Source organism: Magnolia sinica, chromosome 19, assembly GCF_029962835.1.
Source record: "Magnolia sinica isolate HGM2019 chromosome 19, MsV1, whole genome shotgun sequence".
Taxonomy (NCBI): Eukaryota; Viridiplantae; Streptophyta; class Magnoliopsida; order Magnoliales; family Magnoliaceae; genus Magnolia; species Magnolia sinica.
In genome coordinates, this window is record NC_080591.1 from 14708477 (window position 1) to 14780565 (window position 72089).

Here is a 72089-nt window from a genome sequence, read left to right on the forward strand (position 1 = left end):
CACTTGCTCTAAAAGCTCGAACTGTTAGAGTATGACGAATTAATCCCTTTATCTCATAGCTCAGGCCCCACATCTCATGGGTCAGGACCTCGGCCGAACCCCCCTCGTGGGCCTTAAATCACATGGGCCACCCACCCCGAGTGTGTCCCCGCATCCTATGGGCTACCCCACTTGAGCCTGGTGTGAAATGCATATTAATCACTCCTGGTAAGGAATCTTGAACACGAGACCTCCCCCATGGGCCCCAAATCGCATGGGTCACCCACCCTAAGTGTGCCCCTGCATCCAACAGGCGACCCCACTCGAGCCCAATATGAAAATGCTCCTGCATTAATCACCCCCAGTGAGGAGTCTCAAACATGAGACCTCCCGCTCTGATACCAATTTGATGCAGGACAATTAACCACTTGCTCTAAAAGCTCGAATTGTTAGAGTATGTCGAATTAATTCCTTTATCTCATAGCCCAGGCCCCACATCTCATGGGTTAGGACCTCAGCCGAACCCCCCTCGTGGGCCCTAAATCACATGCGCCACCCACCCCGAGTGTGTCCCCGCATTTCACGGGCTATCCCACTTGAGCCCGGTGTGAAATGAGCTTTAATCACCCCAGGTAAGGAGTCTCGAACACGAGACCTCCCCCGTGGGCCCCAAATCGCATGGGTCACCCACCCCGAGTGTGTCCCCGCATCCCACGGGCTACCCCACTTAAGCTCGGTGTGAAATGCGCATTAATCACCCCTGGTAAGGAGTCTCGAACACGAGACCTCCCCCGTGGGCCCCAAATCGCATGGGTCACCCACTCCAAGTGTGCCCGTACATCCAACAGGCGACCCCACTCGAGCCCAGTATGAAAATGCCCCTGCATTAACAACCTAGATTAAAGTATAAACCATTATGGCGTGAAAATGGCAACTCGAGCAACCAGAGTGCGATGAAAAGAGCTACATGGAAAAGAGGCCAAGAGTGAGTGCTACCACTAAGTGGGCCATGGTGGATGTTGGTTGCAGAGCATGGTAGATGTTGGTTGTGGAGCTTGGTGGAATCTTGCTATTCCAATGGTGGGCCACGATGGATGTCAGTTGCAGAGCGTGGTGGATATTGGTTGCTGAGCATGATGGAATTTTGCTATCCCAATGGTTTAAAGAGCGTAGCTTGACACATTCAATCAATCCCATGCGTATTAGCTAACGTTTTTTTTTTTATGTTGGTTGCGGAGCTTGATGAAATCTTGCTATCCCAATTGTTCAAAGAGACTAGCTTGACAAATTTCATCCGTTGTGGGCGTATTGATTGACTTTATAATTGCTTGTTTGTTCTTGAGCTAGCCAAGGGTGTTTTAGTTATTTCTAAAATATCACTTAATCTAATTGTTATTAGAGAAATCTAATAAAAGGTAAATGAATGATAGTTATCTAAGCTAGTAAGGTAGTTTATTGAAAAGCTTTTTAAAAGGGTATTAAAATGTAAATTCTATAACAATGAAATACAAAATTAATAAAATCCCTTTTCCTAATTATGCCTAGCCCAAGCTTGAGAAAGTTCATTCAATGCTCCAAGAACACTGTATGTAAGCTATGGTGCTCTAACTTGAGAAGGCTTGGAAGGTTCCAAGAGGCATGGAAATGCACTCTCTTAAGAAAGGCTTTTACCTCTTCAAATGAAAGTTAGGATATCTTAGAAAAAAGGGCCTTGGTTTGTAAGTGGGCACCCACTTGTATTTAAGGCGTTAGCTGACACTTTCAGTGCAAAAACAAGAGATCGATTATGTTTTTTCTTGGACGAAGTTCCAAATCTTTTCAACTTTAGTTCAAAGACGGGGCTTAATAAGATAGCAAGCTTAATTGCAAAAACCTTGATCATGGGCAAACGTACTTGTAATTTCGAGCCTACAAAAAACCTGAATCAACCTTACGTATTAGAGATTCGGATCTAATACAACTATTAATCTTGTGCTTTGCCTAAGCATGTTCAATAAAGATAGAACAATTTAAACTAAAAACAACTAACCGAAGCAAACACAAAACATATGATTTTATGTGGTAAATCTTTGTAGGAGAAAATCACGCCACAAAGTAATATAGATTTTCACTATAATCAAAACCTTAGAGTTACTCCACTCACCTTCTCCGATTACAGAAGCAACTCGATCTCTCATTGTAACGCACGCTATAGGAAAAACCTTAGGAGGCGTTTGGCACATGGTATAGATGGGATTAGGTGGGATGGAATTGCATTTGGTCCCGTGCCAATTCCCCTCAATGTTTGGGAATAATGGAAAAGCTTGGAATTAGATTAGATGGAATCGCATTGGGTCCCGTGCCAATTCCACTCAATGTTAGCAAGTCGTGTAGGTCCTACCATGATGTATGGGCTATATCCACTCCGTGCACCCATTTTTCGAGATTATTTTAGAGCATGGGCCAAGAAATCAGGCAGATCTAAAGCTCAAGTGGACCCCACCATAGAAAGCAGCAGGGATTGAATACCTACCGTTGAAAACTTCTTTGGGGCCACAAAAATTTTGGATCTGCCTCATTTTTAGGCCAATGCCATAAAATGAGGTTACAAAACAGAAGAACAATTTGGATATAACACGTGTTATTCTCAATAGTTTCAAAAGGTGGTGGGTATATCCATTCACTGTACCACCGTATTACAAACATATCATGAAATTAAGCTTATCCCATGCTAACAGCGACAATCACTGCCATATGTAATAATTATGTTTTTTTTAATCCCATCCCACCTAATCCTTCCCAATACCATGCGCCAAACACCCCTTAGCCTCTTGAGAAAATCCATTCTTAAGCCTTTACAAGTGTTGAAAACCTTCTCAACCTGCAACACCCTTAGCCTATGAGAGAAAACACTCATCTATATTAAGCCCTAATTGAAATAGGACTTAAATACCCAAACTTATGAAAAACCATGCAACAAAGTCCGTGTCCGTCGGTCGGACCAACATCACCCTCGGTCGAACTAACAGAGTCCTACTCTGCTTATGAGAAAACCTTTACTCTTAGGTCGGATCGATAGCTAGTTCGGTCCTGACCAACAAAGCCTTGTTTCAACTCCTAGATTGAGCAGAATCCAACGCATCCGTAAAACACTACTACAAATGACACATATTCGGTACACATTTGCAAGAGTTTGCGTTGAAGTTGAAGCAGGCAAGAGCTTCGTTGTGAGACTATTAGGATTTGTGGAGCTTCATTATCAGCAATAGACTGTTCATCCAGTCAATACTTTTGTAATTTCACATGGAGTTTTATATAAACTCCAATTCATTTAAGGTAATATATATTCTGTTGCGAGAGAGGAGAAGTGAGTCATCATTGTATTGAGAGTTGCTTCTTTATTTTTTTTGTCTCTAAGCATAGTGGATTAGCGTGAATCCATGAACATACTGAAATGGAACCACATAAATCTCTGTTGTGGTTTGCATCCTCTCTCTCTCTCTCTCTTTCCAATATTGCTGTGTGTGTGTCAAATTTTCTATTATCGTATTTCTTTCATACTTTCTTTACAGAGATATTGTACAAATATATAGGGAGATTAGCAACCTTATTCTTGGCTATACATAGATTTGTATAATCAATCAATAAGTTGTACAATCATGAATATAATTTTTTTGATTTTCTCTTAATTGACAACTCATTGATTGATTTGACGACAACTCATTGATTGATTTGACAACTCACGCCAACACTCCCCCTTAAGTGAAAGCATCCAAATCTTCAATGCGCAACTTGTTTAGTGAGTTGTAGAAATCCTTGCTTAATACGGCCTTTGTAAGAATATCCGCCAGTTGGTCTTCGAACTTTACGAATGGAAACCGAATTATTTTAGCTTCGAGATTCTCTTTGATAAAGTGTCTGTTAACCTCCACGTGTTTGGTACGATCATGCTGAATCAGATTGTGAGTAATGATGATAGCTGCCTTGTTATCACAAAAGAGGTCCATCTCGGATATAAGAGCAAACCCAATTTCAGTTAGAAGTCTTTTGAACCACAGAAGTTCACAAAGTCCTTTAGCCATTCTACGGAACTCTGCTTCATCACTTGATAATGTCACCACTTTTTGCTTCTTACTTATCCATGTAACAAGATTTCCTCAAACAAACATGAAGTATCCTGAGATGGATCTTCTGTCTGTGGTATTCCCCGCCCAATTTGCGTTTGTATAACCATTAACTCTGATATGGTTATTTTTCAAAAACATAAACCCTTTTCCCGAAGAGGATTTTAAGTATCGTAAAATCCGGATCACCGCCTCCATATGATCCTTACTAGGTCGATGCATGAATTGACTTACTACACTCATTGCGTGGGCAATATCTGGACGAGTATGAGAGATGTAAATAAGTTTACCAACTAATCTCTGGTATCTTCCTTTGTCCGTTGGTATTTGGTTTGGATATTCTCCGAGCTTGTGGTTCTAAATGATTGGAGTGTCTGCTGGCTTACAATCCAACATTCCAACATCACATAGTAAGTTTAATATATATTTTTGCCGAGAAAGAAATATATCTCGCCTTGATCTAGCAACTTCTATTCCCAGGAAATATTTGAGTCCTCCTAGATTTTTCATCTCGAACTCGGCCGCCAATTGTTTCTGAAGCTTCGTGATTTCCTCTTTATCATCCCCTGTGATGATCATATCATCGACATATACAATTAAAGTTGTTACCTTGCCCCGTTGGTGCTTCAGAAATAATGTATGATCTGAATTATTTTAGTGGAAGCCATATTTCTTCATTGCCAGACTGAACCTCCCAAATCATGCTCGAGGATATTGTTTTAATCCATACAGTGCTGCAATTTGCACACAACTTCAGCTTTTGAAGATACTGTGTAGCCTGGAGGAGTATCCATGTAGACTTCCTCTTCAAGATCACCATGGAGAAATACGTTCTTTACATCAAACTGGTGTAATGGCCAGTCCAAGTTGGCTGCGAGAGATAACAGGACCCTGACTGTATTTAACTTGGCTACCGGCGAAAAGGTTTCTTGATAATGTACGTCATATGTCTGAGTGTATTCCTTTGTGACTAGCCTTGCCTTGTATCGTTCTATAGATCCATCTACCTTGTGTTTAACAGAGAAGACTCATTTACACCCGGCTGTTTTTTTTCCTTTGGGCAATGGAACCAAGGTCTATGTTTGATTATTTAATAGTGCTCCCATTTCTTCATTTATTGCCTGTGTCCACTTGGGATCAGCTAAAGCTTCCTGAACTGTAGTGAAAATATGACATGCGGACAACTCGTGTGAGAATGTCTTGAAAGGTTCAGGTAACTTTTTGGTGGAAATATAATTGGCAATTGAATACCTCGACTTTCTTTCTTCAATGTCTGGAGAGTATCTGTTTGGTGGCTTGCCACAGTTATGCCTGAAAGGTAAGGTATACCCAGCAGACGTATCTATGTTATTCATAAATGATGGTGTACTGAAATTGCTTACCTCAGGAATATTCTCAGGAGATGGGTCTGCAGGCACTGAGAGATGGGGGGGATTCAGGTTCTTCTCCTGATGATGTGAGTTCAGTTGCTGAAGGCCCTCTAGATTTAGAGGACATGTCAGGCCCTGAAGATGTATTTGTCGATTCTTCGTCAATCAATGATGTGTCATTCCGATCTTCAAGCCAGTCAAAACTCAGCCAATTCAACTCTTCATCTAGTGTTTTCCCCTAAAGAGAAGAAGTGGATGTTGAAGAAGGATAGAACGGTTCGAATTCCAGAAAGGTGACATCCATAGTTACATAGGTACGCTTGGTAGAAGGATCATAGCAGCAGTAGCCTTTTTGATGCGTTGCATAGCCTAAGAAGAGGCACCGAAGGGCACATGGGTCAAGTTTGGTGCGCTGGTTCTTAGGGAGGTGCAAATATGCTGCATACCCAAATATGCGAAGAGGGAGCATTAGGGCCGTAGGTAGAGAGACCAAGGATGACAGAGACTGTAATAGGATCTTAAAATTTAATATTTTGGAAGAAAAAAGATTGATTAAATGTACGGCAGTGGTAATAGCATCGGACCAATGTCATGTGGGAACATGAGCGCCTAGAAAGAGTGCCTGGGCAGTCTCAAGAATATGCTGATTCTTCCGTTCAGCGACTCCATTTTGTTGAGGAGTCTGAGGACATGAGGTCTCGTGAATAAGACCATGTTGTTGAAAATAGGAATGAAAGTGGTGATTAACATATTCACCACCATTGTCAGAGCGGAGAATCCGAATATAAGCAGAAAACTGGGTCTAAACCATAACACGAAATGACTGAAAGATACGAAACACTTCATCCTTATGTTTCATCAAATATAGTCATGTCATCCGGGTGCAATCATCAACAAATATCATAAACCATCTTACACCAAATATAATAGATAAAGGAGAAGGTCCCCATACATCAGAATGAATTAAAGCAAAAGGTGTGTCACTTTTTTTCATACTTAATGGATAAATAACACGATGACTTTTGACTAAAATACAAATATCACAGTGAAATTCAGAAGTCTCTGCATTAGAGAATAAATAAAAAAATAAATGCCATAAATATCCAAATGACGGATGTCCCAAACGACGATGCCACAGCCAAATCTGTTGAGCCTTAGAACCAAGTTTAGAAGACATGTAATGCACACGACCCAAATTGAAATCTTCCATGTAGTATAATCCTTCCCTCTTAGTACCACGCCCAATTATCTCCTTGATGAGAATATCCTGAATAAGACAAAAATCGAAAAACATTGGCACTACACAATTTAGATCTATACTAACTTGGATAATAGATAATAGTTTGTGAGATAAAGAGAGAACAAGGAGAGTGTTGGGTAAATGAAGAGAGGGTGATAGAGTTATAGATCCGGCTCCTGGGAAAGGTGAGGTTACTCCATTAGCATTTGCAATGCTGGTGCGCCTTAGAAGTGAGTGATGGGAGAAATCTGTGGGATCAAACGTCATATGATCCGTGGCCCCAGAGTCGAGGAGCCAATCACTACTGTCCACATCATGACAATGACTAAGCAAGGCATGACAGATGTTACCTAGATCCGTAGGAGAGAAGTCCGATTTAGGTGAGGCAGTGGGCGGGATGAGAGAGAGATAAAGTTCAGCTGCTGCCACGGTAGCCTTTCTCGCACCTTCAGCTGTACCGTCTCGTTTTTTTTTTTTGGCTTGAAGCTCATGCCACCAATCAGGGTACCCATGCAACTGGAAGCAGTTTTCACGTGTATACTTTGTATTGCCACAATGAGAGCATTTGAGACCATCAGATGAGGTACGAGCTTTAGAGGAAGATTTCCCAGTATGCTGAGAAGTCGATCCAGACAGTCCAAGCTTTAGGCCTTTCAAAGCAAGCACCGCCCCTGGAGGTGGTTCGTGGTCACCAGCGTTCATCACCACTTGGCGAAGAGCCTCCATGTGGACATGAGCATATACCTGCTCCACGGTGGGAAACGGGTGCATTTGCAACACGTCGCTGCAAATATTGTCCAACCTATCATCAAGACCATCCAAGAATACATAAACCCAATCTTCTTGGAGAAGATTATTATAATGTTCAATATCGGCAGGGCACTCCATCGAATTCGGACGTCGAAAATCAATCTCACGCCAGAGGCCTTGTAAATCGGTGTAGTATTTTTCCAAGGAGCCACCCGCTTGGTGGAGACGTGAGACGCGCCGCCGGAGATCATATACTTGAGAGGTATCGCCACCATCAAAATAGATGGTAGCAACTGAATCCCAAACCATTTTGGCCGTGGAAAATCGAATGAAATTGCCAATTAACACCGGATCCATGGAGTTAATCAGCCATTATTTGACAATGGCGTTGTCCGTACGCCATTTGTGAAAGGATAGATCGGTCGGAGATGGCGGAGGTAACTCGCCATTGGTGTAGCACAACATGTCTTCGCCGGAGATGTACATCTCGACAACTTGGGACCATAAAGCATAATTGAAACTATCCAACTTGATGCCGATCGGGACAACCGCAAGTTCAGAAAGCACGGTCGGGGCCTGAGCTTTGGACAAGCTTCGGCCATTTTTGTGGTGAATATTTCAGAGAGGAGGGTATTATGGTCGATAGAGGAGTCACCAGACTTTGTCGGGGTTTCGGTGTCTCCCATATGTGAAGGTGGAGGTGGAAGAAGGCTATGAACAAGGGTTAGACGTAAACCAAGAGCCAGAAATCGACTGGCTTTGATACCATGTCAAATTTTCTATTATCATATTTCTTTCATACTTTCTTTACAGAGATATTGTACAAATATATAGGGAGATTAGCAACCCTATTCTTGGCTATACATAGATATTGTACAATCAATCAATGAGTTGTACAATCATGAATATAATCTTTCTAATTTTCTCTTAATTGACAACTCATTGATTGATTTGACGACAACTCATTGATTGATTTGACAACTCATGCCAACATATGTGGTGGTCCGGAAGGATCCTTCTTCCAATAGAGACTAGCATATCATACGAGGAAGTGGAATTTAAGCAAAAGGTCGAGCTAAAAGGTGGAATTTTAACCCACCCCATAACAGACCCCATCAAGCCATCCAAAACCACCTCCTGCCATCAAACCCAATAACAATGAGCCGGTCGCACCAGCCTAAGGAATTCATATCAAACCCAAATCCAGGACGCCGCCCTACAACTAGCTTCTTGCATATGAATTTGATGAAGATTACAACAACCGTTCAAGGCCTGTCATAAGTTTCAATAACAAAGCAAAGCTATTATATACAAAGGAATTATAAAATGGATGGACCCCATCTCATCACAATATACACTGTTTCCATTTCCAACAAGTGGGCCCATGTTTCAGTAATCCAGACCATAGAGCAATTGTGTGCCACTGCTGCCGATGGTCACCCAGATCTGAAGATCCTGGTGACCAATATCAGGACCTTTTTCAATTGAAAGTGGAGCTTTTTTTCTGTTTCTCTTCTTAACCATTGATCTGTGGGCCACAAATTGAAAGGTTTATACTGTCCCAGGGAGAAGATTTTTGATGAAAGATCCGCCCACAGCGGGCCACACTATCAGAACATTGACCCCATTTATCAGAATTGAAAACCTGTATACACTGCAAAAAGATTCGGGCCATTCATCATATAACCCCTACTTGTACAAAACTAGTACTGGGAAAGACCCAAAAAACCAATCTTCACAATCTATTCCAGTGCTTGAAATAATTCCTGGATGATCATACAAGGACAGCTACTCTCTTATGAGGGAAGGGCAAAAAAAATCGGACCAAAAAGGGAGAAAAAAATCAGATCAGCACTGTACACAAAAACTAGCAAGATATACAAGCCATTGCATGCATGCATGCCTTGGTATTTGACTAGTGTACAGCTTATTTTACAAGGACATAGAGACCATCTTTTTCCCCGCTTCTGATCCACGGCTCACAGTTGCCGGATTTTTTTTTGTAGGGCCTGATTGAATAGGTCTCAAGGGATGTCTGCACTGATATCCAGTTGGCTCGCAACAAAGATGTTGAAGTGTTGAAGGAATTGTGGATAAAATGCCTACTTGGATTTGTTGAAAGGTATTTGCTTTACACCTTGCTCAACTGCGTCTCTCCATAATCTATACCTTACACCCAGCTTATCATATGAAACGGGCCAGTTCCAAACATTAGCCCCATTGATCATCCGTTCCTGTTGGCCGACCACCAAACGTAGATCCTCATTTAGGACCTGCATTTTAATGTGAAGTGAGTGAGAAAAGGTAGAAGAACTGAGACATCTTTCAGTTTCAATATATCGGGATTGGATCATGTATGGTCCATGTCAAAAATTAGTATGAACCGTTGCATTTGATGAGTACAACATGTGGTATTGGGCAAGACAATGCAAATCCTTTTTTGGAAACAAGGTAAAAAGGATTTTATTTATTTATTTTAAAAAGCCTATAATATGGGGTGTACATAAGAGGTTTTCTAGACCCATATCTGACTCTCCACATGCATCGCTACATGCAGGGGTGTGTGCCAAGCTACATGTGTAGATCATCAGAACCATTATTCATGTAGGTTCCACCATCACCATGTTGATGATCTTACCAAAAATCAAATTGGTACAATTTGGTATGCCACACATCTACAAAAAATATTGAAAAGGGTAAAGAAACTTGCACCGTCCATTAGTTTTTGGCCGGATCATCTACACGGGGTTCCCACTCAATACATGTGTGGTTATAACACTCACTGACTCAACCCAAAATATGGCCAAGTCAACTCAACTTGGTGAGGTTTTGGGCCGAGTCACTGAGAAACTCACATTGGAGGAGTCGTCAAGCTGACTTGTGGACTTGCTCGACTCACAAAGCCTCAAGTCAAGTCAAAGTTTGACTTGTGTAAAAAAACAACCACCACTAACAAAATCAGTGCCTTTAACCAATGCAGCACTAAAACTATAGTTGCATTCTCTTGCTATTTTGTTTTATTTAACTTCAAAATATAGTTTATAACTACCACTAACATCTTAATTTAACTCTTTAAATATCGAGTCGAGTCATGTAAAGACTTGATCGAGTCTTTGAATCAACCTGGCTCACTGGACTTCGAGTTGAGTCAAGTCACTTTAAATATCAAGTCAAGTCATGTAAAGACTCGACCGAGTCTTTGAGCCAACCTGGCTCACTGGACTTTGAGTTGAGTCAAGTCGAGTTGAGTCAAGCCGTGTTTCTGGGTTTATGAACTAGGCGTACATGGCCTGGAAGTCCTATATGCGTCAACTTCGCAGGAGTTGTAGAGGTGCATGTGGGACTGGAAAAATCCATATGAATCTCTATGAATGTGTGCTTTTTCATACTAATTTGGTCATATATTTACATGTTAGCATACATCTGGTTCTAAAATTGACTGGGTAGGGATGTAAACCTTCTCGACATCCTGAGAACTGTCTGAAACCTCATCTGTGGGTCTTGCCATGGATCAACCATGGTCGAAAGATGTTAATGATAAGATTTAAGTGACAGACAAAAGGAAAGATCATAGGCAATGGGGAGATCAAGTAGGGAAATATCTACCAACCAGAATGGTTGGGCGTCCCGCTACATGATGGAGCTGCAACTTAGATTAACCCGACCCGAGTTTGTGTTGGGCCGGGCTGTCAAGGTCCTTGGGTTGGGTTCGGGTTTGTAAAATCCAACCAGGAAATCTGGTTGGTTCAGGTTGAGCAAATATGGGTTGGATTGGGAATAATCACAAGTATTTGGGTTGGGTTGGGTCAAGTATAGAGGAATTCCAGTTAGGTTTGAGTTGGAACTTGGGTCAGGTCTGTTTGAGAATTGGGTCCTCTCAAGGTCGGGTTGGGCTTGGGTTGACCCTAGACCTGATCCAACCTGCCCGAGTTGCATCCCTACAAGATTGTCTACATTGCTATGGTGGGGCCACCAGATGAATGGTCCAGGTCACCATCCTGTGAAGCGCACATAAATCGGTGCATGGACTATCTACTGAGAGTCAGTTAGGAAGCGAGATTCTCACCTTCTCTGCAAAGTACCTCCAGAGGATGTGCATGAACGGGATATGCTTCAACAAGGGAGCGAAATCCAGAGACATTCTGTACAGTAACCTTGTCTTGTTTCTAGATGAAGGGAGGCAAACATGGAGTTGGTGCAGATGTGTTGAACATTGCCTGGTGGTTTGCCCCTCCAATTTTCCAGGCTTTGAGATGCCGATTGTTGAAAGCACAATACAAGGTGGACGGAACTCCATGTCTATCGGGTAAGGGTCCCAATATCCTTCAAGGCCGGATGTGGGCGTCAGGAATTTCACCAAGCTGAAAATTCAGGTGCACCATTACAATCATGAAAAACAAAAGTGTTAAGGATCTTTGAAAGGTTGGCCATTTTTGGGCTACGGATGTTTTTGGAAGGAGAAATCAATTCTAAGTGAGTTGCAGCAATTTCATTATTTGGGTGGCTGAACTCAAATTGGATGTATGTGACACAAAGTCCATGATAGAGAGCATTCATCATGTGGGTCCCACAGAAGATCGACTGGGGTAAAAAATCTCGTTGATCAGTCTTAATCATCAAATGGGTGACCTACAAATGAATGGTAGGAAAGAATATTTCCGACTCTCAGAATCAAACAGGAAAAGGCCCACCCAAAATAGAGATCTTTTGATTATCTTTCATACGTTCAAGGTAAGTGGACTTACTTCGGTACACTCCATCCCTTTGCGAAGGTAGAGGTGTGAGTGAAAGGGGCATGGGCGAGATCAAGAAGGTTATCGAGAAGAAGCCCGTGCTCCACAGGCAGTTCCATCACAATCTACCATTCAAATGAACACAATAGAGTGAGAAGTTTTGTGAAATGTATCATTACTACAAGCTTTATATAATAAGAGTTTTCAAGCGATGCAGTAGTAAGATTTTATCTATGTTTACGTTACACATGCACATGAATAGCTTACTACATGCATATACATACACACACATTGAAGACACCTACAAGAGTGCATTCTTGCGCATCTACATGTAGATGCATGGATATATTATCATATGCAGTACTTTAATGAATAAATGCCTTGATGTGACCACATTCACCGCTGTAGATGCAAAGCTAAGGTCCAACCAAGCACATGTGCCAATGTCATGTGTGTACAACAACAAAGCCTGCATAAGGTGGGCTTTACCATGAAGATCTCATGGCACAAAACTCCAGCTGCTTCACCAGCGGGCCACATGTGCATGCTGAATCAGAATGTCAGCAGGTCTGATTTAAACCATACATTGTTTTCATTGGAATGGTCTGCCTGATGAGTGGACCGTCCTGATTTTGCACAACGCAATCTTCATGGTGGGGCCCACTTTATGGGCTCGCATCAACCACATATGTGACACATTGGAAGGTGTACTGGGGATGGACACTAACTCAGTGTCTGCAGATTCGTATGTGATCATTTCGCATGTACATGAGAAAATGCATGCATGGATGGATTTCCGGTACATCCACCGGCACATATTGATGTGGGTGCCTAGATAAGCAGATATGGATACAGTACACTAGTTTAGCAGACGGAAAGTTGCCGATAGTATCATGGTTACCTCTGCATGGATTTTGAACCCCGAAGGAGGTTGCAAAGAAGGGAGGGTGGCCATGGGAGGTGCATCCCCGGGCCAGATCCAGATCATTCCTTCTTGCTCGAAGCACGGCAATGACCTTATTCTCACGTTGAGCAATCGAGTTGATGGCATCTTCTCACATTTTCCGTCGGTTGAGTATTCCCAACCTGAAATTATTCCAATCCTGAAAATCAATCGGAAGAAAACCATCTCCGACAGACCTATACTAAACAGTCCTATCCTGCATAACCAGCAAACTTCATTTCCAAGTTGTGTAACAGTGTACGCTCAAGAGCACAACGGTCCATGATTGGATTCTGTTCATAGATGGGTCCCTCCATGGGTTGGCAGCCCACAGATAATCACACAGATTCCATCAGATTGGTGGACCTTTCCTGTTCAATGCTAATCATTGTTGATATTCACATGCACTGTCTATTTGTTGGTCACCAAATCAGATGTTTAATATTGTCCGATCAGTTACATTACTCCACTGTTGCCAATCCATGGTGGGACCCACACAACGACCAGTATGCTCTGCCCTAGTATTTTGGGAAACGATAATAAGAGGCAATGCAAGGTGTAGAGAGCAGATAGCCTCTAACACAATACCTAACTGAATTATATTCCTTTCTGTTACTAACCATGGTAGGGGCATTGTATTCGACCCTCATTTACTGAACCAAGGTCAAGAGGGCACGCTCGATGAGCACAAGTATTCTGTACACATCCCGGTCTTCCATCTTTCCCACGAAATACAACCCACGACTCCTCGAAGCAATCTATAGGAATCTGAAAATGAAAAGAGAAATTGCATTGTCAATTTCCAAAAGGTTTAGGGATTAAGTATATGTGGAGTAGCTTTTATTATATCGGACCTAAAATCCCTTGACTAGTGCACTTCAGGTGATGAATCTGGACCATCTGATCAGTGGACCACCTCTCGGATGAGCCATAACCCAACATTTGCACTCATTGGAAAGTTTATAATCATCTCACCCATCGCTCAATTTTTGGGTGATCACGAAAAACATAGAGGTGCTAGTGAGCCTAAAAAGGTCCACAGATCTAATGTTGAGAAACGGCCAATTGCCGCCTATCAATGAGGCGGCCTTCAAGTTGGTTGGTGCAGATCAAACCATAGGATCGATATATTTACGTACAATGCACACTGAATCCATTATATTCCTAAAATCTGTCTCTTCTGAGAGCAGAATAGCTTACCATAGTGTCATCCTTCAGGTCATTAGAGAATGCAACTGGGTACCAGAAATTCTTCAAATTGGGATGGTATGGCTGGACAGGACCGGACACATTTAGGCTTTTTCGTGCCGGCTTGGTTTTTACGTTATCTGTAGATGATAAGGATGTGCTTGGAGAAAGTAACGTCTGGTCAGATTCAGTTGTGTTTGGATCCTGTAATAGTCTGTCATTCACCAACGCTTCCATGTACGCTAGTTTGTCCAATGCCGTAGAAACCCTTGCTTCAGATATGTGCACCTGTTTGGCAGTGAACAAAAATGTTACATCGCCATCAATAGAAATTTTTTTTTCAAATCAATCAAAAGAAGGTATGTTAACAGGACATCCTCTTTGTCTAAGCCTTACCAGTCATGGATTCAAAAAAGTTAAAAAGAAAATAGGAAAAAAGGAAGAAGAAGAAGAAAAAAAGAGAGATACCTGTCTGTGAGCTCGTTCTAGTTCTTCTTGCAACTCTGCAAGCTCTTTCTTCATGGTGCCAATCGACTTGTATTCGCGTGCTAATGGATTGAGGACCTCGACCACCTAAGATGCATTAATAGTAAGCAGGTTGTTTGTAATATTTAAAAAACCAAGTTGGCATTTCGGCCGCTTCCCTATGGAATCCTGGTAGTTGTGACTACATGGCCAAATGCCTCACAAATACAGTAGATTGGAAGAGTTCGATGTGAAACATTGTGTGATTGGTGTTTAGCATGTTTGATGTAGTCAGTGCACTCAAATTATCTCAGGGACAAACACCCAACTCAGTATATGAACAAGGAGTTCAAAGCAATCAGCAAAAATGCTGATTGGTCTGCTTCTACTGGTCAGTCCAATGATGGTCTTCTGGGCCATCACCAACATTCTTGCAGACTTTTCCCTATAATGTCCGAAAGCAAGATATTGCATGGACAGAAAGGAAGACTGTGTCAGTGCGATTTTTAGTATATGACCCATTCGGGAGGTACCCGACCAATCAAATGGTGCTAGTCTGAGTCAATCGACATGAGTACCAACTCCGCAGTTCGAATGATTTATACAATCATTCCCAACAAACACTTCAAATCAATAGCTAGAATAGAATCATTCCTCATAAATATCCCTGATCATTAATTAGATAACAGAAGTAATACATTTATTAATAAACCACTGAATAGAATTGATTTCTGATGAGGAATTATAGTCTTGAAGCATTAGAATACGAAGTGCCCTGATGCACCAGTTCGTACAAATAAACCTTATTGTTTGACGGCTGTTGATCTATGGGCCTTACGGTTAATGGGGGATTGTCAAAAATACCTCAACAGTACAATGTTTGTAACCCTTAAATTCGTGGCATATAATCAATGGTTGAGAGAAAAATACAGGAGGATTTAGAAAGAAGACTAGAGATTGGATGTCTAGCATTTTATGCGCAAGAAGAATTCTGGGTCATCTTCCATCTTTGGTGGGTACCATAGATCAACAATCTTGACCACTGAGCCATGGGGCCTACTTGTAAGGGATGGATGCATTAAGACCATACTTATGCACTGATACATCTGGACTATAATTCCTCACATGAGATTATGGTTGTAGAAACATAAGATCTAGTTTCTTATGTCAAGCATTTTCATAATCACACACCGAAATCTTCAACTTAAATAAATCAATTTGAGAGGAATCTGAATAATCATATACAAGAGCATTCCAAGTAGAATAATGTGATAGTCTTTGAGAGTGTGGAGGATCAGACTCACAAATATCTACCATAAAAATGGCATATAAAAATATCAAGAAAGCAGGTCCCAATCATAGGCTCAATTCTAGATGGATCATAGCCAAAATCCACACTGACTAGATGATCCAAAGTTCTCAATCATCCAATTTTTCCAATTAAATTTCAACAATTGATAGTTTTTCTTTGTACTCCTCCATTTGATGCCAATGGTTAGAAACATCCGACCAATATATTGTTTTTAGCCAAGCTACATCCACATTGATGAAGAAAAAAAAAAACCTATGGCTTGGATCGACATGCGAGTATGGCCCATGAACAATCAATGTGCCAAGAAGTATTACCTACCAAGCTATGAAAGATTACAAGATAATTCAATCATCAAATTCACAATAAAATAGAAAATGTGCCCATCTTGATCAACCAAACAAAACCATTAAAGGAAAAAACCACCAAATTTCTGAAGGGGATATAATGCATGAACATACAAGCATACAAATACATATGTATGGGTACGCATGCATGTACAAAAGGGACGTACCTTATCATGTAGAAGCATAATCGTTAGTAGATCCTGCCGAGCCCTCCAATCAAGATACTGAATATCAAATCTAGCAACCTCGAGAGCTTGATTCACATCCAAGAACTTGCCCTTTGACTGTGGCACTCTAGGCCTAGGATCCTCCACATCAAACAGAGGACCCCAAGTGCTTGTGCTCTTCTTCTCTAATCCTCCTTCCTCGCCGAATATTGCAAACACTCTTAATCGTCCTCTAACACCCTACAATCACATACCCATTTTATTTTCCAAAAGTAACTATTTTCTGATAAATTTAGAGATACCAATGCCACCTTCAACATCTTTAAACATCCGATTAAAAAAAATAATAAAAATCTATCTTTTCTCCAAAATTTAGAGATACCCATATGTTATTGAACTTTTTTTTTTTTTTTGGTTCATCAAAAATAATTTTTAAAAAAAGGTAATTTCCATTGATCATATCTGTCGCAGACCCAGCCATACATGTTTGAACTTTGAACATAATTTTTCAGACACCCAAAATAAAAAAATAAAAAGCGTCCACGGATTTTATTTTATTTTTTAACAAAAACTAGTTCAAAGAAGAATTATAAAAATAAAATAAAATCTATCCTTTCACAAAAATTTAGAGATGCCCTTATGTCATTGAACATTTTTTTGGTACACAAATTTTTTTTTTTTTTTAAAGCTAATTACTTTTCTCCTCAACCATGTGCTACTGATCATATCTGTCACACATCCAACTTATAAAGAGCTGACTAACCAAGTTGAATTTAGAGATACCCATATGTGTTTGAACTTTGAACATCATTTTTCACACACCCAATTTAGAAAGGAAAAAAAAAAACCGTCCATGAACATTTTTTTGACGCACCCAATTCAAAAAACAAAACAAAAAAATGTCCATGAACATTTTTTTGACACACATAAAAATAAAATAAATAAATAAACAAGCATCCATGATCTCTCTCTCTCTCTCTCTCTCTCTCTCTCTCTCTTAAAAAAGGCCAAGTTCTCCATATGAATTCAGATACACCCATATGTCTTTGAACATCTATTTCAATTGAAAAGCATACCTTTCTGGGATTGCAAGTGAATTTGGAAGGCTTGCAAAGAGAGATGGGAAGAGAGAGAGCAGTAACAGTTGTCATGGCTGTTTCAGCAAGGGAGAGGAGAGAGAAAATTCGTTTTATTATGGTGGTGGAGCTTTATTTGGAGGGGTTGATGATAAGAGGTTGGTATTGCACGCGATCTCGGATGGCCTCCCACTAGCAGACACGTGGAGGGCGTGGAAGTCTGTTGTGTACACGTGGAGAGCTATAGCTCCACACGCTCGTTGTTCGTCTTGAAGTCTCTTGCCACGTAAAGATCCAATATCTGGCCAGCTCGGACTGCGCTGATATCTCTCTTATCTATCTGTTCGTTTTTATAAAGGAAAATTACAATAAAACCATGTAATCTGAGTTATGGTTTATACGGACATAGCACCTGGGATTCAACGGTTCTGAGGCAACCGTTACGTTACGGACTTATATCGGTCGTGGGTCGAGTAGTGACTGGGCCAAGTCATCGAGCCGTCTATTTTTACTTCTGACTCACCGCCAGGGGAGTGGATTTGGGGTTAACCGGGTAACACATTAGTGGGTGTTACCCTTACCGTGGGGCCCACCTTGATGATGTAATGTATATCCACGCGGTCCATCTGTTTCTCCAGCCCATTTTAATACGGGTCCCAATCAATTATGCAGATCCAAATCTCAGGTGGACCACACCACAAGAACCAGTGGTGAATGAGTGCTTCACCATCAAGAATTTCAAAGGACCCATAGTAAGTAAATCCAACCTATTGGTAATGTAAGAATTTCCAGATGAAGATGAAGGGAAAATACTGGGATATTGATCCAAAATTTTTGAAGCCTAAGGAAATTTTTTTAATGGTTATTCATCACCATTTCTAATGGTATGATGGATGGAAGATTACGATCTTCTTAATGTTTGGGTTGGTGTCCTAAAATGAGATGGAAAAACATATGGACATTGTGAGTATTCAAGGTGGCCCGACATCCGTTACGGTGACACCAGCTAGGTGATACCTAGGTAATACCTAATCTGCTTCCCACGGTCAGGGCGGAGCTGAACTTGGGAGTGGATTGAGTCCAAACCCTGGTAGGACAATAAGCCATATGACCAGAGCTCTTGTCCGGCCGGCCCACTGTGATGTATCTATTTATCCGCGTCATTCATCCATTTTCTCAAAGTATTTTAAGGTATGAGGTAAAATAATGAAGTAAATCTAACGTTTGAGTGGACCACACCAAATAGTGAGCTTGGTTACATTAAATACACGAAGCATTAAATGTAAGTCTTCTCTGGTTTAGTTCACTTGAGCGCTAGATCTACTTATAGCAGAGGGGGGGGGGTGTCGATCACTGTCTTCCTCAAGGAATAACTACTCTTAGTCTAAAAAGTTCTTTAGACTCCTCAAAAAGTTTTCTCGAATTTACGGAGGATAAAAGTAAGAATAGTTCTTAATAAATTCAGAATAATTTAATTGATACTAAAAAAAAAGATGAAATTAAAACCCTTTAAATAATAAGCTCAAACCTAGGATGAAGTTTTAGACCTAGACTCCAACTCAAACACTTGCTATAAATAGTAAACTTACCATTCATAGACGTCCTATATTCCTACTAGATTTCATGGTTTTCGGCCAATAGTAGTAAGCGTCCAATTTTACCCAATCATGTTGTTATCCTAATTTTTCTAAGCTCTTTTCATGTTAGACATGACTCCTACAACTCGAAGATCAAAAGTTATACTTGAATTAAAACTTACTATTTATAATAAAAACAAAATTAAATAAGACTTTTGACTGCGAACTAAAACTTACTACTCATAATAAAAATGAAATTAAATGGAACTTTTGTCGATCTAATGGAATCTTGCTTCCCTCGCCCCGGTCCAAGTTAAGGATGGATTGTACAATACTTGTATTGGGCTAACTGTGTCATGGATTCTAGGTAAAAGTCTTAGTTATGAAAAAAGAAGAGGTTAAGCACATTTTTATTGCTAGTGTGAAACACACTCTACTACTTACCAGGTTGTACGCTTTCAAAGGGGATTCAAAAAACTTCTAGCAAAATATTAAAATGTCTAAACTACAAAAGATAACTTGAAAATAAAATGAGAATAATAGAACAAAAGGTTTTCAGATAGAAGTACGAAAAAGAAAAAGAAGACAATTTTTTGTTACTCATTTAAGTCACATATTCTAATACAGAAGATCCTTAAGAGATGCAATTATAGACCATACTTTACTTGATGTTATACCAGAGCTTACTACCTCATGTGCTCAAATTAGTTGTGTTGGAATATACAGACTGAAAAGAATAGATCAAGAATACAACGTTGGCTTTGAAGGTGAAATAGAATAGAAGAGATCGAAATGCTAGAAGTGATTTTTTTTTTGTTAGCTTATTAGTACACCCCACTGTCAGTTCATACTTCACTGTTAGCCACCCCCACTAGGGATCGATGCTAAGACCTCAGTATTGAAACAAGGTATCTTTCACTCAATCTACCACTTGAGCTATGGATTAGGGTGTAAATGCTAGAAGTGATTGAGAGAACATGGAGTCAGAGTTTCTATTTATCTCGGAATCGTAGATAGACAACCCGTCTCTCCTCCTTGCTCTTTGTTCCTTAGTTGTGAAGGCAAAACCTTTTTTTATAGTGTAATGTCTCGGAAAAATCTGTACAAAAGCCCGAGTACCACCTCAGACAAAAATCACACAGGACCAAATCATTTAGAAATTAGGCGGAAATTAACTAGTGCTAAACTAGCTTATCTGTGAAATTAGCACTAATCACTTTAAATATAATCTGCAAGACCCAAACCATGCGGAATCATTACTGCTACATTACCTTAAGACTTAGGATCAATCTCAAGTCTCAGTTGCTCTCAGGAGCACATTGAAACTCCGTATCGGACCTGGACCGCACGTCGAAAGTCTGGTAACTGCGAAACTATACGAATATGACCACCTCGTTAGGCTTGACAACCATGCCAGAAATCAAGTCCTAATAGTATCAAGAAACGCATAACTTGAGCCCAGAGCAAAGTGTGTGAGAAACGGGAATACCCTTAAGAAATAAACCAAAACTTAAGTAAACTGAGTCGGTCACTTGCAGGTCTAAATATAAGGATTCAGATCGTCAAAATCTGACCCAATTACACCCTCGGATTAGGAAAAATTTTCAATACATGTTAGTACACTTTGTGGCCCCGATCGAGTACCGGTGACCGTTGAACTAAAACTAGTTCGCCACGGTCGATCTGTAAATCCGATCAGATCGAAAACTCAGCTTGACCTAGATCCAATGTCAAGGAGCTTAAGTCCGACCGCACGCAGAAGAAGGGCTACCAGAAGTGCTCCATTGGGCTGAAACAGACGCCCTTTGGATATAACCTAAGTATACCTTGGCCCCGGGGCTATTTCCATCAGACCTAGGCCTATATAAGGGCCTTAAACCCTCTCTTTCTCATCTCATACGAATTTGGAAAACCCTAGGAGAGAGAAGAGAGAAAAGAGAAAGAAAGAGAGAGGAAGTGAGAGAGTGTACTGGCGTTTGTTCTTGGAATTTAATCCTACCACTCCACACGCTTATTTATCATGTCTGTAGCGATATACGGGCGATTCCGATTCCGTTCTTAGGTAAGAAAACCTAGCCCTAACTTGTTTTAGGGTTTCAAATCGTGTAAGTAATGAAATAGCTAACTTATTTCGTACTGTAGGTTGCCGTTGTGCCGTAGACAAAGACTCGGTATACAAACTGAGTTCGATACTTGTTTACCGGTATAAGGTTCGAACTATAAATGTTTAGGTTATGGTTTTCAAGGCTTTCAATGTCAGTAATGATTTATGACTGCCTTGATTGCTATCACATGTGCTTAGATACGAGGGTTTCCGTACATTACACATATATGTGAACTATATTGATTTTAAATGTATTTCATCTGTTTGTTGAAATGTCTAAATGAGTATGGAATTATGATTTGTGCTTGCCATGATTTCTGATTGGGAATACTTGATTGTTGTACGTATGACAACTCCTGTATGGAAGAATTTGCTATAATATATGTTATAACTAATATATTACATGTATGTAATATGTGTAGTCTAAGTGTTTGATAAAATGCCTGAATGAAAAAAAATGCTTGATGTAATGTATCTAATGAGGGTGTTGAGATAGGATTTTCGATCCCCTTATACGTAGTTACAGTTTCCTGTGTGAAGCCTATCTTACTACTATGTGATTCTAGATGAAATACTTATGCGTGATAACATGTGTATGATGTGGTTGTTTAAATGCTTAAGTAAGATTTATATTTACACTAGTTGTCACATGCTGCTTTGGATTATTATATGTGAGTGCAATTGTTTGCAATGTGAGTGGGGCTACGAGGTAGTCCAGGCAATCGGTAACAAGTCCTAGGTTGGTGGCTGAGGTTGTTTCGCCACACCGGACGTGTTCGACGAATCCGAGTTGTATGTCGTTTGACGGCAGTGATTAGGCCACGCGGAATGCTTACGCACTCCATATCGATCAATTCAACGTGTGCTCGTACCAGTCGAGCTCGTCAAGTAACCCGATTGACTCAATGTATGTTCACCATGTATGGACGCTACTGCTTGAATCTAATGTACCAAACTCACCAGTAGAAACCTCTTTAACCTTGGTACCTCAATCCGCTAAGACTCATAAGCCGGGCATGGTGGTATGGGACACCGTGGTCGAGCTGTCGGCCTACGTCTAGGTGACGAGCCTCCCCGTAGTGAACAGTGAGCAACCCAAACTCGTGAGCCGAATACGGTGGTATGGGACACTGTATTCGAGCTGTCGGCCTACGTCTAGGTGACGAGCCATTCGTAGTGACCTCGAGCATACTCTAAGACTACGCAGAGGCGACGAGTCTTTCCGTAGCAATTAGAGTATAAACTAGGCCTACACTGATCAGGTGACGAGCCCTTTGTAGTGACCTAGAACCGCAACATCGTATGAGATTTGTTAGAATTGACGACCCCAGAATGGATCATTGTTTGGGAATTGATATAAGGGAGGTACCTTAGCTTCCCAATCCTTCTGTATGAATAAACCTAAGTAAGCAACCTGGCTAATCACGCTCATGCACCGCATTACGTGTGCATTTGGCGTAACAGGTCAAACACTAAGTAAGTGTTTCATGCCACGATCGTGAGATGAAGTCGCTGAGGGAGCGCAGGTGAGGGCATGCATCATTATTTCATATCATTCTTACATTAACAAGAGTACTTAAGACATGATTGTTGTATTGTGTTATCATTACTGCTTGACTGAATTGATAACATGTTAACCTTTGCTTTATTGTTCCACTGAGTTGATCACTCACTCCCACGTTACGGGACGGTATTTTAAACACCAACCAGACCCTGTTGTAGTTTCAGATGATGGCGTAACCTGTGAGGCGGAGCCAAACTTTGAGGATGACGAGGAGGCATTCTCATATATGCAGTATTCAGGCGGGTTTCTATAGACCGTTCTGATTGACGGGGCTTCAGGGCTTATACTTGTAGTGGACCATCACTTTTTGGACATTTTGTATTTTAAAACAATACTTGTAACTATTTGACCTGGCAATGCGTTCATACTTTGGGAACCTACAATGATTTATATATGTTATACTCTGATCACAGTCTTTCGCTTGGGTAAATTCAACTGTCCCTGGAGTATGATTTGCTGATTTAGCTTAATCTCATTCATGTTTTATGCACTAACATGGACAACATCAAATCATCATTATCTATGTTGCATAAGTGATGTGTTGGAACTCGGGAGTTGGGTACCTGCTCGATTCCCGATTTTCAGGGCGTTACAAGTTGGTATTAGAGCATGATTTGGATTAAAATGGACTTGGTTTATGGTCGCACAACGTACACTGACACATTTTGACGTAGAAGGGTGCGAGAAAATGTAGAAACAGGCTTAGGCTTCCCAATTTCGCCAATTGGCAAAATCAGTCGAAATCGACCATGGAAATTGAACCTGTAGGCTTTCCCGATCACGTGAAATGATCTCAACGCCCTTCTAGACCGTCAATCAACGAGTTTAGATGAAAATCTAACTGGTCTCACACTCAACAAACCGAAAATACACGAATGTGCACAAGCTGGAACCCGAAATGACTCGAAACGGCTCAAAAGAGAGTCGGGGGCCAAATGGGGCACCTCCAGGGGGACTCAGAGTGGGACCCACACATTTTTGAGACCCAGGGAGCAGAGGACCTCGCCCCATATGCGACCCCTCACCGGAATGTCCAGAGGCCGGCGAGGACCTCGCCGGTTTCACGAGGCCTCGCCGCCTGGCGGGCCTGGCCAGTGTTGGTCGTGCGGGCCGACGCCCCTAGGGCGTTGTATGGCCCACTGTTTTGGGTTGGGGTGTTTTAAAACGCCCCATAGCAGCCCTTCTTCATACCCCACCCCTCCTAGCTCTCCTTTTCTCAAGAAAACCCAAAATCTCCACTCAAATTCCCCCTCCATTCTCTCATTTTCTCATTTTCCTTTAAGATATATACCTTCTACCGTTTTCATCAAAACCCACCTCCTATCTCTCTCATTTCCTTTGATTTGAGTGCACAAATCTTCCATTTGTGTCTCATATATCTCCAAGTCCAACAACCCTTTTCTATTTCCCCATATCATTCCACTTTCATGTCTCTTTTCGAGCTTGTGACAGTCATTTTCTCCATTTCCACGCTTCTTTCCCTCATGGGGAAGAAGAGAGCTCCCGTGGATGAAGCCGGGCCTAGTCGCCCTACTTGTTTAAGGATAAGGACGAGGCAGGATCTCGATCCTCAGGCTCCCGTCGAGAGGACCCTACTGGCGGATCTGTCTCATGGAAGATTCCAGGGCCATAGGGTTCTTTTTGAAGCCCACGTGGATGAAAAACTCTTTGGAGAATATCTATTGATGGATCGCCTGGTCGGGGCCAGGTAGGGTCCCGTATTTGAGGGTGAGTACCACACAAATGTAGGCACTGTCCGAGCATTCTACGCCCACATTCGAGAGACTACGCTGGAACCCTTGCAGTTTAAGATCACAGTGGGTAGAGATCGGGAGGCCACAATCGACGCTGGGTTGATAGCTCGACTTATGAAAATGCCGCTTGGCGAGATCCATGCAAGCGAGAAGAATCTGAGGAGTGCACGTGAAAGGGATCACCGCACGTGTTTCCTTTGTGGCCGACTGGTTCATTGGCAACCAAACAATAGCCTCCTGGCGTCTAATATGACAGACAACTTCCGCCTACTTCATCACGTTTTCACATTCAACGTCTACCCCAGGTGGAGCAACCGCAGCGAGTGCACGCGCCTGATAGTAGATTTCTTGTACCAAGTGGGACAGGGAGAGAAGTTGTGCGTGCCTACGTATATTCTTTGATAAATAGTTCTTACCGCACGCTCTACTAGAATGTCTGATTCACTCCCATTTGACCAACTTATATGCAAGATTGTACATGAGTTTGGCTACAGACTTGGGTGAAAGTGTCGGTGCCGACCCATTACATCGACGAAACTACTCTCAATCAGATGGAAATTGGGTCATGGCAGCAGCAAGCCCGACTTGATGAGAGTGAGGACGAGATGGCTAGTGAGGAGTATGGAAGCAATGAGGTATTCTCATATATACAGTATTCAAGCGGGTTTATATAGACCGTTCTGATCGACGGGGCTTCAGGGCTTATACTTGTAGTAGACCATCACTTTTTGGACATTTTGTATTTTGAAATAATACTTGTAACTATTTGACCTGGCAATGCGTTCATACTTTGGAAACCTACAATGATTTATATATGTTATACTCTGATCACAGTCTTCCGCTTGCGTAAATTCAACTGTCCCTGGAGTATAATTTACTAATTTAGCTTAATCTCATTCATGTTTTATGCACTAAAATGGACAACATCAAATCATCATTATCTATGTTGCATAAGTGATGCATTGGAACTCGGGAGTTAAGTACCTGCTTGACCCCCGATTTTCAGGGCGTTACATATAGGCATTTAAGGCATGGACACGTAAGGATGAATGTAAAAGATTGCTCGGTTCTCACGAGCCTTGTGCTTTGCATCAATGTCAGGCTCGGGTAAACCGAACCACTGCTGAAGAGATTAGAGCAATCGAGCCTGAGACTGCTAAAGAGATAAGAGTAACAGAGCTTGATACGAAGCCTAGCGAGCTTACTAAAAAGATAAGAGCAACTGAGCTTAAGATGGAGATTCATGTGGTAAAAACACGGAGTCAATGCATGAAAGACCCTAGTTGATGCTAGCAACATTTTCTTTGTGTTAAAAAAGCCAGCACTTAGGGTCAATTTAGGTTCAATTGGGAACCTTGGTTGCCTTCCAGTGATGATTTTAGCCATGTATATCTACTCAGATCGACGACCACCAAAGTTACAAAGCCACATGGTCGTGTTTTAATTGTGAAGTGTCTACGTAAGCATATCCAAAGCGCAAGTGGACCACGATATATGAAATATTATGAATTGAGCGGACTATTGAAAACTTTTTGGGGGCTATAAAGATTTTAAATGAAGATGATATTTGTATTTTCCATGCCTGTATGACCATATGAATAGGTTGGATGACAACTAAACATCACTGTTGATGCAGATATCTAGACCTCCGGGTACCTACACACAAAGAAGAAAAAGGAGACCCTAACTATAGTGGGGGGACCCTCCAATGCCTAAGTTATAATCAGGCAAGCTGGATCCAATAGAGTCGATAGTTTATCAGTGCGTACCTTTCACTGTGGGATATGTTCTTATTTATAGTTGTTGGATGAAGGCGGTGTATATGGTGATCTCCTTACTCAGTAGGTACGTATTGTAGAGAGAATCTATCCCCGAGTATGTCGCGGTTATCTTCCGAGATCTTCGACAGAGATCTTAAACGGATCTTCTTTAATAAGATCTCGATAGAAGGGAGTCTCAAAAAAAAAGTTATCTTATATTCTGTTATGGGGAAGTTTGTACAAGGATAATCGGAGTTAGCTTGAGTTACACGACTCGGATGATAAGGTCTCGGAAGGGGGATACAACGTTAGGGGCCAACTCCTAAGTCATGACTCGGAACTACAATCCTGATTTGTTGACCTGAACCCTCGTCCCAATCCGAAGGAGAATGGTTGAGCCGAGTCCTAATCTTCGTTCTTAGCATCAATCAGCTAACTCCGACTTCAGTAACCTATCGACGGACCCCAACCATTGGAACTCAGCTTCACGTCTGTACGATCCGAGGCCGAGTCAAAGTACAAATATTCCATATGCCGAGGCCGAGGCCAAGTCGAGGCATGTATATGACGTGCACAGAGGCCAAGGCCGAGTCCAGGCATGGACGTGCCATGTGCTGAGGCTGAGAACAAGCCCGTGGTGGTACTTTACATGCCGAGTCTCGAGATTGACCTTGATGCAGACATGACTGACGATCTCATCCAAAGATATGCGCCATTAGGGCACGATACGTAGTACGATCCAAGGATTGCGGATAATATCTCCACGATTATAGTATCTTGTTAATTAAGTGAATGATGCCGAGATTAACGGACATGGATCGTCCAATCCACAAGTATAAATACCAGGGAACCCATTGCTATAAGTACGCAATATCTCGCACCCTCTCTCTACACTCGACTTAGACCCAGATTTCCTAGCCTGACTTAGGCATCGGAGGGTCCTTGGCTTAGCTAGGGTCTCCTTTGCTTTCTTTTTATGCATGAGCAGCGTTCGTTAAAGGTTCATTACATTGAGTGGAGGGTAGTCCAGATTTTGACCTTAACCCATTCTACTTTATCTTACATTCTAATTTTTGAAAGCCTAGATAGTCCACGTCATGGGACCCTTCGTGTGTGCCGCATGGCCTGAAATTTCGTGATCGAATGATCATAAGCTTCCAACTTCCAACCTTAATTATAACCATAATATTATTTTCAACCATTTGATGGCCCTCAAATGGAAGGTTAGGGTAATCCTTTCAGTTTTAGTTGGGACTGTGCTCCATCCATCCACAGTGGTCCCACTATTTGGATGGTCTGGATTGATGTGGATGTATGCTATTTGTAAAGTGCCCGAAACACCACAAATTAAAAGGAGGGGTTCAATTATTTCACCTTATTCCTCTTTTTTCTTGACGGGAGTATGTGGCAAACAAGAGCGCCCGTGCTTGGGACACGTGTGAAAGATCAGACACAATCACCTTGTGGGCCTTCACGTTAGATGTTTACTAACCTAAAAATTAATCTAGCCCACTAATCAGGTGGGACATGCGTGTGTATTGAATGTGGACCGTTAGTTATTCTTATTCTCAACCATCCATTTTATGTACATGTGAGGCTCTCAAGCCAGCTGGACTTTTGGGCTGAGGAGATTCACTATCAGGCCTACCTGATCAATGGCTCAGATCTCATGCATGTGTGGCATATCAGCATATCTTGGGCGCTTGTGTTTGGTCAATGGAAATGCATGGAGGTGGTCAACTTCATGTGGCTTAGACTAGCTCTGGTCTCCACTCTCCATTTTGTGGTCAGGGTCGGTCCTTGTAGGCCCCACCAAAAGAGAATCTTGTGGTTTTCAGAACATGATTTTAAAACTCACGTGCCACTCGTTCTAGTCGACTCGGTCGGTCAGACGGCTCACTCGTCCGAGTCACTAGGGAGTGAGCCAATACGAGCGAGTCATGCTGAGTTGACCTGATGCACTCATGGGGCTGGGTTTTCATTCTTGAAACCGGGACCGAAGGTTTGGCAATCAAGGCCATCTGTATGCGTGGACCACTTAAACCTGGGCTAGGTCCATGGGGTATTGACAGTCTCGCTTGTAGGATAGTATACTCGGGTATTCAGTTTGTACAAGTGGAGCCCATTGTTGAGTGATCTAGACCGTTGGTTGGGACCCAGTGTAGATGGACCATCACCAAAAGCTCTGTCAACTAGGAAGATTTCAATTTGTCACCTTTCAATAGATGATTAAGAACGAAATGAAATGCAGGTGAAGTCCCTGTTAGCGCTATGGATGGGCTGGGCTAGTCTGTTAAGCTTTTAGGTATGGTCCACCTTAGGCTGGAGTTGGGCTGGAGTATCAAACCGGATGGCTGAGCTCGGGTTTAAAATTCAGGACCGTTTCTCAATTAGGCTGTGTTTGAACCATGTACAACAGCCAGTCTGCATGGTCCGAGTCTGGCCTAGCTCAAGAAAAAAATCAAATGCTTGTTTATAAAGGATATTCTTTTTGTGTGGCCCATCCACTTGATGCAACGGATCAATGGTCCTGTGGGGCCACCAAGATATAGGTGTTTTATCCACTCCGTTCATCCATTTTTTTTTATTAGTTCTTTTATTAACCGCAGATCTCCTTACTGGAGGGGTCACTACCGACTACCGAGTCCAGTGACCAGCGTTTTATCGCTGGCATATGGCTGCAGGACGGGATCATCCAAACCGCACTCTCAGTCGTCACTATACAGTCGAACTTGTGGAATTCAAGGGAATGACTGAAAAATGAAAATACCCAAATCCATCGGTCTAAAATGGCATCCAGGCAAGGAACGGTAAGTAGCCGGTTTTGATCACCCGATCGTGGCCCCCAATGAAAGTAATCCGGGTAAAAGTCCATCCATATTGGGAATCTGTGCACTGGACGGTTTGGATCATCCAATCATACATCCATATGACCCCATTCACTGGCAAAAAGTCCATCCATGCAGGGACCTTTATGTGGACGGTTTGGATCATCTGTCCATGCTTTCACATGGCCCGAAATAAAATTAATCCACGTCCACAGGGCAAAATCCATCCATTTAAGGGCCAATACGTGGACAGTTTAGCTCCATTCATCGGAGCAAAATGTCCCTAAGTGCTGGGGACGAGTAAGCAGACGGTTTGGATCATCCGTCCATGCATCCATATTACCCGAAATAGATAAAGTGGGCGAAAGTCTGTCCATGTTGGACCAGTAAGTGAACGGTTTAGATCATCTAATCATATATCCATATGTCTCATCATCCGACAAAAAGGCCAGTAAATGGACGGTCTGGATCATCCAAGCGGAAAAAAGACAAAAGGCGCAAGGGAAAGGGAAGGTCCTACCGGGAGTCGAACCCAGGTCGCTGGATTCAAAGTCCAGAGTGCTAACCACTACACCATAGAACCCTGTGTTGCCATTTGAGAAAATTATAATATTTTATAAAATCATTACTTTAATCTCTAACCGTCTATTTCCTTTCCATGGATCTGATGATCATTACCGTCCCGATGGTACGCCTCACTATGGATGTTCCACATCAGATCACGTCCGTTAGATTAGGAATGTTTGGTGAGGCCCATAGTAAATAGTATGTTCCACGTGGCATCAGCTGGGGCCCACTTTTTATACAGTCAATCGAGTATCACAGCAAAACTATGGTACAACCAAGTGAGGAACCTGTGATCATGGTGGACCATTTAATTAGATGGCCCACCATGAATATCACATGACCCAAGTGAGGAAGCTCAAGGTGGTCCACCATTGGTTGTCACATCTTAAACCGTCCATCTGCAGGCCAGAAATAGAAAGGTTAAGATCATCCGATTGGGGGGACTTTTGGAGTATGGTCCATCCATGGTGGGACCCACTAGAGTAACGGCCTGAGCCAACTTGAATATGAAGAGATTTACAATGATGGGCCGAGTAATTTGCACGGTTAGAACACAACCGTACATGTGGGATCAGTGTTTGTGATCCAAAATCCAAACGTTTCAGATCCTGGCCCCACCTGCTTCTGAGTTCTGAAGTTTATACTTTATATTGGGCCTCCTTTTTTAAAGCTTGTTAAGTACACCCACTGTCAGATCACACTTCACTGTTAGCCACCCTGACTAGGGAATCGATGCCAAGACCTCCGTGTTGAAACGAGGTATCTTTCACTCAGTCTACCACTTTAGCTATGCATCTGGGTGTAAATCAACAGGCTACATAGCATAATTCATCGTCACAAGAATCTCCTTGTCAGATGATCCTAGCCGACACTCTAATTGTCCATTTGCAATGAAAGGGCCCAGGCCTAGGTCTAAGTCCATTCTGACCCATAATGATTGTTGATGCTATTTTTTGGTCGTCACTTCCGGACCGTCATATACCTGCAAAAACTGAATGACAATGGGGACCTTGGGCTGCGACAGGGGACCCTTTGATGCCAAAGTTAGATTAGGCACTTTGGGTCTAGTAGGGTTAGGGTTTCTGTGCGTACATTTCACCTGTGGGTTTTTTTTATATATAGTTGTATGGTGCCAGTTACATGGATGGTATCTTCCCTACTTGGTAAGTGTGTATCATAGAATGGATCTCTTTTTGGGCATGTCACCCTTATCTTTCCAAGATCTTCGACAAGGATCCAGGAAGATCTGATCTTAATAACAGCATCTCCAAGTGGTCGGCCCCCAAGGGGCTGCAGTCTCCAACCTCATAAGCCAGGTGGTCGAGGTCTATGGGCTGTCTTGAATGACTGACCTGAACTCAGGGTCAAGCTGGTTGAGGTTCTATGGACCGAGTATAATCATTGATTGTGGTTGGCATCCACCTCGAGGCCGAGTTGGTACTCAACCATTCATTGGCCGCAATAGTGGGGTGTTAGCTGGAGTCGAGGTCACACCTTGTGGTCGGTCCTCAGGCTGGTCACGGAAGTAGTGCTCGACAGCAGCGGACGAGTTGATCTCCTCTTCCATACTTTGTGTTCTCTCTTATATTGGTTAACTTGGTTAGCTCATTTTTGCCCATAACAGAGATTATGGGCTGATCGAGTCAAGGTCCAGAGCCTGGCCACCCACTTTTATTTAAGATCTCAGCTGTTCATTAGGTGTCACTTAATATATGGAAAAAAAAAATGCCCTTGAAACCCTATAAGGCTGGCCAGGCTGATAAGCTCTTAGAGACAGCCAAGCCTAGCCCAATTAATAAATGGACTTAGACTTTAGGACGGGGCCTAATATTCTGCCCAAGCCCAGTCCAAAGCGGGGGCGAGACCCGAAAACCTGCCAGGCCAGCCTTAGGACCCATTGACAGCCAGCCTTAGGCATAGGGTGGAAATGAAAATGGGATTCCCTAAAAATCTTGTTGATCCAACTATTAGATGGGACTCATACAAACATGGAGGTTTTTAGGGGGTGGTCCATTGTTTTTTATAGTGTGGCCCACCTAATAGTTAGATTGACATGATTTTTGGGGCATCTTATTTTCATGGTGGGACTATTTTGCTTTGAATGTTGTACAAATACCATGGCGGGCCTCACACACTGGTTGGACATACAAATTAGTTGTGTTTGAACATTTCCCATATAAATATAATGCTAGCAGCAAGGGAAAACTTTACCTTTGAATTTAGTCTTAAGAGATGTACCTACTTTGAATATTTAAGGGATATGGAAAAGGCTACTAGATAACTAAAGTGCAGCCACTATGCCCTGGAAAGGGTTACCTGGAAAAGAGGCTAGAGTGAGTGCCACCATAAAGTGGGGCCACTGTGGACATTGGCTGTGGAGTGTGGTGGAATGTTACAATTCCAATGGTTTAAAGAGACTAGTTTGACTTGTTCCATTAGTCCTATGTAGGGCTGAAAGTCGGGCCAGTTGGTGCTCAACCCTAACCCAACCCAAGGTTCCTATACCTCAACCCTAACTCAACCCAACCCAACCTCGGGTTGAAAATTCTCAACCCAAGCCCAACCCAAGTGGGCTCGGTTGGGTTGATCGGGTTAGTGAGTTGGATACATGCTAATATTTTCATTATTACATTACTCTATTATATTTCAATACACGTATTATTTTTAGTACTTATAATTTTATTAATTATATATGTAGTTATTTATTGTAAAGAAATTCATTTTTTTATAAACAAATAAGATAAAATATAAGATGACTACTTTAAAAGTCGTGTTGCGTAGCATGCAATCTATTTGGGAGAGAGAAATCCAATGTATCTTGTTAGCTTGAGTCGTTGAAAATGACGTGGACCAATGAGACCTAGAGTTGTACATGAACCCAGTTAGCTTGGTTAGCTCGCTCGACTTGACTCAAAAAAGCTTGATTCGACTTGGTTGGAAACTGAGTTGGAGCTGAGTTGAGCTAATTTTTTGAGCTCGAAAAAATTTTGAGCCAAGTTCGAGCTTGCCCGAGCTCGACTCGAATCGAACCAGTTCAATGACTCGGTTATTTTGATATTGATGTTGCTCAGCAAGTGTTTGATGAAATGACTCGATGAAGTGTTGGCTAGTGGCAAGGAAGGTATGTATATAAAACAAATGCCAATTTTCCTTGATTTTGATGTTGCCAATAAGGTGTTTGATGAAATACTTGTGAACAGCTGTTGCTGTTTTACATACAGTGAGAAATTGAAAGTGCACTGCATGTGTTTGTGAAAATGCCACAAAGGCTCGATTTTGGCTCGAACTTGGCTTGAACCGGCCCAAGCTGCGGATCGAACCGAGCCGGGCTGACTAGTCAGGCTCGAGGATCGAGCTGAGCCGAGTTCTAGCTGGGATCAACTAGTGGCCAAGCCGAGTCGAGCTGAGGCTAGCTTGACTCGATTCGACTCAGTGTACACCCCTAATGAGACCCGATGGCAATGGAATTTCACGTGCCTTCAACATAGACGATCTTATATATCGATTGGGTTTGAGTTGGGTCAAGCAACCTGAGCCCGACCCAAGTTTTATTGGGTTGGCGTTTGTATAGCCCAAGCCCAAGACCGAACCCGACACATCCTGCCCAAGCCCAACCCAATGTCGGGTCAGTTACGGATCGGTTGAGTTGAACCCACCTGACTTTCAGCCCTATTATATACTGATCGGGTTCGGGTTGGGTCGAGCAACCTGAGACCTCAACCCAAGCCCGACCCGAGTTTTATCGGGTTGGTGTTTGTATAGCCCAAGCCCGAGACAGAACCCGATTCATCCTGCCCGAGCCCAACCCAATGTCGGCTCAGTCGGGTTGAACCTACCCGACTTTCAACCCTAATCCTAAGGCTTTTGACATATTGGTTAGGTTCTTAACACTATCTCTACGTGTGTTTTGCCAACACATGCCACATCGATGGCGCATATGATGAGAGAGGAGAATGCAGCATAAAAAAGGTAAAAGTTTCAATGCAATTGAATTTTCAAGTAGTTTAAACTAAGCTCTACCCAATAACATGAGGATTTTAAAACCAATAGTAAGAGCATTTAAGTAATTTAGAAGGATGGCAGATGTCTGCTAAACATTCTACATCTTCAACAAGCTAAGCTGCTAAACGCTCTTCATCTTCAAAAAGCTAAGTTTCGACACTAATAGACCATGGCGGTTGATCTACATGCACTAAGAAATTATACAGATGCCATAGATGGAACTCAAAACACACCATGCAAATAGTGGGCCACGATTTAGATGGCTATCAAAACCGAAGATTTCATTTATTTGATTTCCCAGCTGGCCTGTAAGAGATGGCCAAAATGAAAGTTTTCAGTCCAAATTCAGCATACAATGCTTATTAGTGAGAGCTTAGTTAATCTGAATTTTGGATAATAATCTATCTAATGTGGATCAGATGAATACAACCTGAGTATCACCCATCATAGACTGCCAGAATATCAAATCACTCTCCAAGTCTGCAAAAAAATAAAAGTAACTTCAATTCCTCTGGAGATTACTGTTTAACCATTAATTAATTGGCAATTCAGGAATACAACAAATCTGATTACATATAGGCTTCCACTGCACAATGAACATGGAAACTGTCGATTTTGTTTTTTCCTTCATTGATTTTCTTTACAAGTACTAGTGTTCTTACTCCGAGAAAACAGCTTTCCAAACCCATTTCGGATTTTCTCGGGAGCTTGATTTTCTAATGAGGACGAGTTAGATGATAGTGGCGACTCCACGTTTATATCATTTGGAGGATTAGAACCATTGATGATTTTTGCTGATTCTGCTTTCATTTTTGGGAAATATGAATCGCTTAGTTCTCCTCCAGGAACCAACGATCCTCCAATTAGCTCTGGAATGTTGGAATCGAGAAAGAAGTCCTCTAAACTTGCCAATGATTTTAACTGCTGCCCAAGAGAGGCGATTGTCTTCTGACAATCTGCAAGCTTCCGAGCAGCCACCAGCTCCTCCTGAAGAGAAATAAAATCATTAGAAACAAGAGAATTATGTGAATGAACAAGGGATGTGATTGGTGTATGGCCATTTGCCGGTGCATACATTCGCAACTACCAATCTCACGATATTGATTCAAGGTATTCTGTAATGGTAATGGTGACCATAATGGCCACCACTGTGTTACCTTTACGGTACAGGTCGTAACAGCCCCTGTAACAGCTGTTACGGTTGCTTTTTTTTTTTTTTAATTAAAAGAAAAACCCAAAAAACTTATATATGTCCCGTAACGTTTTTTAAAAAAATATCCGAAAAACCTATATTTGTCCTGTGACAAACCATTACGAGGCTGTTACGGCCTTTACAGGGGGCCTAACAGCCGATAACGGCAGTTACAGGTTATTTTTTTTTCCATAACAGCTGTTACAGCTGTTGCAACCCCATAATGTGAAACAGTTGTCACCATTATCTTTATGTAACGGTCTTTACGGCCCCGTAACAGCCTTTACGGCACACCATGTATTGACTGTGGGTCCCACACTCACCTCAACATTCCCAAGACCAAATGGTGGCAACTGAAAGAGCATACAAGATATTTTGCAGTTATTCATCTACATTCAAGATTTATTACAAGGTATAGGCCATAGTTTGAAAACCTGAAAATTCAACTGGACTTGATGTTCAGCCAGGTCAGGTTGACTCGAAGACTTGACCTGACTTGGCTCAACCTTTAATAATTATTAATTTTAAAATAAGAATATGGATAGGTATTCAACATAGTTAAAACAAGTAATATAAAATACAAAAAGAGACATCAAACCATTGAATGATGAACTTGACTCACTAGTGACTCGGTTCGAGTTACCACAAGTCATAGTGAGTTGACAGAGTGGTTGACTTGAGTTGACGAGTCACCCAAGTGGTGGCTAAATGAGGCTCATGACTGAGTTTTTCAGCAACTCAGATCGAAATGTCAACGAGTCAACTCGGACAAGTTACAAATTGATCCAACCGAGTTCACAAAGTATTGTATATACAGAGTCCTATACCGGTCTAAATATGTGTAATGGCTACTGTACAAGGTTTAACAAATCTGATTAAGATACACTAAGAGTACAGCTAGAATACATGGTGTCGACTGTACCCTTTCTATCCATATGGCGACAAGCACTGAATATTTCATTGTCTGCACTATTACAGTGGGTCATTCCATAACAACCAAATGCATGAATGATGTGATTTGGGGTGTGTTTGGTTGCGCTCATTACCAGGAAATTTCACGACTCTTTGCACTGAATTGACTCATTAATCATAGAAACATAATGAAATTTCATTATATTTGTTGCAACCAAACGCATCCTAAAACTAGGAAGAGAACTGAAAAACCTGAAAACAGAAGGAAAACATTGAAAGTGAGTGAAATGGTAAGACCTACCCAACTGAAGCAACAGCACGCCTCCTCAGTGGGCACATAGCACCAATGAGAAGGCATCAATTTTATTTTCCCCCTCTTTTTGCAGTGAGATAGATCTGATAATATCACTCAAATTTTATTCCCATCTCCTAGTATGCAAATATGACAGAAACTAAAGGAACATGAATCAAGACCTGTTTTGTCTTCAATTCGCCATTGGAGTAGGTGGCCGACCGCAGCTCTGCTTCACGTTTCCTCCTTGAAAGCTCATCCTCCAAGGTCCGACACTTCGCTGCAACTTCCACTGACAATGCCCGCTCTTCTTCAATCACCACTTCCAATGAAGCTACTTTGGCATGAAGTGTCCGAACCTCAGAATCCACTGTTTTGAGCTGTGATTCCACTGCCTCTGTCTTTGCATTTGCAGCCTCTATTTCCATCTCCTTAGCTTGCTTCTGCTCATTAACCGAATGCAACTGCCTTTGCAACTCCACCAGCTTCTCCTCAGCTTCCATCAGCTGATTCCACGACATCTTGAGTTGATCTTGGCTTTCGGCCAATGTCATCTCCAATCTCGCTTTCTCACCTTCCACACTTTGTAACTTCTTTTCTAATTCCTCTGCCCTCTGAAGCACAGCTTCGAGCTCAGCTTTGAATGGGCTGTTTCGGCTATTCGGTTGATCCATAACAGCTCCGGACTCATGGTGGCAGCCACCATCTTTAGTCTCAGGCAAAGCCACCAGCCTTTCCATCTCAAGGAAATCATCCATGATATCAATATCTACAGAAGAGGATGTGAAGTTTTTCCCAATGGCCTTCTCGTTCTTGAACTGATCGAGTTCGGTAATTAGAGCCGATGCCCACAAGTCCGAACAGCTTGGCTCACACTCATTCAACTCCATGTTACGCATCTTATGTGTATCGATCTTGACTGCAGGCAACCGTTCTCGGCTATCCGATAGGCTATCCATGAGCGATTCTACATAAAAAGATCCACCAATGGGCCTGTGCTCATTAACTGAAGATGCCTTGCGGGCCACGGCCTGGAGTCTACGGCATTCAGCCTCAAGCTTGGCAACCTTTTTTATACTCTCCAAATGCTGCTTGCTAGCTGTTTCGGCTGTTTGGGTGCTCAGGTCTCGCTCCAGAGTCCTAACTTTGAGCTCCTCAGCATTAGTGTGGAGCTGGAGCTTGAGAGCCGTGTTCTCTTTCTCTGCAGCTCTGAGCTTCTTCTGGAGGTCGTGATCTGCAGAGGCAGCATCTTCGGCTTTGGCAGCTTGCAGCTGGGTCTGGAGTCCAGAGAGCTGGTTCTCAAGCTGAAGCTTGGTAGATTCCCATTCACGGGTTTTCTTGAGAAGAGCCTCATGGATCTTCTGGTCTTGATCCTCTCTTGATTGCCGAAGCTGCCTTACACATTCCTTGAGAGCACCGTCTAGTTGGAGGACTCGATCTTCAAAAACTGAATTCTTCCGAGCCGCAGCTTCAAGCTGCTGCTTCAAAGCCGCTACTTCCTTTTCCGCCTTCTCCCAGCCTAGAATTTTAAATTGAAAGGAAAACGAAAACCGAAAAAAAAAAGAAAAAAAAAAAAAGAAAAAAAAGAATTAGTATTGAATCATACCATCATCTAAGCAATGCAAACTATTCTCATATAAGAAAAGGGCATCCAGTGAAATGCATAATCACAATGTTTTACAAAACTGAAAAGATAACCCATAACATTATGTCAAGTAAATTAATCGATGTTCTGCAAGATATATCTGTGAAAACTATAATAAAATCCTACATCTGTTGACACGGGAGAAAAGGAACAATGATTCTAACATGTTACTCATATGATGCTGCGATTCATGGCTAGGATGGTCAAAGCATGCTATTGTTATGGGTCATGGTGACTAAAATTGTGGTGTAACCATATTACCCATTTACATTAAGACCCTGTTTGGCAGATGCCTAGAAATTAGTTGATCTCATTTTAGTTAACAGTGATTATGTATTAGAATCTTGATCTCTAATACATAATACTGTTAATACGATTCATTATGTATTAGAGATAAAGATCTCTAATACATAATTACTGTTAACAAAAATGAGATCAACTCATTTTTAGGTGTCTACCAAACAGGGCCTTGGAGTTCCTATCACTATATGATTGCTTGACTGAAAGAAATGGGGCCTTTTCATTCAACCGAGCTTGTCCACCTTAAGGTTACAAGGTGATCTGGTCAGCCCCATCAGAGGGTAGGCCATGCTTGAATCTCTCCAACCAGATGATCCTAGCTATGTGTTGATAACAGACACCTCTAGTGAAACGGACCACATCTAATGGGGCCCCATCAAGCAGTCAGAATCATCTGATAGGAGAGATTTTTGGGGCATCTCCCACTCACATGGAGCTCACCAACATGAAAGAATTCGATAAGCAAAAAGTGGGTCCAACGTGTCCAGTTTATGGGCCAAGCAAATGCTTGGTCAAACATTGCATATTTCCTCTTTCAAACTCAGAAGATAACTATACATACATACATACATATCGTAAACCAGATTCAACTCAGTCCAAAGCAATTTGAACTTCAGACTTCTGCTTAGTGACACAGCAAGCGTATAAGCAAGCAGTTGAAGTGGTCACTGAAACACCAGCAATTGACGGAAAACAGAAAAAGAAAAAAGAAAAAGAAAAAACTACAGCACCATACTTGCCCGCTCAACTACTTATAGTTGGATGTAAAGGAGAACGACAGTTGTGGCGTATGCTTACCTGAAACAGCTTCTTCTGCAACTCTGGCATGCTGCTTAACCAAATCTTCTTTAGCATTGATGTTCGAAAGAGCAGCTGATAGTTTCTCAGTCAGACTCTTCACATTGTCATCAACTTCACCATCCACAAGCTTTGACGTCAGCCTTGTCACACTGTCATGGACTTCGCCATCTGCCAGCTTCGATGAAATCTCTGGTGATTGAGTATGACTTGGAGATGCTCTTGATGCATCCTGCTTTGCCAATCAATTTCTAAGATGTTATTCTTCGAATCCATTCACAGCTTGGTAATAGCTTGGGAATATAAATGCTCAAGCACAAATAGATGGCATCTCCAAAAGTGTGTTGCAGTTTATCACCAACATATACAGTAAAAGAGTGTGTGTGTGTGTGTGTGTGTGTGTGTGTGTGTGTTTGCACTTCTGAGCAACATGGCAAGCATATGAGTAAAAGGTGCATGGAAGAAATAAAATACATGCAAGAAATACTGGTGAAGGAAATAAATCGCCACTATGAAGTGCAAGGATTGGGTATGGGGATCCTCGAAAACCCAAATTCATAGAAGAGAAAAACTTTGATGCTCTGGCAGAGTGTGATTAATGCAGGGGCATTTTCACACTGGGCTCGAGTGGGGTCGCCTGTTGGATGCAGGGGCACACTCGGGGTGGGTGACGCATGCGATTTGGGGCCCACGGGAGAGGTCTCGTGTTCGAGACTCCTCACCAGGGGTGATTAATGCGCATTTCACACCGGGCTCGAGTGGGGTAGCCCGTGGGATGTGGGGACACACTCGGGATGGGCGGCCCATGTTATTTGGGGCCCACAAAGGGTGTTCGGCCGAGGTCCTAAAACCTATGAGATGTGGGGCCTGGGCTATGAGATAAAGGGATTAATTCACCATACTCTAACAGTTCGAGCTTCTAGAGCAAGTGGTTAATTATCCTGCATCAAATTGGTATCAGAGCGGGAGGTCTCGTGTTCGAGACTCCTCACCGGGGGTGATTAATGCAGGGGCATTTTCACACTGGGCTCGAGTGGGGTCGCCTGTTGGATGCAGGGGCACACTCGGGGTGGGTGACGCATGCGATTTGGGGCCCACGGGGGAGGTCTCGTGTTCGAGACTCCTCACCAGGGGTGATTAATGCACATTTCACACCGGGCTCGAGTGGGGTAGCCCGTGGGATGCGGGGACACACTCGGGGTGGGCGGCCTATGTAATTTGGGGCCCACAAAGGGGGTTCGGCCGAGGTCCTAAAACTCATGAGATGTGGGGCCTGAGCTATGAGATAAAGGGATTAATTCGCCATACTCTAACAGTTCGAGCTTTTAGAGCAAGTGGTTAATTGTCCTGCATCAGCGATGCTCCATATGCATCAGAATTGTAAATGTGCTATAAACATAACTCAAATTAAACCATTCAAAGTTGTGGGCCCCAGTTCAGATGGGTCACTTAAAGAAAAGTTACAAAGAACTAAGGTACTAATTGGGCAATTGTTATCTGATGTATGGTTGAAATGGAAAAGAAGAAGAAGAAGAAGAAGAAGAAGAAGTCAAATGGTCTTGATTCAAGAAACAATTTCATTTAATCAGTGGTCAATATCGTTCAACCAATCTGATTTTGGGGTTATGACTTAATTTAAAATAGGTCTGGATTTAGCCAGTTTAACTTTTGAGTTACGTGTATGGTCCTGTAATTCTGAGTGCATGTTCATGAACGATCATGCTCTACCAGAGTATCATGCAACTCCCCTTTATAGAAAATGCATATGGCAAGTATCATGTTAAAATGTTCCCAATCATATTCACAAGTTGGACTTAGGGCCCATAAAGCACGACTTGCACCATAGTTCTAGATAAATGTCTAGATTTCAAAGGTTATTTGGAGTTCGAGCCATGAGGGTTGTGAGGCTCTACCAGAGTATCATACGATAGACTACTCAGATTTGCGCATATTGGTTGTGAGGCTTACTCTCATGTACTGTCAGTGAGAGAGATAAGCTAGACCTTAAAGCTAAAAAGTATATCTTTGTTGGCTATGGTATTGGTGTGAAAGGTTACAAGTTATTCAACAAGTTCAGACGCAAGGTCATCACTAGCCGTGACGTCAAGTTCGATGAAAGTTCTCTATTCCACAAGAATGATTAGGATGAGCAAGTGGAACTAGAAAAGGTTGATCGTAGACGTCCAGATTGACACAGATAATACTCAGGCAGAAACAAATGCGTAGACAGAGGTACGGGATCAGGTGGAGCAACCACCTGTGAGAAAAAACCTACCGCGTGATCCCAGGTTATCTGCAAGATACTAGGACGACTCTAATATCGCATATGCCTTCATTACAGATGAGAGAGACCTGTCTACTATTCAAGAGGCTCTTAATGAGCCTAATGCAAAAAAGTGAAAGGCGGCTATGGACAATGAGATAGACTCGTTGCACAAAAATCACACATTGGAGCTGGTGGAGCTTCCAGTGGGCTGAAAAGCGATTGGATGCAAGTGATTATTCAAAAAGAAATAAGATAGATACAGAGCGAGACTGGTAGTGAAGGGATATGCTCGGAGAGAAAGAATCGACTTCACGGATATATTTGCCCCAGTGGTTAAGCAAGTATCCATCAGATTAGTGTTGGCGCTAGTTGCCCAATACTATCTTAAGCTGGAACAGATGGATGTCAAGACTGCATTTTTGTACGGGGGGCTGGAAGAGCAGATCTACATGAAGCAACCAAAGGGCTACGAAGTTAAGGGGGTAGAGAAAAAAATTTACAGGTTAATGAGGTCCTAGTATGACCTGAAACAGTCGCCTAGGCAATGATATAAAAATTTTGATTCTTTCATGTTGAGTCAGAAATTTACTCAGAATGAATATGATCACTGTGTCTATTACAAAATATTGAGTGATAAAAAATTCATCATCCTAGTATTGTATGTTGATGACATGTTGATCGTCTGTTATCACATATCTAAAATCAACGTACAGAAGACTCAGTTATTAGGGACATTCGAGATGAAAGATTTGTGGGTTGCAAAAAGGGTTTTCGGCATAGATATTCATAAAAACAGGAAGAGGAACAGGCTTTGATTATCACAGGCGGAATACCTTGAAAAGATGTTGATCAAGTATGGGATGGACCAGGCAAAACAGGTGATCGTTCCCCACGTGGCTCACTTCAAGCTTTCCTCATAACAATGTCTTAAATCAAATTAGCAAAAACAGGTTATGTCTCATGTGCCTTATTCGAATGTGGTTAGCAGTTTATATGTCATGGTCTGTACGAGACCAAAAATTTCCTAGGTTGTTGGTGTTATGAGTAGATATATGTCAAACCCCGGCAAGTAACATTGGGAAGTGGTGAAATGGCTACTTCGATACATTCGAGGTACAAAAGGCTATGTCTTAACTTTTGAGAAGACAGGAGCAAAGTTGGTAAGGTATGCGGATTCAGACTACACAAGCAGTGTGAATTCTAGAAAGTCGATTTTAGGTTACTCGTTTGTACTAGTGGGTGGAGCAATTAGTTGGATGTCGAAGCTTCAGTCCGTGGTGGATCTTTCCACGACCGAAGCAAAATATATGCCAGTGACAGAAGCATTTAAGGGAGGTATCTGGTTAAGAGGCATCATAAATCAGTTGGGGCTTCAGCAGGAGGCCGTGTTGGTTAATTGTGATAGCGAGAGTACTATTAATTTGGCTAAAAATTCTGTTTATTATTCTCGTACTAAACACATTGATGTTCATCATCACTTTATCCGACAGGTGCTTGAAGGAGGTGTGACTCTGGAGAAGATTCACACCAGTGTGAATCTAACGAACATGCTCACCAAAGTTGTTCCTACAAAGAAGTTCAAATTCTGTGCAACTTCTTTGGGCTTGGCGATGGCGTAAAAGGAAGACGGAATGTGCACGAGAAGAATTGATGAAGCAATGATGCGAGACAGAGATAAGAGAAAAGGACAATGAGCTATAAGTTTGAAGATTGAAGACATGGTGGAGATTGTTATATTTAATATCTTAAATCTAATCAGATTCTGCGCAGATTTATTCGCAAAACTACGAGAGTGCAGGATTTGTTTCCGATTTCGTTTATGATTCTTTCTAAAATTATATATATGGGTGTAAACGGGATTGAGAGGTATTCTAGGGAATTCTAAAGCTTTCTAAATTATTCTAAAGAGTTTTTAGAAGGGTTCTAGGGTTTCTAAAAGGGTGTAGCAAGGGTGAGATTCAAGCTTGTTTGAATGGAGTAAGTCTTTTCTCTTTGTAATTTCTGCTTTTATAGTGAAGATCTGTTGCTTTGTACCGTGGTCTTTTCCCGAAAGGATTTTCCACGTTAAATCTTTGTGTTCTCTTGTGTTTGCTTGGTGCTCTTGGATTGCTATCCTAGATCCATCTCTGTATGATTCTGCAGCCCAATCCCCAACAAATCATTGAGGTCATAGATCTCACACATGTACCAAAGTAGGCCAAGATGGACCAGAAATGATCATACATATGATAAATGCCATAATAAATGGAATCCAATTGGACTATGGGTCTCACAAGTCCAACTGGATGGGTTAGAAATAGTTATATACTTATCAGTTGCTCGATGTGAGCAATACAACCATACAACTCAAATAGTCAATATAGTTGAATACAAAGATCTGTACAATTCTGAAAGAAAAAAAAAAAAAAAAAAGAAGTTCATATCATACCACCGATTGTAGATAAACCCAAACCCCATTATCTAAATGGATTCACTTGTTTTAAATTGGACCCGAGTTTCGAATTCCTCTCAACCCAACCTGACCCAAGCTGCCCGCATGCATACCTATGGCCAGAAAGCTAGATTTCTTTTTAATTTTTTGTGCATATTTTTTTTTGAAATGTAACAATAATTTCCTTTTTTTAAAAAAAAAAATTATAAAGGTGGGGCCACACCACTTGTGACTTTGTTGATATGACGGTAACAATAACTTAATCAAAGAGAAGAATTCCTTTGAAGATCAGAGTGGAAAAGGAAAAGAAAAAAATAAAATCGAAGTGCATAAGAATGTATGGTGGTGAAAAAATCAAACTGTGTACCGATTTCTTGGTGCTTTGACTACCAAAGAAATCAAGTTGTTAGGGGTTCCGTTTTGAAGACCCTGATACTATTGATTATTGGTTGCAAGAATGAATCAAGCATGAGTACTTAGAATCTTCAATTCTATTCCAATTGGAGAGATATACACATTAATGTTTCTCTAAGATCTATCAAAAGCTAGTATGGAGTCGTTTAGCTGCTTGGATTTGAAATCCCTGATATATTTCTTCTGTTAGTTGTGTTTGGCGAGCTGGATTTTCAACCTTGATTACAGAGCAAGCGAGCCATTTGAAATATGACTGTTGCAGAAGATTGAAAATCCTCGGATCTTGCAACCCAGATTTTAAAGAGGAAATGAAAAGTGCCCTTTTTGACGATTTCAAATCCTAATCCACCAAATTCCAGGGTGCTAAACACAAGATTTTGGCATGGATTTGGATTCCAAATCCAAAAGCACCAAAATCCAAGCTGCCATCATGAAAGACACTTACAATTACCACATTTTGCACAAATCAAAATCGCCTAACCCGAAATGACAGAGAGAATAAAACTCCAAGGAAATTCAAATTCACCTGCTCATCAGAGAACCTTTCGGAAAGAGAAGACAAAGACCCTGAGCTTTCGGTTTCGCCAGGACTCTTCTCAGAAGACTTCTTCCTCCACAGCCAACTCCGACGATCCATCTCACCATCCGACACCTCACTGCAATTTCATCTGCTTATATATCACACCCCAATTCTGCTACACATCACTTACAAAACAAAAATGCGCAAATCTCAACCGTTCCCCTCTAAACAAAAAATCCTCCATAAATATTTCTTTAAAAAATTAAAGAAAACCCATGTCTCAAAATCATCTAATTTCCCAAAAATAAAAAATAAAAAATTGCGCCTGCAATCTAGAAAAATAAAATAAAAAAGCCAAAGAACCCAACAATGTAAATTCTACAAACAGAAAACCAAAATCTCGGCGAATTCAAAACTACATAAAATAGTACTTATCATTCTAGCTCTTCTTTGCTTCAAATACACCCCAGAAACACAATCCAGACTCCCACCTAATTACAACCATCCCAACACCTAACTCAAAAACAGGAAAGAATTTTTTTTTAAAGGTTGTTGGGACCCTCAAAACTGACAAAAAACCCCCATAAAATGAAAAATCATCCACACCCATTACTCAAATTTTCAAATAAAAACTACCCATTAAAGAAAAATCTAATCTCCCCAAAACCCACAATTAAAAAATAAAAATAAAAATAGAATCAAATCATATAAAAAGGGGAAAATCAAGAACAAGAAATAGTTAGAACTTCAAAATCATTCTCCCATTACTCAAAGCTACAAAAATGAAATAGAAAAAACAAGATAGAAGGAATAGAAAAACAACACAACATGAAACAACAGCAGAGTCCAAAATCTGTAAAGAAAGCTTTTAAAAATCCGTAGAATGTCAGTAGAGAGAGAGAGAGAGAGAGAGAGAGAGAGAGAGAGAGCGAGCGCGAGAGAGAGAGAGGAGCGTCTGTGATTGTGAAGATCGCTTTTTCAGCTTTTCTGTCGTAAGATAACAATGCAGAGGAGATTCGTGCGAGTGGAGAAGAGATTCGCGGCACACTTGCCACGTGGAAGAAATGTAGGGGATCTGGGCCACTCATCAGGTGGGAGATTTCACTTAAAAGAGGCTTTGAAGAAAAGATAACTAATTATCATGTTTACCATATAAGTAATGTGGGATGTGGAACTTTGATCATTTTTTCTAACCGTCGATATTTCTCACCCATGTGTGATCATTATAAATATCTTATTTGCGTGATTTTTGTGTAATGATATTTTAAATTTGTATCTCACATGATGAATGGATCAGATCTCTTCATCAAATGACAGGTTCTCTCGTATCTCGATTATAGGCTCTTCTGTATCTCCTCGCGCGAATCTCCCTTGGATTTTTATTGGGGCCGCGGATATCATTTTCAAACTGGCCTCCTTGGTTTGGCCTATTCCCGCCCATGGATGACGGATTATGCCACGAGCCGCGCGAGCGTACATTCCTTTAAGGCACCTCGCGCACTGAGATCCAGGTAGATGAAAATTTCCTTAGATCCAAACCGTTCATCAGGTACGACGCCTAATATGAATATTTTTTATTAAAAAATGATGACCATCCATAACTTATGAAGGACACACTGTAGGAAAATTTTGAGATGGAACGTTTACCATTAGTTCTGTGTAGGGCTCATCATGGGTTTTATGTGCCATCCAATCCATTCATCTAAATTGAATCATTCGGATAAAATGATATATCAAAAACAATTCGAAAATCTCATATGAGTAATGGAAAGTGAATTTAGAGGTTTTAGGCATAATTTTATTTAGTAGCCCACTGGCTACTGAACCAGTTTATCTGTTGCGATCAATGGTAATGCATGGGTAATAAAGCTGATGTACGGTCCAGATTTGGTTCAGTTTACCCCCCTCCCCCAAAAGTTCGAGAAAGTGACTACGGTAGGCTCCAACGCGCGACGTACGCAAGCGTTTTACATTCTGCCTCGATGAGATGTGCGTTTGATGTTGGAAGTTCACTCGCGCGAGTTCACTTTCAAGATCAGTTCCAGCAAGCTGGAACATTCGCTGCCCCACGTGCGGATATGCAACATCCAATCCGTTGATCAGGTGAGCCCAAAAGTCTAGATTCCATGTACAAAATATCAGGAGAATGGGGAATGATCAAATGCAGGACAGCCATTTCTATCCATCTACAAAGGTTAATCATGACCATCCAATCATAGAGAGAAGGAAGAGAAGAAAAAAAACGTCTAATCGTATGATTCAGTGCAGCAGTGCAGCCACGCAATGAGTGAGTCGGCCAGATTTGCATACCAGATCGTCTTGGTGTGGCCCACTTCTTTTCACTGATATTATATTCTTAATGTGTCAGTCAATGTACGGGATGATTCCTCAATTGAGTAATCGACCGGTGGGATCAACGTATGGGACCGATTGCCTGATGTGTTGAACTGGCAAAATTATATAGGTTCCACCATGATGTGTGTGATATATCCACACCGTCCATCCATTTTTCCATATCATTTTACGGCATAACCCCAAAAAAGATATAGATCCCAAGCTGAAGTCAACCACACCATAGAAAGCCGTGGGGATTGAAGCGTCCACCACTGAAACTTCTTGGGGACCTCATGAATAGATTGTATGATATTTTTGCTTTCCCTTCAACCAGGTTTGCGTGACCTTATGAATAAATTGGATGGCAAATAAACATCCTAATAGGCCATAGGAAAGTTTTAACGGTGGGTATCAGTCTCCTTTTTCTTTGTCTTTTTATTCCTGTTTTGTGGTTCATTTGAGCTTTGTTTCTTCTTCATTTTTCTCATCTTAGGCAGAAACCGCTGTCAAAATGAATGGATGATGTAAATATAACACATACATCATGGATGAATGGTCGGTGTAGATATAACACATACATCGTGGAGCCACATAACTTTCCGACGTACACACTACGGAATGTCGGTGGGAACGCGGATTGCATACCAGCCTTGCGAGTGCTGAGTGGGCCCCACGATTATGTATGTGTTTTATCTACTCCGTCCATCCATTTTCCAGCTCGCAGACCTAAATCTAAGGTTGACCACACCATAGGAAACAGTGATGATTGAACACTCACCATTAAAAACTTCTTTTGGGCCACAGGTTTTGGATCGTCCATCACATTTGGAATAATTGGCATCCAAATCACTTATCTGGATCGTCCATCAAGTCCAGCCCACTTTCTTTTTTTGCTGCTGCAGAAATTGAATGATCCTAAATACCCTTTGCTGGCCCTATACTCTGAAAATGATCTTGTCCATCAATTTTCTCTCATGCCAGACTGGATGGTTTGAATCATCCGATGGATTCGTTTTATCAAGGCAGCCGATGAAGAGCAGTCTGGACCTGATGGACGGTCCAGATAGGTAATATGGACGCCAACAAGTCAATGTAACCATGCGCATGGAAAGGCTCCCGTACACAGCCAATTTGATTATTTATTTATTTATTTTAAATATTTTTACCTATTTATTTATTTATTTTTTGCATGTAGTACATCGGATGAGATATATATGGAGGACACGGAATCGGATTGCGTACAGAGTTACTCAATGCGCTATTATCGTACTGACTAAACTCCGTTGGGCCCACCATGAATGCGCGTGGTTTATCCACGCCGTCCATCCGTTTTTCCATATCATTTTAACGGTTGATCCAAAAATTGAAGAATATCCAAAGCTCAAGTAGACCATACCACAGGAAACAGTGTGATATCCACCGTTGAAACCTACCAAAGGCACGCAGTGATGTTTATTTGTCATCCAACCTGTTCATAAGATAACACAGACATGGATGAACGAAAAACACAAATATCAGCTTCATCTAAAACTTCTGTGGCTCCAAGAACTTTTCAACGGTGGACGTTCAATTCACACTGTTTCCTGTGGTGTGGTCCACTTGAGTTTTGAATATGCTTCAAAAATTAGGATAAAGCACTAAAAAATTCCGTTAGAATGGATGGATGGAGTGTATAAAATGCATTAATGACGGTGGGCCCACAGAGTTTACTCAGTATGCAATCCGCTTTTGGAGGAGACAGCAACGTGAACGGCCATGATCTTACACACGTGTGGAAATCAGCACGTGTGCCTCCGAGCAGGACAGCATTATGGCGGCTGGGCTGGCGAAGTACCACTCTGCAAAAGCATGATCCATTTCGTCTTTTCTTTCCCTGCGGTCCCATTGCGCTCCTTGGCCAGGGAAATTGGCCCCTGTTTCCTTGGAAATTTCGTAATTGCCATCGACAACCATTTTCGGAGCCTAGGGCGTAGGTCGTTTGGTAACCTGGAATGGGTGCTCCCCACGTCTCACTTTTGTCTAAGTGCAGTTTCGTAGAACTTGAAATTTTCATTTTCAGCCATTTTTTATCCTGACAGGAAGGTTTTTTTATATTTGCAATCCTTACTAAGTCAAACTTTTCAAATTTGATTAGAAAATAAATAATTTATGCCGAAAACAATAAATATTTAATAGAAATAAAGTTGTTTAAGAACGTAGATTGTTGTTGTAGGCATGAACAAATTGCCTATGATATGAACAATTGTTGGGTTGAAGTGCATACCACCACGACTCAAATCAATGAGGCCCATCCAGGCCAATTGGGGTCTGATTGCACCCCATTCATGGGTGTATACGTGGGTGTGCACGCACGCATACGCCCAGTTAAAGGTTTTCCAACCGGGTCGGGCTTGGGCATAATTTAAAACGCTTCATAAGAGTCTATGTTAGGTAAAGATATATAAACTCATTTTCATCTCATATTTTATCGGATATAGGACTGAAGAAAAGCATGAAAAAGACAAAAAACCAAGTAAAGACACTTGATTTTTCAAACTACCGAAGTTTTATTGAAATACATATAATAATCCCCCACTTATTTTAAACAAAACAAAATTAGGTAAAAAGAAGAGCTATCGTGGATAAATAACAGTAACAAAATATCATGAACCTCACTTAGCGAATCGTGTTTAGACTATAATAAATTAGTGAACTAAGTCTTAAATTAGATTTATTTTAAAGCAGACTGTACATGAATCACACACAGTGATTTAGCCTGAATCAATAACCTGCCTTAGACCATACAAGGTTCTTAGGCATATCAGTCATACGAAGAACATTAACTAGAGTAACGATCTTCCCAGAGGTAAACACAGGTTCAACATTTCCTTATCCAATTACATTTGTTGTAACAACATTTCCCATTTGAACTTTTTTGCCATAAGAAATCTCCTCATTATTCTTAAACAATGTGCAATCATAACACACATTTGTGCTGGCACTTGTGTCGATCCACCAATAATCACACATTTCTACATGAACCATCTTAACCTCTATGAGCATAGCCATAATATTAGGTTCCTCAATCACATTTTCTTGACGTGCAGAAGATGGCTTCTTTATCCGCTTATAATACTCTCTTGCAAAATGGCATGGTTTGCCACAACATGGTAGTCAAATGATTTATCCTGGTCACTATTTTTCTAGTTTTTAACATTGCTTTTGTATTTCATTTTTAACGGTTTTTTTGTTTGGTTTCAGGTTATTATATTTGGACTTTCCTCTCTGTTGATTATGGTTTTTCTTTTCATCAACCATTAAGGGGTTGTCAGGCCCACACCAACAACTCCTGTACATGCCATACATGTGTCAACATGCACATAGACACAACATCTGATCCATCACAAGTCAGGCATACTCCACCTCATGAAATAAATATATGGCTAAAAAACTACTAGCCTGAACTTTTCTTACCACCCTACATGTCTCTAATATCAAGTATTTTTTATTTTTATTTTTTGAAAACATCTAAGTAGTGGGACCCACCTGACGGATGTCTTGGATATTGCACATATGGTTGCACCTATGAAATGAACCAACCTGTACACGTGTGTGACTGTGGATGATTTTTAGGAGACTTCAAAATTCTGATGTGCAGGACCAATATCAGTAATATAATTATATATTAAGTTGCATCCGACCAAAAGTATTTTCTTATGTATGGTGATCAAGTGTCAGTGGTCCACTACATGGTGCAATGGATAGGGCCTGAAATGGGTTTTTGAAAAATACTATCTAACAGTAACCCCACATGATCTATGTTCCTATATGGTATTGAAGATTTAGAAATCCTATTTAATTAGGGAGAAATAATCCAATTCTCCAACTCCAACATGATTTATTATAATATTCCTAGCTACATAGAGATTGACAGTCCAAACATTCTATCTGCATCCTACACTTCATGGGCAGTGAGCAAAATCATACTAATGAGACAATTCTAACCATGTGATCAATAGCCTATAAAATGAACGGTAATTATTGTTTATAAAAATATCGGTCCGGCCATCAATTTTAATCATTCATTTGGTGGGGAGGATCATGTTTTCTTTTACTTCCAAAGAAGGTGTTTGACTAATGATCCTAAGTCCCCCAACCATGGCTTGGAAATGGATGGCTGCAAAAGAGAAGGCCGAGTTTTGCATGGTTTGGATCAGTTAATAGATGTGATTTTTGCATTCTAACCCAAAACTGTGAGTTGGGGACCAAATGGGCGGTTCAGATTGATCGATGGGAATTGCGCACTAATCCCTCTACAACTAGGAACACCGTAACTTATCCTGCTCTAGGATCACTGGATCATTTATCTTAAATGGCCTACTATTATGGTCCATATCCAGGGTGTAGAGCCAAAAATAAAAACACTTATATTAGAATAGTTCAGATGTTTGATAATTTAATTCTTTTTCTTTAATTATGGCAAGTATTTTTAATCTTTAAATAATCGAAGTATTGAAATATTTTAATTGAGTTATTTCTTGCATTCCAATCCACACATATTTTTTAGACCATTGAAAGTACCTGATCCAAGGGCGGAAGTTCCGGATATCCTGTCCCAATGTTGAATGTATTCTAGCAAACCTAAAGTCTCATCTCTATCCCAATTGGAGTGGACAAGAATCTCATTAAATAGAATATTGTATGCGACGAGAGTATATTAGCCACATGATATTCCTTCAATTAAGGAGCATAATCAAAGTTTTAAATTAGTATTTTTATTTTATTTTTATTCACTGGAGCTTCATTTGTCTTGTTAGGAGTGGTTTGGATGCACTGAAATGATCAATTATGAAAAGGCCTTCCGTGGAAATTCGAAATTTCCATGGTTGGCACCACAACGAATGTAAGTTTTGTCTCCCTGGATTCTCTTACCATAGGAATTTACCCATTTTGGCAAACGTGAATTGTGCAACTGGGTGCCAGCATGCACCTCTAATCACCATTAATAAAAAGCACCACGTGTTTATGTTAGGCATGGGGCGTTTGTAAATAATGTTGGGTCTTATTTGCAGAATCGCCGAAGGACCTTGCTATGCAGTGGATATGGAGATGAGAGATAGCTTACTTATCTATGACCCCATTATTGTAGAATTCGGATGCTGATAGTTGAATTCAGATGTCGGGATCTTCCTTTCCTTTACAACTCTTTAGAGAAGGCACGATGGGATTTAGCTTCTATCATGGTGTTGGATTGGGGATCCAGCTCTAATTTTATACTAGGGAGGATAGAGGAGTTTGAAACCCATCAAAACTCTTCTCCCTGAAAGGCTCCACATGAAATTGGGAATCTCAATTCCCTTACGCTACTGTGTGCATATCACACTAGCAGCACACCATCCCTTACACGAATTTCTGGATGTATCACCACTTAGTGGGGCCTGCTAGTGCACCCGATCACATTATCCAACCTATAGGATAATCCAAATTGTTGATCAATAAGGCTCACTATATAGAATTCTTACAAATAGTACAAATATTCCTACGTGAAATGATGATTTTGCTATTTTATTGTAGATTCCATGTCTGATATATGCACATGATGACGGACAAAATTTATGTCGGCACTTGGTGAACGCATTCCATGTCCCATTTTAGTCTTTCAAGCTAAATCAAGGATGTTGTGGAAAATCTTTCCTTTTTTTTTCTGACCATAATTGCTTGTTAGCCCTTGTTTTGTTTTTGGTCATGTGTAGTGTGGGGGGTGCTAGAACCAATTATGCAGCTCGATTCAAACTGAACAACTTTGACCCCAAACGCCAAGATAGGCAGATACGTCGAACGTGATTGTATATGACTGAGACATGAGAAAATCGGTCGCCTATTCAGCCACTCGCATAAGATTCTTACAAGATGATCAGGCGACTCTCGAAGGGTAGGGTTCTTCCTCCGAAGATGAGTTGCACTTTGCCTTTCGTATAAATGGACTTTTTGTATACCAGACAATATAAAACAATGATACAAAAAGAAAATAGTTACAATCAACCATAAGGCGATATCGTAATAAGCCTTTTTTAATGAAGAATTGTTTGTATTGAAATAAAAATAGTTTAGCGTAATAGCATAAACTTGTATTACAGCTAAAGATTACCACTAAAGATCATCGCAACTCTTAAGATAGAGCTAAAGTTATGATAATGAAAGATAAACTAATTGGTTTATTTGGTTGGAATGAGACGAATTGTTCTTTTAATTTTCTCTTCTATTCATAAGCTTTCCTGTTACACAGATACTATGTATCTAATTTTGTTCTTTACTTCAGCATTATGATAACTAAATCATTGTCAAGTTAGTCTTTCATATCCTTCTCCCTCTTTGTATTCTTCTACTATTTTTCTTATCTCGATCGTTTTCTATCCTTTGAATTTTTAGATCGTGCCCTATCATCAAATAACATATACAATCTAGCTCAACACCAGCTATGCTTTCATAAAAAGTGCTCCAAATATTTTTTAAAATCTTTTAGCATACTATATATTCCTATGTAATGACTCATGTTATTCCCTGATTAACTATTATAGGAATGGCTAGAAATATGGTACAACATTGTTTTTCTTTCCCATGGATTTCGGTTCCATGCAACCTAAGGGCCCTCAGTTCTTTTTGTTTTTTTTTTTTTTTCTTGTATTTCATTTTGTCAAGGGTGCTAGTGCTATCAGAGGCAGCATGTTGTTAAGGTGTAGCAAAACACCCACCTAAAATTAGCACGCGTGTATTTCAATTTTGGACCGTTGAGAGTGTGGGACAATTGCCAATGGATTATATTATGAAAATCTATATGGTTAGATGATCTGAACCGTCTGATTTAACCCATTAAGTTTGAACCACTAACGATTTCCTTCTGATAATCCATTTTATGGGCATCAGTTGTATGGTTACGATTGTCAGATCTTGAATTTTATCCTAAAGCTACACTGACTTTGATTTGAATAATCTAGATTGCCATGCTTGCACATGCATACCATCCGATAGATAAATTGTGTACTAAAGTTGTTGATTTTAAAAGTGAGGTTGGGCCCCTTTGAAGTGGAAGTGACCTATTGGGTGTAGGGCCCATAGGGGTGTGTGTTACATTTGACCCGTCCAAAAGGATCACCCCCCCATGAAAATGGTACTCCCCATAATGATGCACACCAACATAGTTACAATTAATTTAACATCATAAAATTAGACGGTTAGAAAGCTGACATGTGGCAACATGTACCGCCATATAGAAGCCGAGGATGAGATTCTTACATCTAAAATAATCGAAAAAAAATAAATCATGGGAGATTAAGATTCGGAGGACATGTTTTAGACAGCCAAGTAGACCAAAAGCATGCAAGTATCTCATAGACACGTGATAAAATATAAAAGGTTATAGCTTATGTAATGACTTAATATAGTATTTGCAATTGAATAGCTAGTTGGCGATGATATACTCCAAGACAAATGGCGGAACATGATTGGCTACACTTGTCATTAATTGGTTGGAAGCACGAAAATCATGAGAAATCATCTTTAAGGTAGAAGCATATTCAACCACGTTTGCTAATTAGCCAATTAATTAAGAGAAAATTATGGAGATTGGTCCCGTATACAATTCTCTACCAACTTCCTTATGTGCTTATAGATAAAGCAAATAACGAAGAACTCCGTTCCCATGTCAATCCAACCCAACTCTCTCATCCAGTGGAATAATGCCTATCTTTCGTCCCTTATGGATGCTTATCTTAATTTAGGAAGTTTAGCTTAGTCTCGATTTAACACCACCGTTGGCCAATGTAATACTGTAGAAAGCATTGACTGATTAAATTGTTTATCCATCCAACTATATCCATGATTACACTGCTAGACCACTAGAAAGATCCTTAAATTCTGAACAAAAGGCCATCGGAGCTTTCTTACCTACATGCTTAGTAATTCCGTTGGTTGTCTTGCCTATGAAGCTCGAATCTATAATGAATAGACAACCATCATCTTACTATGGCAATATCACCTATGAAGCCTAGTCGAACAACAAGCAGACAGATAAATCATGATAGTCTCACCTACAAGTAGCCCCAAGTGACAAACATGTAATTGTTAGCTACAACTACCTTGCATATGAAGTTTAGTTCCAAGTGACGAACAAACTGCCACCCCACCAACCGTCTTTCCTACAAAGTGCGATTCTTAGGGGTGTACACGAACCGAGCTAGCTCAGTTAGCTAGCTCGACTCGACTCGAAAAAGCTCGATTCGACTCAGTTCGAAGTTGAGTTTGAGCCGAGTCGAGCTAATGTTTTGAGCTCGAAAATGAGCTTGAGCCAAGTTCAAGCTGGCCCCAGCTCGACTCAATTTAGATCGAATCTAGCTCGAATCGAACTCAGATCGAACCAATTCGATGACTCGGTTACTTTGATATTGATGTTGCTCACCAAATGTTTAATGAAATGACTCAACGAAGTGTAGTTGGTGGCAAGGAAGGTATGTATATGAAATAAAAACCCTTTTTTTCTAGATTTTTATGTTACTTGGAAGGTATTTGATAAAATACCTGAAAAACCTTTGCTGCTATTTTACAGATTGTGGGATTTTGAAGGTGTAGTCTAGGTGTTTGTGGAAATGCCACACAGACAGACTTGACTCGATCTTGGCTCGAACTCGGCCCAAACTGCCCGAGTTGTTGACCGAACCGAATTGAGCTGACCTATCAGGCTCGATGACCGAGCCGAGCCAAGTTCGAGCTGAGGTCAGCTAGTGGCCGAGTCGAGTCGAGCTAAGGCCAGCCCGACTCGGTTTAGCTCGATTACACCCCTGGCGATTCTAGATTATGAATAGACCATTGTTTAAACATGATCATCTCACCTAGGAAGCCCAACCATACGATGAATAGACCGTTGAAGATTCATCCGCTATCTAATACTGATAACTGTGATTGTCTCGCCTATGAAGCCCAACTAAACAACGAACATACCATCATGCCCGGTTATCATCTTGCATGCGAAGCTTTGGCGTCTTACCTAGTGACAAATGACTTGCCATTAGTTATCCATTTTATTTTTATTTTTATTTATTTCCACATTGATTGCAAGCAATTGTATAAATATCAGTACAATACGTTCAGCTTAGGTCATTTCCTCTTATTAATGTTGTGGTATCATTGAACTGTACATGCCTAGTTGAAAGTTCTTTCACTATAAAGGGAAAAAGAACTCATCGAAAGGATGAACCCTTTCACAAATTGCCTAAACTTTTTTTACATAGTTGATGGATAGACAGCCAAGTACATGGAACTCAGTCTCATAGTCAATTCAGCATTTGGGGTCACAAGGCATTCAGTTTTATCCGAGCTGCATTCAGCTCTAGCACACCCACCAAATACATATCATACAAAGATTGAATTTGAGCCAAATATGGATCCCCATGTGACTTGGAGGTTTTTGGGCAATGGTTTATTGTTTTCTTTGTTGTGGCCTACCTAATGGTCCAATTAGCCTTAATTTAAGGGCATCGAATTTTCATGGTGGGGCAACCCTTATTGACAGGTTGAACATATACGCACTGCCACAGGTCCCAAACTCTATAGTTTCCGGGATGGGAATTTCCTATGAAAGCCTTTAGTAGGAAGCTCATGCAAAAAGCTATGTAGGCCCACCATGATGTTTGTGAGAAATTTACCTCGTTTATCCATTTCGTTGGATCATTTCAGGACATGGGACAAAAAATTAGGCATATCCAAGACTCAAATAGTCCACACAACAAAAAATAAGGTGTAGGGAAATGCCTACCATTGAACCTCCTTGGGATCCACCCTAATGCTTATATGCCACCTATACTGTTCATAAGATCATTCCTACTGGTATTAACTGAAAGCACAAAAATATTAGCTTGATCCAAAATTTCTATGGGCCTATGAACATTTCAACAGGGCAAACATTTAATCCTCAATGTTTTGTGACTTGAAGCCAACTTAAGTTTTATATCTGTTTCATTTTTTGTCTCATATCTTAAAATGATTTGTAAAAGCAGATAGATGCTATGGATTTCTCATAAAACATCGTGGTGGGCTTCAGCCATTGCAGGAAGGCATTGGCATGAAATCTGCATCCCAGCTTCAGTCCGTGACAGTGGGGCCATGCCATTCAGACCATTGATCTGATGGATGACCTTCATAGTTGCATGACATGGTGAGATTTGATTGGACCATGTTCTCAGCCTAACACTACCAACTTTCATAGTAGCTTGATGTGGTGGGATTTGATTGGACCACATACTGTTCGGCATCCATGCGGCCCAGCACCAGCCATCTAACTGGTGTTAGATGGCGTCAAAGCTCCGTAAGCCCATTATTATTTGTCTTTTATCCATGTTGTTCATCCATTTTCTGAGCTTATTTTAAAGCATGAGCACAAATACCAGGCAGATCCAAATATCAGGTGAACCACACCATAGGAAAACAGTTCGGATTGAACGTACACCGTTAAGAAAACAGTTCGGATTGAACGTAGATCGTTAAAATCTTTCTAGGGCCCACTGTAATGTTTATTTGCCATCCAACCAGTTGATAAGGTCACACAGACATGGATGAAAGGAAAACCCAAATATTAGGTTGATACAAAACACCTGTCGCCCTCATAATGTTTTCAATAGTAAGCATTCAATCCCCACTGTTTCCTATAGTGTGAGATTTAGATCTGCATCAGTTTTACGCTCATGCCCTAAAATGAGCTGTAAAAATGGATGGACGGCATGGATAAAACACATACATCATGATGGGTTCCGCAGAGCTTTGACACCTGCTAGCCGGCTGGTGTTGGGGTCACAAGCCAAACCGCGTCCGCTTGGCATTTATTGTTTCAAGCCAATCCGACGACGATGACGTGCATCCACTACCAACCCTTGCTTCCTTCCAAGTAAAAACAAAAAATGTCAGTCCATTTCAAGATATTCATGCGGAGAATGATTGAGGAGATGAACGGCTGTGGCTACTGCCAGCATTGCATACGTCATCCGACGGTGAAAGATGCCATGGCCCATTAATCTGATATTCCCTTATCAGATCCACCACATTAGTATAAAAAATGGAATTATAGAGAAAGAAGACCATCAATAGCATCATTGCACACGCGTGTTCCACCTAACAGCTCGACCGGCCTATTTTTGGACATTGCATGTTCTTGGGGTAGCCCCACCTGACACATGGCCTGGATCTTGCATACGTGGGTCGAGTCCACATGTGTATGTAACAACCTCTTTTGTCTCTTGTATAAAATAACTATTTTAGGAAAAAAATTAATTTAATTTCTTTTTTAATTTTTATTTTTTCACACAACCCTACACACTCACGCCCTAGTGGGATTTCAAGTCCTGAGAGTCTATCACCAGAACAAGAGTACGGATCCTAACTATTTTATCAATGAAATGAGGTTTACTAAGTCATATCCACACTGTGCATTCGTCAAAATGGCACACTTGGGTATGATCTAATCCATCCATTCGAGTGGACCCAATCATGTGAATGCCTTTATCTAACGTGGACTTTGACCTAAACTTGATTGGGTCCTCAAAAGCTAGACCCGGATTTGAGATGACGCAGGGGTGGACGTGATGAGGTCTAGCACTCTCTTCATCGATGATAATTACTCCAAATTCATGGAATTTATTTGTACTATTCACATAAATTTCTCAAATCCACTAGGTCAAGAAATAAAATCTAATAAAAATATAACATGATTGATGATAAAAATGAATTCATAGTCCTTTATATAGAGATATCAAACTTAGGAAGAAGTTTCATAATCAAACTTTAATTCAAACTCTCTAAAATCATAACTTAATATAAATAATAAACTTATTATTTATAGATGATCATAATTTCTACTAGATTTCATGGCTTTTGGCCAAAAATAGTAAGTGTTCAATTTGGACTAACACATTATTTTCTTAAATTTTTAAAGCCCTTTTCATATTGGGCATGACTCTTAAAACTCAATGATCAAAAGTTATGATCAAACTAAAATTTGCTATAAATAATAAAAATGGAGATAAAATGATTTTTCGACCATCGATATGATGGAATCTCACAAATTCAGCGTAGGCAACCCGGAGTAGAGGGGTTAGTTAGCTAAAGTAGCTTCTCCTACCAAAAATTATATATTGTATGTCGAATAATTCATTTTGATTTACGAGATATATCTATTTTAAGGTTTATTTAAATTTATGAAATATGCCTGTTTTAATGTTTCAGCAGTTTGGATTACTTCCGCCTCCAATCAGGCCTTCCCTGATCCATCTTGGCCAAGAAATTGTCTTGGACCCGTTCTAAATAATGAGAGGACTCAGAGTCGGCAAGACCCAAACCTAATGACCCAAGTTCGGTAAATTTTAGGACCAGACCCGTTGACTGAGATAGGCTCACTTCATGAATATTGATCAAACTATTTTATATATAACAAATATGGACCGTCCATTTTAATGTCATTCACATGATAGCTCTTGGCGAGCAACCCTACGAAGACGTCCCAGTCTCTCTTTCCACCTGGCCACTGGGCCACACCTGTCATATTCCTTTCTGGCAAAGCTAACCTCTTGATTTGTCACGTTTCATGACTTTGGTGATTTCCTCCGCGGATGTGCATAAACACCTAAGGTGAAACGTGACCATTGAAGTATATTTGTTATCTATAACCTACCGCAAGTAGGGTGAGGTGGCACAAATCTAGGTATTAGTCGCAGGGGGTTTGAGGGGCCACATTCATATATGAGTTTTATCCACACCGTCCATCTATTTTTGGCATATCATTTTAAGTATAAGTCCAAAAATATAAAGTAGATCCAAGGCCCAAGTGGATCACACCACAGGATATAGTAGTGATAACGCTGGACCCGATGAAACTTTCATAGGGCTTGCCCTAATGTTTTTTTTTTTTTTTTTGCCATCCAACCTGTTCGTAAGGCCACGTAGAGCTGCATGAAGGGAAAACACAAATATAAGCTTGATTCAAAACTCGTGGTCTAGAAATGTTATCAACGGCCGGTGTTTAATTCCCATTGTATGGTCCACTTGAGCCTTGGATCTTCCTTGTTTTGGGGCTTAACCCCCTACAATAATATCACAAAATGGATGGACGGTGTAGATAAAACCCATACATCACAGACCTGTGCCGAGCTTGGGCTAGCTAGAACCTAATACACGTCCATCCTCTGAATCCGCATCAATAATTATTGAATGTGGAACATCATATTTGTGTGGTAAAATGTAAAGTCATTGTGAACACCATCCCATCAGTCACCCATGAGTCAGGCGTCACGCTCCAGAGTCCAAAGATTCTCCTGGGTATTAACTTAAGAAAAATGCAGGTGTTTTCATTTACATTTACATTCATTTTATACATAAATAATATAAATAATACATTTCTACTAATAGATCCAAAGCAAAGTGAAAATAACTAAATTTAGAAGTATAAGACTAACATCCAAGAGATATAATTGCAAAATTGGTATGCACCCGTATGAGAATTTTATCAATCACAATAAATGCAACATGTACCAAAAATACAACTATCAAGCGGGAAGAAGCTAGAAATTTATTGGGGTACCCTGGTTGCACTACCAACTGATCTTATTTCGGAGTCATCTGCATATGTCAAATAGAATGCGTCAAACGTCAACATAGTGAAGAAATATTCTAGAAATTTTTACATATAATACTCTTAAGCATGTCACTTCTAACGCACAAATACTGAATAACTTACACATATTATCAACACAACCAGGCGTAGATAATGATACCAGAAATGACAACAATTTCCAATCTAGTCTTTCTAGGTACATGAATGATGTGTTAAGAATATATGGACATGCACTACCTAGTGTGAACTGAATTTCAACACTCTCTCATCATGATACATGATCCTCATAATTTCACATTCCCTCAACAAGCGACTTCAACGCATATTTCACAGAATTTCAACACTCTCTCATCATGCGACTCTAACAACTTTTGCAAACTACCTAGTGCAAGAATATTGTCATAATATTTTATATTTTTTTTTATAAAACTAAACCCATTGTGATTCAATCTGCCTTTTAAATCACTTCAATCAGAATTATATTCAAGAATATATGTATTTTTTAAGTTAACATACTTAAGTTGTTCAAATGGAGGTCGACCCTCGACCTCTGGGTCGGATTTTTTTGTCTATGTTCTCCAAACTTCACAATTTCAACTCAGTCAAGCAATTTTGGTAGACCCAAAATCACTCATTTTGGTCCCAAACGTGTGCGAATACACATATGGACATGCACTTAAATCAAGATATCAAAGGTAACGCCTAAGGACATGTAATTCCCAAGTTGGCAAAATTTTGAGGCATTACAAAAGGTATGCACGCTCTCAAAATTGGTGCCCAATATGATATTGTGGCTAGGTTTTAAATGGATATTGTGTGAACTGAATATGATAAATCTGATTGACTTAGAGTCGCCATTAATCACGAGAAGCTTAGAATTTATGGGCGGCTAGACCTATTTAGACAGCTCACATACCTTGTATAACTAGCATACCCTATATAGTTTATTTCCATAGGTAGAGGATTTTGAGTTTATTATTTTCCTTGTATAGATGGTTGTAATCTTTATATATTTAACCTCATTGGGTTGTCTCAAATACAGAAAAGCTTTCAGTTCCTCTTGGTTTTCATGGTATCAGAGCTTCACTGATCTAAAACCGGCACCACCTGTCAGATCCGACTGCCTCTGCTCGTCTGACCCCTCTGCTCCCCTACATTTTTCGGCCCCTGCTCGTTTTGATCCAGCACTCCTGACCCTCTGCTCATCCAGATCCGGCGCACCTGAGCTCATCCGGCCCCTTTGCTTGTCCAATCCGACACACCTAAGCTCGTCCGGCCTCTCTGCTCGTCTGATCCAGTGCTCCTGCCATTTTGCTCTTCTGCTCGTCCAAATCCAGATCCAGCGCCCCTCTGTTTCAGATCCAGTGCTCCTCTGTTTCGATCCAGATCCAGATCATCCAAATCCAAATCCAGCGCTCCTCTATTCCAAATCCAGATTCAGCACTCTCTTTTCCACATCCAATGCCCCTCTGTTCTGATCTATCTTTTCCCAATCCAGAGCCCCTGTTGCTATTGTTACTCTGCCAGATCCAGAAAGTGCAACCCCTTGGATATCTCTTGCTATACGGTACATCTAAGACCTTCTTTTATGCTTTCCATTACTTCAGATCAATGGACAAATCACGTACAGAGGCCCCACGTTGTAGTTTTGATGGTACCAACTATTTTCTATGGGTCATCCATTTTAAGAATTTCCTCAAGGGTCGTGGTTTGTGGGGACTACTAGATGAATCTGTTACTATCCCCTCTTCCACAGAGGCCGACAAAATAGCTGATTGGGAAATGAACAATGGACGGATTATCACTTGGATTCTCGATTCGATCGATCGCTCCATTGCTGTTGGCCTCACACCTCATCGCACTACTAAGGCAATGTAGGAACATCTCCAGACGATTTATCAAAAGAGTAATGCGGCCCGATTATATCGCCTGAAAGAGGATCTCGTTAACCTTACTTAGGGTGACGACGGTATTCAATCATTTTACTCTAAAATTGTCACAATTTGGACAAAGATGGCTATGATGGATCCAACATTTCCTCATGACTTTAAAATATTCCAAACTATGCGCGAGAGTGCGCAAGTTCATCAATTCCTTATGAAGCTACGTCCGGAATTTAAGCATTGTCAGGCTGCTCTCTTGAACCATAGCCCTACTCCTTCATTGAATTCAGTTATTAATGATTTATTGGCTGAGGAACAATGACTGAAAGTTCTCTCTCTTCCTTCCTCAACTCCAGGCTCATCTGATATGGTGCTTGCTGTGTCCACCACTCCACCAACACATGGTTCTGGTTCCTCTCCTTTGACTTGTCACGGGTGCAACAAGGTGGGCCATGTTGTCACTCAATGCAAGGAATGATGCGCTTATTGTCAACGGACTGGTCATGGTATTCAGGATTGTCGTACACGTGCCTATGCATCTTCTTTCGGTTGTGGATGTGGTGGTCGTGATCGTGCTCTTTCTGCTACTGCTGTCACTATTTCTTCTGAGCTGTCTGTTAGTGATTCTGCATCTACTATTTCCATTGAAGGTCTTTCATCTCCGTTGACTCCTGCGATGCTCCAGCAAATCGTTCAGGCCCTTTCTACGGCCGGTATGTCAGGTATATCCCCATCTTCTACATGGTTCTTCGATTCGGGTGCTTCCAGTCATATGACCGGTGATGTATCCCATCTTCGTGACATTCGTCTCTACACCAGCAATCAAGCTATTTCTAATGCGAATAGCACTAGACTACCTATTCAGTCCGTTGGATCATTGACTTTCTCTCCTTCTGCTCATCGGCAGTTCACCCTTCGTGATGTGTTTCATGTCCCTAATCTCTCCTCCAATTTAATTTCAGTTGGTCAACTCACATCCAATAACTGCTTAGTCATATTTCTTCCAAACTGTTGTTTTGTACAGGATCTGACAACGGAAAAGGTACTTGGGACGGGTAGGCGGTATAGTCGTCTGTACGTGCTGAACTTTGATTCATCTATCACTCCAACTCGTTGTTTCTTTTCTCCATCTTCATCAGATATATGTTCGGCAAATAAATTGTGGAAACTGTGGCACTTTCGCCTAGGTCATCCACATTCCGATCAGTTACTTCAATTACTTTCGTCTGGCATGTTAGGGAATATTTCTCTTAATAAAAATGATTTAGATTATTCTTGTTCTTCCTATTGTCTTTCAAAAAGTAAGTGTATTTCCTTTTTTCTAAGTACTACAAAATCATCTTCTATGTTTGAACTTGTGCATACGGATGTCTGGGGTCCTTCACCAATTATGTCTCTCTCTGGGTTATGATACTATGTTATATTCATTGATTGTTTCACACGTTACACTTGGATTTACTTTCTGCAATCGAAGTTACAAGTTTTTAAAAAATTCAAGTTATTTCACTTTATGGTGGAGACTCAATTTCGGGTTCCAGTTCAAACTCTCCGCTCTGACTAAAGAGGAGAATATCTCTCAACCAATTTTCGTACATTTCTTCAAGGTCATGGGATTATTCATCAGACAACCTGTTCTGATACTCCACAACAGAATGAGGTGGCTGAATGAAAAAATTATCATATATTGAAACTGCCAACATCCCGATGATAGCTATGAGTGTTCCTCGTTCTTTCTGGGCTGAAGCAATGTTACATTTCGTCTACTTGATTAACCGGATGCCAACCAAAGTTCTAAATAGTAAATCTTCATACTTTGTTCTCACTGACTTACCTCCTGTATATTCCACATTTCGTATTTTTGGTTGTATCTGTTACGTTCACCTGGCTTCACGTGAGCGTAACAAACTATCTCCAAAATCGGTCAAATGTATGTACTTAGAATTTGAAAAAACTCAGAAGGGTTTTCGATGTTATGATCCAGTTTCTCGTCGTGTTCGGGTTTCACGATATGTTATTTTTCTTGAACGTATTGCCTTTTATTCATCTCTTCCTCCTCCGCATACTCCAAACTCTCCTGGTCTAACCGTCTTTCCAGAAATTCCGTCTGTCTCAAGTACTCTCCCTCGTCTATTACAGGTTTACTCACGTCAACCACGTACACATCCACCACCTATTACCCAACCCGAACCTATTGTACCTGTTGCAGATCCCGAACCTACCTCGATACGTTGTTCCACTCGTAAACATCGAGCGTCTGATCGCTTGATATGCTCTATGTCTGCCATGAATGCTACTTTGGATACTGTTTCTATTCCTACTTCATACTCTCAGGCAGCCACTCATGATTGTTGGAAGAAGGCTATGGCAGAAGAACTTGTGGCATTAGATGATAATCATACGTGGGACATTGTCACTCGACCTGCTGACCAACAGCTAATTGGTAGCAAATAGACTTATTCTGTTAAGCTCAAGTCTGATGGATCATTGAATCGATATAAAGCTCGACTTGTCGCTCAGGGATACAAATAGGAATACGGAATTGATTATGATGAGACATTCGCTCCCGTAGCCAAGATGAAAACTGTTCGTACTCTTCTAGGTATATCTTCTATTCGCTCATGGCCACTCGCTCAGATGGATGTGAAAAATGCCTTTCTTCATTGAGACCTCTAAGAAACCATATATTTGAAACCTCTTCCTGGCTCTTTAATCCCTGACAATAAGGTATGTCGCCTAAAGAAAGTCCTGTACAACCTCAAATAGGCACCTCGGGCATGGGTCCAATGCTTTCACGATATTGTTACGGGTGTTGGCTTTACTCAAAGTGGTCATGACTCATCCTTATTTTTGCGCACCACTGCTCACGGAATTGTCATTGTTCTGGTCCATGTTAACGACCTCCTCCTGATTGGTAGCGATGCTACTGGCATTTCGACTTTAAAAGAACTTCTGCAATCATCCTTAAAGATGAAAGACCTCGGTCATCTAACATACTTTCTTGGACTTGAATTTCAAGTTCCAATCATGAGATCCTGGTCAGCTAGCGTAAATATACAAAGGATCTTCTCGTCTTGGCATCATTGACAGATCAGAAGACAGTTTAGACTCCCTTAGAACTGAACGTTCACTAAGGCCGTGACGATGGTGATCTACTTGCACAACCCGACTTATACCGCCATTTGGTTGGAAGTCTGGTTTACTTAATTATGACTCGCTCTGATATTGCCTACGCTGTCCAAGTCGTCGGTTAGTTTGTTTCTACTCCTCGAACTCTTCATATGACTGCGGTGTTACGTATCTTACGGTATCTTCTTGGAACTCTAGATCGATCCATGTTCTTCTCCTCCACATCGACTCTGGACCTTCGTGCTTATTCGGATGCTGATTGGGTCGGTTGTGCTCTCACACGAAGATCTACCCTGGCTACTGTGTCTTTTTCGGCACTTCTCTCATCTCTTGGAAGTGTAAGAAGCAGGCCACTATTTCCAAATCAAGCATAGAAGCCGAGTATCGGACGATATTGTTGCATGTAGTGAGCTCGTCTGGTTACGTGGACTTCTTTCAGACTTGGGCATTCCTCTACAGAATCCCACTCCACTCCATGTCGATAATCTCAGTGCCATTCAGATTGCCTCTAACCCGGTTTTTCATGAATGGATGAAGCATATTGAAGTTGACTGTCATTTTATCCGCAAAAAATTTCAGTCTGGGCTCATTTCTCTTCCACATGTTGTATCCCATGATCAGATTGCCAACATTCTCACCAAGTCCCTCACTTCTACACGTCACTCTTTTCTAGTTGGCAAACTATTACTTGTCGATGACCAGCATTAGTTTGAGGGGGGATGTTAGACAGCTCATATACCTTATATAACTAGCATACCTTGTATAGTTTATTTCCATAAGTAGAGGATTCTGAGTTTATTGTTTTCCTTGTATAGATGGTTGTAATCTCTATATATTCAACCCCATTGGGTTGTCTCAAATACAGAAAAGCTTTCAGCTCCTCTTGGTTTTCAAGACCCATAGAATCACCTTGAATTGGAGAATCAGATACTCCTCAACCAAAAATTACTAGATAAGGTCTATGATTAGGGATTTTAGATAGAGACCTCAGTGATAACGAGGGAATGGGTTAGGCACCCTCAATTGTCCGCACTTACGCACAATCTTTACTTCATAAGATCTAAAGTTTTTAGAATTTTTGAAATTTTGAAAAGGCTTTATATTAATGAACTAGTCCAGTTACCGACAGGGCCAAAAACTAGCCAACGGGCCACTAATTTTCTAAATTATCGCTTTTTATGTCACTCTTTTCTACTCTCATACTCTCACTCTTTATACTTACTCTCACTCTCTCCTTGCGTAGAGAAAAAGACTATAACTTTCCGAGCATGAAGTTGTTTTGGAATGAGAGGGTGAGGCTTTATTTATAAAGGTTGGCTTTAGCAATCTTATAAATTTGTGGCAACTTGGAGAGCAAACATTACATTGTGGAGTGTTCTGAATGGTTGAAGAACACATGTGTGGATGATGGATCGCGGGTGGATCACGCTTACAGGGACCTTTTGATAATACCTAAATATTGCATATTTATTCTCTCAATTATATTGGCTTTCCTTGTAATTAAGTGTTAATTTGATATAATTATACATGATTTCTACATGTGAGATGATTTTGGACTTAAAGATGAATAAGCGCTTAAAATGATAGAATTAGAGGTTAAAAAAAATACACTGAAGAATTGGAGATTTGGAAGACATTAATAAATAATTTACATACTAAAGATCTAAGAAAACCAAGTTCAAAGGATAAAGAAAAAAACTAGAAAATCACAAGTCCATTAACAGAATAAACAAACTGTTCAGTCCCACCTAAGGTTGGTTCGGTCAAACCGAAAGTACACAGAACAGTCCAGCATCAAAACTATGATTTTCATAGATAATTCAGCTGACCTTAGGTGAGATTAAAGCCATATTCGGTGCCATCGAAGTGAGGTTCAGTGCGACTTAAGGGAGACTAAAACTTCAGATATATATTAAAGAAATTTGGCTGCCGAGAGACTTATTTGATGCGACTGAAGAGATGTTTGGTGCAATTAAAGCATATAGTCAGTGCGACCAAATAATGATAAAGTACATAAATTTGAAGTCAATTCTAAGTTGTTACAAGTTTTCCTATTTAAAGGAATATTTTAGGCCTTCCAAAGTATGAATTAGGACTTGGGAGAAAGACTTAAGGGTGACAGAACTTCTATTGAGCCGTCTTTCTTCTTCTTCATCTCAATTCTAATTTATAGTTTTAGTTTTTCTTTTGTTTCTTTTCGAAGATGTTAGTCATACTAGGCTAATATCTCACCTAAGGCTAAGGGATGAAGCTTGCAATTAATTTTAGTATTTAGTTTATTTGATTCAATAACATTATTTTGAATGATGATTTTAGATTAATTTGATTTGGATTTACTTTAAAGTCTTTGAGTTGTTTATTTTTGTATTTATTGTGCACTCTGAGTAAAATGAATGCTTTGATTTAACAATTGTTTAGCCTGAATTAGAGAATGAATCAATCTGTATAATTGATTGATATATTGATATCTCTGGGTGCATTAGACGCTTTTAGTTCCCTATGATTGAGATCTGAATGTTTCACGAGAGAATCGATCAATTGAAATCATATTCTTCTTTGTTTTTATGAATAGTTTAACAGAATTATTTTCTGATTGGATAAGATATCACTTGAATTCCAATTGAGATATGCATTGAATTAGTAAATTAAATATGTGATTGCTATGAGTAGATCCCTGGATCCTTAGTCTTTTATTTTTATTGTTTAAAACTTTTTTTTATCCCGCTGAATTAAAAGCCTAAACAAACCATTAGACTTAGATTAGTTATAAGTTGTCACGCCCCGAACTCGGAAACCGGGCTCACAAAATTTTCGATCGCTGAATCCGACGCCGACAGCCTCCATAGAACCCCATTCTCGGCTCCCGGCTAGAGGTGTGCATTTGTAACCCGATCTGGCGGATCCGACCCGATCCGACCCGATCCGGCCAGTTCCGAACAGAACCGACGGCCAAGATCGGGCCTGATCGGATTGTGGTTTCCAGATCTGATTTTTTTCGGATCAGGTCTGGATAAACCTCTGTCCGGACCGACTCGACCCGGATACCCGAACTGATGGGACCCGACAGCGGGTAGTATAAAATAAATTTTTTATTTTTTACCATAATTTTTCTAAAAATGAATGGACGATGTGGATAAAACACATAAATTGCATAAAATATGTTGATCAAGTCATGAGGACCCAGATGAAGGGAAAAAATAAATATAAGCTTGATCAAAAACTTTTATGGCCTACATAACGTTTTTAATGGTCAAAATTCATTCAACACTGTTTTCTATAATGTGGTCCACTTGAGATTTCAATATACTTCATTTTTTTTCTAATGACTTAAAATGATCTATAAAAATAAATGGAGGGCATGGATGAAATACATACATCATGGTGGGGCCCATAGAGGACGGACGTCCGGTGGCCAAAGGAGTAGCCCGTCCGTTTCTGCTTTTCAGTACAGCGTACAGCTGGCCTCTCGAGCTGCAGGCGCTCCTCGAGCTCCGTGCTGTACGGACGGTTCAAAGGAGATCGAAGTTATAGCCCCACAATGATGTATTTATCATATCTAAACCGTTCATATACTTTTAGAGATAATTATAGAGTATTATGCAAAAAATAAATAATATCTAAAGATCATGTGGCTCACACCACAAATAGCAGCAAAGAATGATTTTCACGGTTAAACCATTCGTGTGGTCCACTCGATAGTTAGATCCGTCTTATTTTTCGTCTCAAGCCTTAATAAGAGCTTGGAAAATGGATGAACGGTTTTGATATAACACATGTCATATGGTTAGATCTACAAACCTTGCTCTCTTGGATTAAAAAATTACCCTGTACAGCCTGCTTGCGTGAAAGGCAAGCAACTTGGTTTTCGTGCCCTGCACGTCAGATATTCAATAAAAACGTTGTATACGCTTAGATTGGAAGTTCTTACATATTCATGTGGGGCTCACCTTGATGTGTATGTTTTATCTAAGCCGTTCATCAATTTTTACATATTATTTTAGCCATTGAATACAAAAATTAGATATATTAAAGATTAAAGTAGACTACATCAAATGAAATAATTTAATTAAATTTATATATCTGAATTTTACCCAATCCGATCCGACTCGGTTTTCCTAACCGAGTCGGACACTGTTCGAGTCGTGGAAACCGCTCATCGGATCTGTCCGAATCATGTGGCCCAGATCCGGGCACGGATCGGATCGAATTTGGGTCCAGCCTATAGAATTTCGGATCAGGTCGAGTTGAACCTAATCCGATCCGATCAAGATCGATGCCCAGCTCTACTCCCGGCACCCATTCACCAGGTTCCGATCCTGGGATACTACAAGGAGGATTTATAATCATCAGTCTGATTCATAATGAGCATAACCAAAAGCATAACCCACGAACAATAACCACAAGAACACCACCACAAAATTCACTATGATCAAAAACTTTTGAGTACAATGCGTCTGAAAGGAGAAAAATACAAGATAATGTAAAAGATAGAAACTCCAAAGCTCGTCTGCTCGCTCCTGCTGCTACTATGCTATGGCTGCATCCTGACGTCACCTGCACGCATCAATCGTGCATAAGCTTATAGGAAGCTTAGAGGGTGGTGTAAGTGTGTGCGCAATATAAGCGTGCTTAGAACGCAAGGTCAGAGTAATGCGGAATCATGGTGATGAGTACATGAATGCAATCAACCGTACCAAGGCTATGCGGTGCAAGATATGAATGTCATCGGCCATAACACGGCCATGCGATGCGAGATGCAACTCAAGCATGTCAATCCTCATCATATATCAGTACAGTTCTCATTCTGGATAATCACCAGGGTTCAATATACTTCAAATGGCACTGTCGCTCTCCTAGCCGCATAGTCCAAGTGAGAGTAAGAAACCTCACTATCTGCCTGGCCAATAGTCTGCCAATACCTATCCGGCATGTCGATAGCTACACCCCTTTCCAACCGACCAAGGCCACACCCCTTTCCAACCGACCACGACACAGTGAGAGACGCGGCCTCCTGGTATTCAGCCCTCGTGCGCTCATATATCCACTCGGTCTCGACGTTGGAGTCATCCTCTGGTACCATCGAGTTTAGAAATTTTCACCTAGGGACATTTATGGCGCCCGTATGCTAGAACCAAACATTTTCGGTATCCAACCCAGCCACCCACGATGTGTCTGTGGAGGCTATGGCCCTGATGTTGGTAGGACATATAATAATCATGATCACACAAATGCAAGTGCATGAACCACCCTACCAAACATGCAACAATCCTGGGCGTACCGAGCGCTCATATGGGGAGACTCCGCCTATCAGAGAGCCCATAACGATCTGTCCGAAGGCATATGCTATGATCAGTCACTTCTCATATCAGGCATACATATGATGCGTATGATCATGAATCATGGATCTATGCTATACATGGTATGTGGTGATAGGCTCTGATCAAAATGAAGATGGGCTTAGACGGTCTATAACTACACGTATGGGCCTATTAATGGGCCTTAGGGAGAGTGACAATGCGGACATTTAACCAACATTGTACTTGCAATGTGGACGTTAAACCAACATTGTTCCCAAGGCATGGCCCACTACGATAATTAACACATGAACCATGGTAGAATCACATTGTAATGGGCCTTATATAGATCTTGTTGGGCCTCGACCCAAGGGCCCAAATACATCAAATGGGCCTCAAACCATGGGCTCATATATCTCAAGTGGGCCTTAGTAGGCAGGCCATAAATACATCAAGCTGGGCCTAAACACACGATTCTTACATACTTTACAATGGGCCTCATAATATGGGCCCTATACAAATCAAGGTGGGCCTCAACAATAGGCCTTAAATTATCTCCAAAATAGTTGGACAGTTGGATGAAACATATGCATCATGATGGAGCCCACTCTAATGGAGGGTATGGTTTACAATATATACATAAGTGGGTCCCATGTGGGGCCTACCATAATATTTATTTCCCATCCAACCCATTGATAAGGTCATTTAGACCGGGGCCCACAGTAGTGTTTATTTTCCAAGCAACCTAGGGCCCAACATAATGTTTATTTTCCAACCAACTGTTCATAAGGTCATGTGGACCAGGCTAGGGCTCACTGTAATATTTATTTATCATCCAATCTATTCATAAGGTCATGTGGGTCTGGATAGGGCCCACTATAATATTTATTTTCAGTCCAAAATGGGCCCACTGTAATATTTATTTTCCATACAACCTGTTGACAGGGTCGTGTGGACCAAGGGCCCACTGGAATGTTTATTTGCACCCAACCCATTCACAGGGCCACGCGGTCAGGGAGGGGCCCACCGTAATGTTTATTTTTCATCCAACCTATTGATGAGGTCACGTGGGCAGGGAGCCCACCGTGACGTTTATTTGGCGTCCAACCTATTTATAAGGTCACTGGACCTTGGGGTGGACGTGGGGCCCACCGAAATGTGGTACACAAATCCAGCCCACCCATTATGTGAGTCCCACCTGACTGACGGTCCATACCAAGTTTCAG

The 72089-nt window shown here is 40.9% G+C and overlaps 2 protein-coding genes and 1 non-coding gene across 5 annotated transcripts; all 3 read right to left on the minus strand.

Moving 5' to 3' along the window:
• Positions 1 to 9149: 9149 nt before the first annotated feature.
• LOC131234420 (chlorophyllide a oxygenase, chloroplastic) lies at positions 9150 to 17823 on the minus strand. Its single transcript, XM_058231277.1, has 9 exons — positions 17671 to 17823; positions 16595 to 16834; positions 14775 to 14879; positions 14319 to 14594; positions 13739 to 13886; positions 13077 to 13261; positions 12188 to 12300; positions 11509 to 11803; positions 9150 to 9715 (listed from the first exon to the last, which is right to left on the minus strand). The coding sequence occupies exons 1-9, from the start codon at positions 17743 to 17745 to the stop codon at positions 9545 to 9547; spliced, it is 1608 nt and encodes a 535-aa protein (XP_058087260.1). The 5' UTR covers positions 17746 to 17823; the 3' UTR covers positions 9150 to 9544.
• An 11945-nt stretch (positions 17824 to 29768) lies between these two features.
• On the minus strand, positions 29769 to 29840 carry TRNAQ-UUG (transfer RNA glutamine (anticodon UUG)). The gene has a single exon. It is a non-coding gene; the product is annotated as a tRNA-Gln (tRNA).
• A 4019-nt stretch (positions 29841 to 33859) lies between these two features.
• LOC131234407 (filament-like plant protein) lies at positions 33860 to 45519 on the minus strand. 3 transcript variants are annotated; one of them, XR_009165705.1, is made up of 6 exons: positions 44603 to 45519; positions 38966 to 39197; positions 36405 to 37741; positions 34400 to 34813; positions 34257 to 34306; positions 33860 to 34132 (listed from the first exon to the last, which is right to left on the minus strand). XR_009165705.1 is itself a non-coding variant. In XM_058231257.1 (4 exons), exons 1-4 carry the CDS (start codon positions 44711 to 44713, stop codon positions 34454 to 34456), a joined length of 2040 nt encoding a protein of 679 aa, XP_058087240.1. In that variant the 5' UTR covers positions 44714 to 45519; the 3' UTR covers positions 34308 to 34453. The 3 variants fall into 3 exon arrangements, 1 of the variants encoding a protein (XP_058087240.1); XR_009165704.1 differs by having other exon boundaries at positions 33860 to 34306; XM_058231257.1 differs by lacking the exons at positions 33860 to 34132; positions 34257 to 34306 and having other exon boundaries at positions 34308 to 34813.
• Positions 45520 to 72089: the final 26570 nt, after the last annotated feature.

Excerpts from the sequence above, each read along its gene's own strand:
- LOC131234407 (XM_058231257.1), bottom strand. The coding sequence starts at position 44,713 with ATGGATCGTCGGAGTTGGCTGTGGAGGAAGAAGTCTTCTGAGAAGAGT. Across the intron at positions 37,742-38,965 it reads TGCAGAAGAAGCTGTTTCAG|GCTGGGAGAAGGCGGAAAAG; the intron begins GTAAGCATACGC and ends TTAAAATTCTAG. Across the intron at positions 34,814-36,404 it reads GCGAATTGAAGACAAAACAG|GAGGAGCTGGTGGCTGCTCG; the intron begins GTCTTGATTCAT and ends ATTTCTCTTCAG.
- LOC131234420 (XM_058231277.1), bottom strand. The coding sequence starts at position 17,745 with ATGACAACTGTTACTGCTCTCTCTCTTCCCATCTCTCTTTGCAAGCCT. Across the intron at positions 16,835-17,670 it reads TCACTTGCAATCCCAGAAAG|GGTGTTAGAGGACGATTAAG; the intron begins GTATGCTTTTCA and ends ATGTGATTGTAG. Across the intron at positions 11,804-12,187 it reads AAGGGATGGAGTGTACCGAA|CTTGGTGAAATTCCTGACGC; the intron begins GTAAGTCCACTT and ends CTGAATTTTCAG.